The sequence below is a fragment of the Gossypium hirsutum genome, chromosome A05 (assembly GCF_007990345.1).
Source record: "Gossypium hirsutum isolate 1008001.06 chromosome A05, Gossypium_hirsutum_v2.1, whole genome shotgun sequence".
NCBI classification, from domain to species: Eukaryota; Viridiplantae; Streptophyta; class Magnoliopsida; order Malvales; family Malvaceae; genus Gossypium; species Gossypium hirsutum.
This window is the reverse complement of record NC_053428.1, coordinates 101,863,995-101,936,083: the sequence shown is the minus strand read 5'-3', so window position 1 is coordinate 101,936,083 and position 72,089 is coordinate 101,863,995. Positions and strand designations below refer to the sequence as shown.

The 72,089-nt window shown below is 31.8% G+C and overlaps 6 protein-coding genes, 1 long non-coding RNA gene and 1 pseudogene across 8 annotated transcripts; 6 read left to right on the top strand and 2 right to left on the bottom strand.

Annotated features, from left to right (window-relative positions):
* Nucleotides 1-17,656: 17,656 nt before the first annotated feature.
* LOC107960358 (DCN1-like protein) lies at nt 17,657-21,525 on the top strand. Of its 2 annotated transcripts, none has more exons than XM_016896690.2 (9): nt 17,657-18,056; nt 18,599-18,737; nt 19,205-19,256; nt 19,418-19,493; nt 19,637-19,719; nt 20,196-20,292; nt 20,378-20,423; nt 20,769-20,857; nt 20,952-21,525. In XM_016896690.2, the coding sequence occupies exons 1-9, from the start codon at nt 17,999-18,001 to the stop codon at nt 21,257-21,259; spliced, it is 948 nt and encodes a 315-aa protein (XP_016752179.1). In that variant the 5' UTR covers nt 17,657-17,998; the 3' UTR covers nt 21,260-21,525. The 2 variants fall into 2 exon arrangements, with proteins under 2 accessions (XP_016752179.1, XP_016752180.1); XM_016896691.2 differs by having other exon boundaries at nt 17,689-17,892.
* A 6,129-nt stretch (nt 21,526-27,654) lies between these two features.
* Nucleotides 27,655-28,533, bottom strand: LOC107960357 (probable calcium-binding protein CML46). The gene has a single exon (XM_016896689.2). It carries the CDS (start codon nt 28,243-28,245, stop codon nt 27,709-27,711), a length of 537 nt encoding a protein of 178 aa, XP_016752178.1. The 5' UTR covers nt 28,246-28,533; the 3' UTR covers nt 27,655-27,708.
* Nucleotides 28,534-29,911: 1,378 nt separating this feature from the next.
* LOC107960356 (uncharacterized protein At5g19025) lies at nt 29,912-31,345 on the top strand. The gene has a single exon (XM_016896688.2). It carries the CDS (start codon nt 30,417-30,419, stop codon nt 31,119-31,121), a length of 705 nt encoding a protein of 234 aa, XP_016752177.1. The 5' UTR covers nt 29,912-30,416; the 3' UTR covers nt 31,122-31,345.
* Nucleotides 31,346-34,396: 3,051 nt separating this feature from the next.
* On the top strand, nt 34,397-38,760 carry LOC107961105 (uncharacterized; annotated as a pseudogene).
* A 3,113-nt stretch (nt 38,761-41,873) lies between these two features.
* Nucleotides 41,874-46,223, top strand: LOC107960354 (ATP-dependent zinc metalloprotease FTSH 6, chloroplastic). The gene is made up of 5 exons (XM_016896686.2): nt 41,874-42,746; nt 42,842-43,382; nt 43,466-43,779; nt 43,864-44,104; nt 44,188-46,223. The coding sequence occupies exons 1-5, from the start codon at nt 42,157-42,159 to the stop codon at nt 44,527-44,529; spliced, it is 2,028 nt and encodes a 675-aa protein (XP_016752175.1). The 5' UTR covers nt 41,874-42,156; the 3' UTR covers nt 44,530-46,223.
* LOC107960355 (pentatricopeptide repeat-containing protein At2g36730) lies at nt 44,620-46,223 on the top strand. The gene has a single exon (XM_016896687.2). The coding sequence runs from the start codon at nt 44,620-44,622 to the stop codon at nt 46,111-46,113; it is 1,494 nt and encodes a 497-aa protein (XP_016752176.1). The 3' UTR covers nt 46,114-46,223.
* Nucleotides 46,224-51,503: 5,280 nt separating this feature from the next.
* Nucleotides 51,504-53,547, bottom strand: LOC107960353 (amino acid transporter AVT1I). The gene is made up of 3 exons (XM_016896685.2): nt 52,892-53,547; nt 52,138-52,748; nt 51,504-52,055 (listed from the first exon to the last, which is right to left on the bottom strand). The coding sequence occupies exons 1-3, from the start codon at nt 53,064-53,066 to the stop codon at nt 51,540-51,542; spliced, it is 1,302 nt and encodes a 433-aa protein (XP_016752174.1). The 5' UTR covers nt 53,067-53,547; the 3' UTR covers nt 51,504-51,539.
* A 2,035-nt stretch (nt 53,548-55,582) lies between these two features.
* On the top strand, nt 55,583-57,530 carry LOC121229602 (uncharacterized). The gene is made up of 2 exons (XR_005927387.1): nt 55,583-56,903; nt 57,015-57,530. It is a non-coding gene; the product is annotated as an uncharacterized lncRNA (long non-coding RNA).
* The last annotated feature ends 14,559 nt before the right edge of the window (nt 57,531-72,089 follow it).

Below are 72,089 nucleotides of genomic sequence, written 5' to 3'. Positions count from 1 at the left end.
TATTTTTACATGTCATATTTTTATTAATTACAAATCTTTAATTCTAATATTTTACTAAGCCTTAACTTGATTGACATGTGAGTTCGAGGCATTGAAGTTCATTATTTTACTATTTATAAGTTGGGGAGAAGCTATGTGTAATTTTAAGTTTTGTGTCAAAAAAATTAAATATGATTCGAATCTATAATGAGATTGTTCTGAGAATTTATCTTTTCTTTCTGCTGTTATTTGGTCGGTTATAGCCGCCATTGTTATTCTATTAGAATATTGTATTACTTCTGTTATTTTGTTTGTTCTTTTGATTGATGTAATTAGCTGGATATATATATTATTGTAAAAATAAAATAAAATAAAGAACACACAAATTTTACGTGGAAAACCCTTTCGGGAAAAAACCACGGGCAGAGGAAAAGAAAATTCACTATGTCGAATTCGAATCATTACAAAAGGAAGAGACTATGTCTATTTATAGGCTTGTAAAGCCATATTCTAGTAAGACTAAAACACTTTATTCTAATCAATATCAAATAGATGGAGTTTAATAAGGTTTAAAAAACCTTATTCTAAAATAAAATAAAAGAAGTGTAATACTATATGGATTCTTCTTTTATTTTATTTTACCACTGTATTTTATTTAAATAAGGATTCGGGTCACTTAATTCTAACAATCTCCACCTTGACACGAATTCTCAATGAACAAGTTCTTCATCGCGAACTCTCAACAAACAAGTTTTCCACCTTTTCCATTAAACCCCTTAAGGGTTTAACTTCAACAATGAATATCAACCAAGTTTTAGTAATGCTCAAACTTGGTTATAGGAAGTGACTTAGTCATCATATCTGCAGGATTTTTATGAGTACTAATTTTGCTCACAACAATATCACCACGAGTAATAATATCACGAACAAAATGATACCGAACATCAATGTGTTTGTTCTCTCATGAAACATTTGATATTTTGTAAGTAATAGGGCACTCTGACTGTCACAAAATACTGTGCTGATTTCAAGGTCTTCATTGAGTTCACTAAAGAGTCCCTTCAACCAAATAGCTTCTTTACAAGCTTCAGTAATCGCTATGTACTCAGCTTCAGTGGTAGACAAAGCGACTGTAGTTTGTAAAGTAGCTTTCCAACTGATTGCACAACCTTCGATTGTAAAAACATAACCTGTGAGAGATCTTCTTCTATCAAGGTCTCCAACAAAATCAGCATCAACATACCCAATGACTCCATTTTCAGTTATTCCAAACTGTAAGCAAACATCAGTAGTACCTCGTAAGTATCTTAAAATCCACTGAACTGCTTTCTAGTGTTCTTTATCGGGATTCGCCATATATCTACTAACTGCACTGACTGCATATGATAAATCTGGACGTGAACAAACCATAGCATACATGAGAGATCTCACTACACTAGAGTATGGAACATGTGGCATGTACTCAATCTCATCATCTGATTGTGGAGACAAAGCCGATGAAAGTTTGAAATGGGCTGCTAAAGGAGTACTAACAGGCTTAGCACTCTGCATATTGAACCTGCAAAGAACTTTCTCAATGTACTCCTTTTGACTTAGGTACAATTTACTTGTTTTTCTATCTCTGAAAATCTCCATACCAAGTATCTTCTTTGCTGGTCCTAAATCTTTCATCTCAAATTCTTTACTTAGTTGGGCTTTGACCTTTCTTATCTTTCATTTATCTTTTGCTGCTATCAACATGTCATCAACATAAAGAAATAGATATACAAAAGAACCATAACTGTTTTTCTTAAAGTAAACACAACTGTCAAAACTAATTCTTTTGAAATCATGAGAAGTCATAAAGGAATCAAACCTCTTGTACCACTATCTTGATGACTGTTTCAAACCATAAAGGGGCTTTTTTAGCAAGCAAACATAGTCCTCTTTTTCTGAGACTGCAAAACCCCCTGGTTGTTGCATGTAAATATCTTTCTCAAGTTCTTCATGCAAAAATATAGTTTTTACATCTAACTGTTCAAGCTCTAAATCATGCATGGCCACAATACCAAGCAAAGCTCGAATCGAACTATGCTTAACAACTAGGGAGAACACATCTGTAAAGTCCACTCTTGGAATTTGACTGTAACCCTTTGCAACAAGCCTTGCCTTATATCTGGGTTCTTCAACTCCTAGAGTCCATTCTTTCTTTTTAAACATCCATTTACAACGAACAGTCTTCTTACCTTTAAGAAGTTTCACAAGATCCCATGTTTTGTTTTTGTGGAGTGATCCAATCTCCTCTTACATAGCAAACATCCATTTTTCTGAGTCTTCACAACTAACCACCTCAGAATAATTAGATGCTCTTGATTCGCATCTATATCTTCAGCCACATTTAAAGCATAAGCAACTAGATCAGCCTCAGCATACTTCTTTGGAGGTTTAATTTCTCTTCTAGTTTTGTTTTTGGCGATAGAGTATTATGGTAAAGAAGCAATTTTATTCTCAATTTTTGTACTGGCTTGAGGAGTCGACTTTGTATTAATTTGATGCTCCACCTACTTTTGATTTTCTTTATTGGAAGAGTCTTTAAGAGATAAGTTAGGTAGCATAGCAGTTTCATCAAAAACATCTCTGCTAATCACAACTTTTCTATTTTCAGGACAACATAACTTATACCCTTTTACACCAACTTTATAATCAAGAAAAACATATTTAATGGATCTCGGTTCCAATTTTCCATTATCAACATGAGCATACGCAGGACACCCAGAGATCTTTAAATCAGAATAATTAGCAGGATTACCAGACCATACCTCTTGTGGAGTCTTTTTCTCAATGGCAATGGATGAAGATCGGTTGATCAAAAAAATGTAGTAAAGGCTGCTTCTGCCCAAAACGACTTCGGTAAGTTGGCATTTGACAACATACATCGAACCTTCTCCATGATTATTCTGTTCATTCGTTCTGCAACTCCATTTTGCTGTGGAGTATAGCGAATTGTCAAGTGTCTCACGATCCCTTCTGATTTGCACAATCTATTAAACTCATCAGAACAGAACTCTAAGCCATTATCTGTGCGGAGGTATTTTATTTGTTTTCCCATTTATTTTTCAATCATAATTTTCCAAGACTTAAATGCGAAAAACACATCGCTTTTCTGTCTCAGGAAGAACGCCCAAACTTTTTTAGAAAAATCATCAATAAAGGTTAGCATATAATTAGCTCCACCTCTCAAAGGCACTCTAGATGGCCCCCACAGATCAGAATGAATATACTCCAACGTTCCCTTCATGTTATGGATTCCTCTGGTGAGTCGAACTCTCTTTTGCTTCCCAAAAACACAGTGCTCACAAAAATTCAGTTTGCAAATTCCTTGCCCATCAAGAAGTCCTCTTTTGCTCAATTCTGCCATGCCATTCTCACTCATATGCCCTAGGCGTATATGCCAAAGTTTAGTAATATCATTATTTGACAATGAAGAGGAAGCGACAGCTGTATCACCAGTAACAGTAGAACCCTGCAAAACATATAACTTGGCAATATTTCTCTGCCCTTTCATCACAACAAGGGAACCTTTAGAAATCTTTAAAACCTCATTTTCAGCTGTGTATCTATACCCTTTTGAATGAATAGTACTCAACAAAATTAAATTTATTTTCAATTCTGGAACATGTCATACGTCACTAAGTGTTCTGACAACTTCATCAAACATCTTAACTTTAAGTGTTCCAACACCTGCGATTTTACACGAAGCATTATTTCCCATCAAAATAACACCTTCAGACACTATTTTTTAAGTTGTAAACCAATCCCGATTGGGACTCATGTGGAAGGTGCAGCCTGAATCAAGTATCTACTCATCGCTTACTTTAGAATCATTGATAGAAGCGACTAGAAGTTTACCATCGCTGTAGTCTTCTACAACATCAGTTTCATCAGAATTTTCTGGTTGTTTTTCCTTTTGATTCGCAGCCTCCTTTTTAATCTTATTCTGTAGCTTATAGCACTCAGATTTAATGTGCCCTTTCTTCTTGTAGAAGTTGCAAGTTTTACCTCTATTTGAAGACTTTGATCTACCCTTAGATTTACAGTGAGGATTTCGTTCCTGTGTCCTTCCACGATTATCATCAGCATTCCGATCTTGTCTCTCACGAACAATGAGACCCTCTCTCTGAGAGTTGGGTTTAACCACAAGATGCTTAATCTTATCATACGAGGTCAAAGAATCATAAACTTCATCAACTATGAGAGACTCGCGGCTATATAAAATCGTGTCTCTAAAGGTTGAGTAAGACGGGGGCAACGAACAAAGTAGAATCAACCCTAAATCTCACTTATCATACTGAACCTCCATGGCCTCCAAGTTTGAGAGAATTTCTTTAAACATTGTTCAGTGTTCGTGTACAGATGCACCTTCCTCCAAACGATGAGCATAAAGACGTTGCTTCATATGCAACTTGCTTGTTAGAGTTTTCGACATACATATTTGTTCTAGCCTCTTCCATAATGCAGCGGCGGTCTTTTCTTTCATCACATTTACAAAATTTTGTTGGACAAATGCAGATGTGATTCTGTTAACGCCTTTCGATCCTTACGCTTCTTCACTTCATCTGTTAATGTCGAAGGCATCTTATCTATCCCTAGCACGGCATCCTCCAAATCCATCTGCGCAAGAACTGTTTACATCTTAATCTGCCACAACGCAAATCTGGTGTTGCGATTCAACAACAGAATTTCATACTTTAAAGACGTCATTACCGTGATCAAGATGAACAACCCGGAAGCTCGGATACCAATTTTTGAAAATAAAATAAAATAAAGAATAGAAAAATTTTATGTGAAAACTCTTTCGGGAAAAAACCACTAGCAGATGAGAAGAAAATTTACTATGTCGAATTCGAATCATTACAAGAGGAATAGACTATGTCTATTTATAGGCCTGTAAAGCCATATTCTAGTAAGACTGAACACCTTATTCTAATCAATATCAAATAGATGGAATTTAATAAGGTTTAAAAAACCTTATTCTAAAATAAAATAAAAGAAGTGTAATTCTATATGGATTCTTCTTTTATTTTATTTTACCACTGTATTTTATTTAAATAAGGATTCGGGTCACTTAATTCTAACAATTATATTAGTCATGCTTTTGAGTAGGCAGTTTTCCCTATTTTTCTCTTCTCAATGTTCTCTTAAATTTTGTATTCCTTGTCTATAGAATCTTTCTTCTCTATTATTTTCTTTTCTTAATGAAACTTCACCCCTCATCAGTGGTATCAAAGCCTTAACTCTGGCATCATGCTGACAGACAACATTACCACCAGACAGAATCAAGTTTCCCAACAGCAGCAAGATCTGTTGAAAACTTAAGCAAAACTTCAAGCATTAGATAAGAAGAGGGATGAGCGGTTCAATGAACTCTGGTTAGATCTTAATTCTTTTTTCGAGTTTATAACAGAGAAAGATACCCCAGACAAATCTGCAGTGTTATTTGGTTCTGCTAGCTCTGCAAAAGGAAATGAGCCACGGTGGCTTAGCAACCAATTTTCAAGCAACCACAATATATTGAGTTAGGGCTTCAACGAACCTTTAAGTGGGAATGCCCAAAGTTTAACAGTGGCGACTTTAAAGGATGGCTCATGATGTTAGAACAATAATTCGTCGTAGCATCGGTGGTAGATGAACAGAAGGTCTAGAGGGAAAAGCTTTACAATGGCACCTATATCACACTCAATATGAATGAGGGTCTAATAAGTTGGAATGGGGTACTTACAAGGAAGACATGAAGACCAGATTTGACCTACAAGAGTTTGATGATCCAATGGCTGACTTGGTAAGTTTTAAGTACAATAGTAGCATAAACTAATATTACGAGGAGTTTTTGGGTTGACTAAATTTGTAATGAATTAGTTTTTATTGGTGTGGAAAAATATGGTTTTGGAATTTTATTTTTGTAAATCGAGTTCGTAAATATAGAATAAGAATATATACGGAGTTAACATAAAATTATATTGAAGTTTCGTTAAGTAATTTAATCGAGAAAATGATTAATTAAAACTTAAAGACTAAATTTTAAAAGTCCAATCACTATTGAGTTTTAATTAAGAAAAGACTTGAAGACTTAAGTAACAATTATTCAAAGGATTAAAATGATTAATAAACTGATTATAAATAGACGAGTAGTTTGATGATGATTTGCACTTAGAAACAATTTAATTAAAAAATTGATTATGATTAATTAAGATTAATTAGCATATATATTAAAGTTAATGGAGATGAAACATCTTCTTCATTTAGCTTAGCCATTCCACCCTAGAAAGAAAAAAAGAAAAATCCTCCATTTGTTTCAACATTCGACCATCAAAATCCATAAGTAATCTATTTTTCTTATAATTTTTATAGATTTATAATCATGGGAACTTGATTTAACTAGCCCATATATCAAATTGTTCAATTGATGAATTTTTAATAAGTCATCATTGTTGAGAATTTGACGAATTAGGCTTAAATTTAATAGATATTAACATTAGATCATGATAAAGACTAAATTGTAAAACCAATTAATCTTGTTAATTAACTTTGTTACATTAGGGACCAAATTGAATAAATTGAAAACCTTTCATGATATTATTCCATGAATAGGAAGTACAAAGTCCCTAATGAAAGAATGTGAAATTAAATTTTAATCTGAATCTATATATCGAAAAATATGTTTATCTCGAGTATAGGGACTAAATTGAATAGCATGCAAAATATGGTTGGCTTTGTATTTGAATGTGAACTGGATGAAATTTGATATTGTTTATTTATTCAACTATTGTTCGTAACTAAAGATGATGCTGGGCCTTCAAGAGAGAAAAAAAAACGAGAATCGTCAACGAGTTACGTGAAGATTCGATTTATACTTTTATGATTCGAGATCAAAATATTTGTTTCCATATTCATGTTAATTGCATGACTGAGTATCGTGGTAAGTGTATAATGGTCGTATGAATTGCTTAATTAAGTGTATAATGGTCGTATGAATTGATTCATTGTACCCAAAAGAAAGAAAAAAAATTATTAATCATGTCAAATCCTTCAAAATTGATTGCAGACATGAATTTTCTTTGTTGTAGTTGGTAAGATTGGGTGATTGTTGAAAATGGAACCCTTAAAATAATCTTTCCATTAGTTTAAAATAATTTTGTAAAAAAAAGTTGTAAGAGATTCATAATTATTTCGTTGTAAAATAATTGACCATTACTAACCAACTAATGAACTTTTTGAATCACCTCATTCCAAACTCTCGACAGAAAACACCAAACATATGAACAACATTGTATTTACTTCTCATAACTTGAACCCAAAATACTCCAACATCATATAAAAGTTTAAAACAGAGTTTGAACAAAAAAAAAATTTAAGTTTACTCAAATTGTGAAGACCCAAACCATCATTAGCAAGTGGTCTACAACAATGATCTCAACTAACAAGGGTCAGTTTATGAGAGTCAATAGTTGAGCTTCAAATGAATGCCTGAGTCAACTTCTCAATTTCACTGCAAACAAATAAGGGAATCAACACTGAGTTCATGAAGTAATTGGGAATAGCTAAAAGCACCGATTTAGCAAGAGTGATTCTTCTCACCATAGAGAGCCTCCTAGCATCCCATCCATTTTGTTTAGCACGAACTTTATTCATCTTCCAACTTAATAATAGTCATTTTCCAAGTCCATAAGTTGAATTGTTGATTTTTATTTTCAGAGTGCGTATACCTTACTCAATAGAGAATTAAGCCCTACCCTCCTTCTCATCAGTTTGATAATCACCGTAAAGCTCATAGTTTTCTCAATCAAGGAAAGCACTCTTTTTAATAAGCAAATAAACAGGATACCATTATTAATTGTCATTATTACATCGCTATCATGTAGCTCTATATCATCATCTTCATGAACCTTTTTCCTAATATTATCTTCTTCTAAGGGCACATCCTTAAACGAGACTCATGACCCCCATCAGATGCACTCATCGAATCACTTGTGTCAACCGTATCATCCCTTTTTCGCCACACCTTCTTGGTCGCCCTATTGATCCCCTCACCAATCATCTTCTTCTTGAAGAAAATGAATTTGCTTATGTTATAATATTAAATATTATTACATATTTACTTTTTAATAGATATAAATCACATAATGTAAAATAAAATATCACAAAACTTGAAAACAGATTGGACTGAATTGAGGTCGTAAATGTTAGAGTCCAAATTCAACTTATATTTTAAATAGACTTATTTTTTTGTCCAAACATATTTTCGAACATTACATATTTGTTCAAACCTCTCCAATATAAATGAAGTTTTAGATATGCATTAATAACTGGACTCTTAAACAATGTAAAACAAATATAGATTTAAGATAAAAAAAATATAGAAAACAATTATATTTACATTTTATGAATGTAAAGTAGTTGTGGTAGGTTTACAATTATCACAAGTTTTAAAGAGATGACCCCTTGTTGCTTTCAAATTTTAGGTGAGTTAGATTATATAAAATAAATAAGAAATTAATATAATTCAGAATAATTATTAGTTCATAATCAATTATTTTATATTATTAAAAACCCAATATTATTTCTTTTATTTTAAAAAAATCAATTTTGTTGGAGCACATCTTAGTTCTTAAAATTTATATAAAACTATTCAATATCAACTATAATAAAAAAATTTATAATGAGAATAATGAAAACTATATTATTCTCAACATTGGACCCAAATGAATATTTCTAAGCATTAATTTTGTCATATTATTCTTTAAAATTAAAAAAAAAAGTTTATTACCATACTTGGAGTAAATAAGACTTTTTTTAAAAAAAAATTTGGAAATTTTTATATTTTCCATTTGTAAATTATTTAAAATGGACTATTTAATTAATTTTATTTTAAATTTTTAAGATTTTTTATTTTTCAAAATTTTTTATATTTTTATTGAAAATACAAAAAAAATTAATTTAAAATATTTTTTTATAATTGTTTATGTACTTTTAAAAAATAAGGATTCAATTGACAAAAAATTATAAATACTAAGAGTTAAAAAAGTTATTTTTATCTTTTTTATAACAATCACATCAACAATTCTAAAAATAAAATTGATGGAGGAATCAAAATTTTTAAATAAAAAAATATAAAAATTAAATGTCTCAAAATTAAAATATATAACTAAATTTAAAATTTCACACAATTACAAAAACTTCTAGCATATTTAAAACGAAATTACAAAACTCTACTATCATATTTACTCTATTTTCTGATATTCAAAGTCCATTCAGTTTTTGTATTGTAAATTTATTTTTTTAATAAATTTATGATGCTTATCAGATTCTAGGAGGCCATTTTTCTTGTACCGTACATGGTAGATTAGCCGCATAATTAAGCGGTTGGCAGTTCCACCTCCTTAAATTGAAAATTTTTTTATTCAAAAATTTTAAAATTTATAAAAATTTAAATTTGTAAATATAAAATTATATTTTAATTGTTTTAAAAATAATAAAAATTTAATTTAATTATTTAAAAATTATAAAATATAAATATTAAAATAATAAAATTATATTTTTACTATTTTAAAAAGATATAATTTAATTTCAACCCTAAAAATATTTTCTGACTTTACCGTAAGATAAATATTAGAAGGCAAACAGTGATAAAAGAGCAAGCATACAATCAAACAAGAGCCATTTTTCCATACCATGAATCTCTATTTTTTCCCTTTCTTCAAGGTTCAATATACATATTCAATATATGTTAGATTAATGGTTTAATTTTTTTATGTGCCCTTGTACTTTGCATAAGTTTGTGGATAGTCCCTATACTTTAATTTGATTAAATATTTTTTGAAATGGTGAATTTTAATTTTTGTACTTTTCATATTTTGAAATTTTAATCTTAACCAAATGGTAGCAGTTAAATTTGTTGAATTTTGCTATTAATCTTGTACTATATTTAAAGTTGTAGATTTAATCCATATTTTCCAATTAGATAATTTGTTAGCCTTTATATTTTTCGAAATTTGAAATTTTACTCTTAATGCACTTTAAATTCATAATTAATTTTTTTATGAGTAATATATGAAAACAATAAATTGTCATGACATTATATATATATGGTAATATATTTATCACAACAGATTTAAAAAAAAACTTTAACTAAATGAATTTTACGACTATTATTTGTTCAAGATTAAAATTTTAAAATTTATAAATTACAAGATTAAAAATATCCAAATTAAATATAAAGATTAAATTTTCATTTTAAACATAAAAAATAATAGCATAATTTTAACTTCATAGATAAGTTTTTACGAATGCCAAACGTTTTGATAATTTCATTATTCACAAAATTCGACAAATTTTCAAATAATCGACATATTCAATATATGAAATGAAAGTAGATGAACATTCAAAGATTTTTATACACACTAAACACAACATCCAAACATTTTTTTTACAGGAAATTAAATATGAAAATAGAGTTGTATAATTCTTTTTTATATTTTTATTTAAAGGGTAAAATTGAAAAAAAAGGTGTTAGGTGAATTAGAATAAATAATAAATCTAAGAATTTAGAAACAATCATTTTAAGGGTAAATTTGAAGAAAATGTTGTTTTTAAAAAATAATTAAGGATTTAGATTTATTTTTTCGATATATCAAGGAATAGGTCGATTTTGGAGAGAGAAACAGAAAACACGTCCTTTAAGAAGCGTTTTCTTTTGATGTGTCTAAAAATGCGTTATACAAAATATTTTTTCTTTAATAGCTTTACACATTATTTCCTTCGATTAGATGATCAAGTGTTAGAGGTTTTATCCTTAAATCTTGGGTTTGATTCCTCTCTTAAATACATTTATAATTTTTATTTTATGTTGTTTTAAACTTTTTTTTCTAATTTTTAATTAATATAGATAAAAAACAATGATATTTGAAATATTTTACATATAAAAATAATAATGACACTTGAAATAATTATTTGATTTTATAATATTATAAACTACCGTATCCACAATATAAGTGGAGAAAATAAATATTTAATATATAAAAAATTATATATAAAGAAAAAATATATCAAACAAATTTGTTAAAAATAAAATAAATCTAACACAATGATAAATATAAAAAAATATTATGAATATCTTATTAAGTAGATGTCCATCAAAATCAAGATAATTTTTGATGTACTTTAAATTCTAATAGTGATTAGAAGTAGATCTCTACTTCATTTATACTTCTTATACCTATAAATAGAGACTTTTGAAAAGTATTGTAAATATTTTGATTGATAAATAAAATATGCTCTATTTGCTCTCCCATTTTCTTTTTTCTTTATTCTTTGTCTTTTATTTTATAACACATTATGAACGCAATTCTCTTTTATTTTATAATACGGTCACTCCAAATTTGTTACTCAAGTTGTTGTCGATTGCCTTCTAAAGCTATTGCAATTTCAGTCTTCAAATGAGGCTTGTGCACTATAATCATTAGAGCTTTTAATCATTCAGATCTTCAGGTATATTTTACTATGATTTATTTATTATACCATGTTTATTATAATTGGAAACTAATCATGACAATATGAATAGATAGATTTTGATTTGAAATTCACGCATGTTTGCGATGGTAATTATAAAATAAAGAACCTATTGGGATGATTATAAATTTATCATGGTAAATCTATTGCATTTCCCAAAATGAACGCAAACATAAAAGAAAATAAAAACTAATATTATTCCAATATTTGGTAATATAAAATTAGTTAAAAGCTTCAAAAGAGCTAATATATCAATATCTAATAAAGCACAAAATTTGTGATGGTTAATGCATAAGTTTTAAAAGATATTCATTATAATGGATATCATATTGAGATTATAAATGGGGAAAATATTATATTTCATATGAATCACTATTGCTATAAATATCTATTTTAAAAAGATGAAAAAAAAGGAGAGGATTAAGTTATTGATTTGATTTAAAGATTTTGGCATATTCGTTGAATCGAATATTGCATATAATTATTTGGAAATTATATTTATTTGTTGACTTGGTGACATTATAGACTTCACATTGATTTAGACATTTCTAATAGTAAATGTCACAATAGTACTTATATGTAAATACAAAGTAAAAGGAATGACAATAAAATCATTAATTTGCCACAATTTATATTGACATTATTAGTACAATTGAAATACATGTTAAAGTAAACCAGAAGTTTAAGGATGCAAATGCATTTACTACTTGATATGACCAGTTAAACCATCCTGGATCATATATGATGTGAAAATTAATTGAGAATTCATATGAATATTCATTAGAAAAACAGAAGATTCTTTAATTTAAACAATTCTCTTTTTTTTCTTGTTCTCAATGAAAATTGCTTATTAGAAATTCACTAGCTAAAGCTCATTCATTCACCACGTGGATGATTTTGTTATTATATGATTTTGGTAGAGGCATCTACAAAATAATCACGTATGTGTTATCAACTTGCAACTTGTCGTTTGCAAGATTGTTTGTTTAAATAATTAATTTTAGATCATGCAATTAAGACAATTCATCTTGCTAATATTGATGAGTTTATATCTCAGTCTTTTACTGATTGAGTTTGAAAATCTTTTGTATAAGTTTATATTTATGCGCATAATGATTTAGAGAAATTATTGATTGAACGCATTTGATTAATATTTAAACCATTACTTATGAGAACTAAACTTCCTATTTCAACATGAGATTCCGTTGATTTACGTGTTATACGCATCAAGCCAATAAGTTATCAATACTTTCCATTACAATTGACTTTTAGTCAAGAGCTAAATATTTCTCATATTTGAATTTTTGTATGTGCATATATATTCCAATTGCTCCACCACAATGCACAAAGATGAGTGAATCCTCAAAGAAAGTTGAGAATATATATTAATTACAACTCTTCTTATATTATTAGATGTTTTGAATATATTGAAGATTCAATTATGACATGATTTTTTATTACTATTTTGATTTGATAGTTTTCCCGATATTAGGGGGAGAGAAATAATAGCTGAATGAAATCATTGCTTGTAATGAGTTATCATTATTTGGATCCTTATAGAGAGTAATTTAAACTAGAAGTTTAAAAAGGATAACTCACTTCATTACAAGTTAACTTTCAAATATATTCACAAACTTAATGAGAATAACCAAGTGTTATGTACCATCTAATATTTTGAATCAAAGTCTCAGTAGGACAATCAGTTTTAATAAATGGTAAATCGATTGGTTCCAAAGATGAAAATTCTTCTAAATAGTTATATAGTGGAGGCGAGTACTCCGGAAGAGACACAAGACAGAAGTAATAAGTAAAACTCCAGAAGAGATTCAGGTACCTAAAATTAAAGATTAAAATAAATAAAATAAGATATCTCAATAAGTTATGTAAATTCAAGAAAATGTCGAACCGATAATAAAATTGGTCAACAGTGGTTTTGCATGCAATATTATTGTTGAAATAATGAAATGAAAGAAGAATCTTGAATAAGTCTATTTAGAAATATAGATATTGAATAGATTGTTCAAAATAGAAAAATGCAACTCAAGTACAGTTAAATTCGTGAAGTTTTTGGACCAGTAGTCCAAATACCTAAAAGTATAAAGCCAATGAGGGTACAAATAAAGTAGTTTTGCAAAAGCAATAAAAATATAAAGTTTTCCACTAAGCCCTAGCATTGGTTATGAAAAGATATAATATTCTTTTGTGGTAGATGTAATAACATATAGATATATTATTAAACTGGCAGTTCATAAAAGATTTAACTTACATCTAATGGTTGTTGTTGCAACCTTTTCAATAATCACTATATAGTAAAATTTATATTTGTAACACCCATCGCCCGTATTCAACGCCGGAATAGGGTTACGGAGCATTACCGGACTTATAACGCAAATAACATACATTTCACATATATTTTCTAATTTCAAACAATCATCATTCAATCATTATTCACATTGTTCCTAATATGAGCCTACAGGGCTTAAAACATGCATTCGGGGTGGTTCAGGACTTAAACCGATAACTGAGGAAATTTTTACAAAACCTAGAAAATTTTTCCAAACTACAGGGAATACACGCCTGTGTGGCCCAGCCGTGTGTCTCACACGGCCAAAGACACGTCCGTGTCACAAGACGTGTAGACATTTGAAATGGGATTACATGGCCGTGTCCCAGCCCGTGTTCGACCCCATGCAACTCTTTGACTTGGGTCACACGGCCAACCACATGCCAGTGTGATCGGCCCGTGTGCCCTTCAAAATGGCCACACATGCCTGTGTGCCAGGTCGTGTGCTAAGAAGTGCCAAACCCTGACTTATGCCACACGGCCAAGTCACACGCTCGTGTGCTAGACCGTGTAGAACATACTAGCTTGATTTTTAATTCAACACTAGGGGACATACAGCCGTGTAACTTGACCATGTGTCACACACGGCTGAGACACACGCTCGTGTCTCTGCCTGTGTGGACAAAAATAGGCTCTTTACCAAGCCATCTTACCACCCAAATTTGTATACACCTACACCAAACCAAATGACACCAAAACATGGCATAAATAGGCAATCAAACCAACTAAATCAAGCCTAATTCATACTAGTTCTATACCATCATCCACAATACACATAAATAACAAAAATAGACCATTCCATTTATACCAAATTCACATTCAGATTTCAACTAAATGGACACTTTCAAACATGCATCATTATGCCTAACTCACAAACATATAACTTCTCAAAAATCAACCATCCACCACAAGCATTAGCATAGCAATTATCAACACAAGACAAATTCCATTTACATATATATATACACACACACACAACTAAATCAACCAAAATAAGCCAACTCACATGGCTATGCACAAAACCAAATACTTAACATTTACAAGCTATTTCAAATGACCAAATTCATTACCAAACTATATATCAAAATGACCATAATCCTATACATGCCATATATCCAAAAACATAAATTCCAAAGTACCAAAGTGATAGTTGGATAGTGTAATGAAGTCTCCGATGATTTTTGAATCCGAGCTAGCTTTGTTATCACTATAAAACACGGAAAAATAAACAGTGTAAGCTATATAGCTTAGTAAGCTCGTATGCAAAATAAATAAAACTTACCAACCAACAATACAATAACATAAACATCATATAATGTAATTCAAGTTGAAAGCATAACTTAACATATGTATTCAATCCAAAGATTAAGCACAATTTCCATCAACTTCTTTGATTAGGTGATCATATAGTTCATGTACATACCTATACAAGCTCGTATCGACCTCATACTCATCCGTATCTTTGATATACCTGTTGAACCATCTAGAATACTATCAGATACACGGGAAACTCGCACCCTAAGTGCCACATACATAGTCGAAGCTTCTCAATCTTGTATCACATATAATGCTTACTCTCGAGCTATCAACGGGTCTGCTTACACAAGCTGACGGTCATGACAAAGCTACATGGTGCTGCTCACACAAGTTGATGAGTATTCACAACACATGTTGGATAACACAACCACCGGTAGGACGTACGGACCAGCACCCAAATCACATAATCCCTAATGACATGTCATTTGTATCCTAATCTATTCCTAAGGTTCAACTGGGATTTCATATTTGCCGAATCATCATTGAGTATGTCTGCAAGGTTGTATTCACAATTTGTACAATATCAAAGCATTTAAAACACAAATATAATAATGCTTATTACATACGAACTTACCTCGGATGAAAAAACGACGAAATTGATTAATTAATCCAACACATTGTTTTTCAACAATAACATTCTGATAAATGTCCACTAACATACTAATGGTCTAATTATCACATAAGGACCTTCAATTTAAGGTTCTATAACTATTAGACACCTTTAGCTATTAGAACTCATGTTTTACACTTTACGCGATTTAGTCCTTTTTATCAAATTAAGCACTCAAACGATAAAATTTCTTAACGAAAATTTCACACAATCATACTATCATGCTGTAGACATTAAAATAATAATAAAATAATTATTTTGACATTGGAATTGTGGTCCCGAAATTACTGTTCTGATTTGACTAAAAACGAGCTGTTATAATATTAAAATCCTTAAAGGATTTAGAATGCTAGAAGCATATTGAAATTATCGAGAAATTATTCATTTATATGAATTGAAATAATTAGAATATATGTGGTGATTTGACATAGTGAATAAAAGTTGAAGGAGGATTATAAAATGATCCAAAATACTTATTTGTGTTTTTATAGAAGAATCATGATTAACGTTTGCTATGATTATTGGTGAAACTCCTTAAGAGATTAAAATATATTTCTCCCAAATTTTCACTCACTCAGGACTTTCAAAAGAATGGTGATATAAATGCTTAGCAAATACATTCAAATAGTCATTTGAAAAACTAGTATTCAAGATTGAATACGTAGAATATAAGCAAATATGTGATGTTTTAATGAGGGGAGTAAATACACGCTGTACTCTTTTTCCCTTAAGTGAGGTTTTGATCCATTAGGCTTTCCTGGTAAGATTTTTAACGATGCAACATATTATGTGTATTATAGATATGCATACTCTTTTCCTTTCATCAGGAATTTTTTTCCACACGGTATTTTTATCTTAGGTTTTAACGAGACACATTATCTACCAATGGACATCCAAGGGGAGTGTTATAAATATCTTAAGTGGATGTACATCAAGATCAAGATAGGTTTTGATGTACATTAAACTCTAATGGTGATTAGAAGTAGATATCTACTTTATTTATATTTATTATACCTATAAATAGAGACTTTGGTGAAGCATTGTAAATATTTCGATTGATCAATAAAATACATTCTCTCTTTGCTCTCCTATTCTATTTGTTATTTATTCTCTGTCTTTTATTTTATAACAAAAAATATATAATTTATATAATTACATATTTAGTAATTTATTTATATAAATAAAAGAGTTATTAATTAAAAATATGAATTAAAAAACTTGAAAATAGTATATTTATTAATTAAAATTAAACAAAATATTAAAACAACATGAAATAAAAAATACAAATGTGAGTAAGAGAGGAATTGAACCGCGAAAATCAAGGACAAAACAACTAATATTTAACCACCTAACTAAAGGAGCTAATATTGTTTTTTTGGTGAATTACAAGAGAAGAGCAAAACCCTAATAACAACATGACTAGTGTCACTCAAACCCAAGCCACACATGGGGCGGTGAACACCTTGACCATCAAGCCAACACACGGGGTTTAAAAGAGATGATATTTTAAGTTATTAAAGAAAACACATTTTGCAAAATATGTTTTCAGACACGCCAACCTTCAAAATCAGCTTGTTTTCTTAAATATCGAAAAAAATCGACCTATTTCTCTCATTATCTTCTAAAATCGACATACATTGCTAATTTACCTATCATTTTAACCCAAGAGCAAATAATATTTTAATTATCATTATTTCAAGTCCAAAAAAATTATCATTATTTCGTTATAAAAGTTATTATTATAGTTGCTACCGAATAAATAAGGTTATTAGTTATTTATTTTATTTAAAAAAAGAATTGTTTTTCTTTTTTCTCTTTTTTTTTTTTGGACATTACATATGATGAAAGAAATCTAAACGGATGAAATCAAAGAGAGTAAGATACAGCATATTCGCTGCGTCACATAGTACTCCAATACCCTGGTTTACCTGAACCGGAAGTAAGATCCGGTTCAATCTCATAGTAAAACCAAAACTTTTGTTTTCCTTAGTATTCTTTCTCTAAAATCAAAATCCAAATGGAAAAGAAAGGCTTGACAATATTTTGATTTCTGTAAAACGCATAGAAGAGAGAGTACTTTATCTTTAAAACCATACCGGTAAAGAGAAAGTTCCGATTTTTTTTTTTTCATTTCTTTCAAGCTCAACCAAAATATATTAAAGGAAACCTAACTTGCCGGAGCTCTGGATACAGTTAAGAATCCGATGGACTCCTTGGGTCCGAATCGGTTTGATATCTTCGAGATTTATCGGCGATTCTGTGGTATTTTTTTTTTATTTTTCACTTTTCTTTTTTGTTCTTGAGATTTTACTTCTTTATTCTTTGCTGTTCTTTAATTATAAATTTGAAATATTTTGGGTTGGTGTACAAAAGAAAAGTGGTGAACTTTCGGGTAAAAAGATTGGAAATTAGATCAGGGGGGTTTCAGTTTAGTGTTGTTGGGTAATAATTGTGCGGGAAGAGAGTTAAAAATGCTTTTTCTTTTTAATAGAAAAATTCAAATTTTGATTTAATTATGGAAAAAAATTGTGTAATTTGGTACCCTAAAAAGGTCAATAGAAAAGTAGGCCAAAATATAAGTAATGCAAAATTTTCATCAATATAATGCATGTTTATATATATATATAATGCAATTTGGTTTGTTTAAAGAATTGGTTAAAATGTTTAAAGTTTTGATATTTTCTTTTATGATTTGTATTCATTTTCAGAATTTTCAACTGTTCAGAAAATTGTGCTGAGATTGGAATGTTGCTCTGTTCGAAAGGGCTGATGCAGTAATTTTTAACTTTTGAACTGTCTTGCAGAACTTAGAACAGGATATGAGCATGTTTGTGATGGAGAAGGCTACCGACAAGGCGAGGAATCACAAAGAGCTAAGTTCACTAGGGACGCATTGAACCAACTCTTAAAGATGGTGGAGTCAAGGATGCGCGAGAGGCATATGTATGTATCTATGCATGATTGTATGTGTGTATGTATATATGTTTATATATATATATATAATCTGTATTTAGAAGTTTACTGAGTTTGGCTTGCCATTAGGATGACCCGAGAATCAGTTGATGAGTCTTGAGACATTTGGCATGAAAGAATTGATTTGATATTTTAGGGATTTCATGTGAACTTAGTGTTGTTCTTGGCAGTTCTTGTTGAAGATGTATTTAATTTAGCTTCAAGCATTGGAATCTTTCAATCCCATCTTGACTTAAGGTTGAATTTTGAAGACTGCAACTTGATCTTGGGTTGCAGTCAGCCTCCTATACATTCATGTTAATGCCTAAACTAGTGAAAACTTTAATCTAATCTTTTAGTGAAAAAGATTTTATAGCGCAAGGCATAAGTGTATTTTCAATATCCAGTCTTGGTTATTGGTTATTTTTTTCAACATTTTATTATGTTTCCTTTGACAGGAATGCAATCTTTGATGAACTTCTCAAACTCATGTTACAGCTCGACTTGATGGTGATATTCCTATTCCTTGAAGTTCTTTAGAGGACTTATTTAAGTATACTTTAAGCCTCTATTATGATGTATATTTGTAGTATTCAGTTGTTACATTGACTATATGCTCTAATTTCAAGTGTTATCCATACTGAAATTTGGCTTTCTGATGTTTCTTGTAGGTAGACTTTTCTGTATTCTCGTGCTTCTATGATTTTGTTTTCTTCGTATGCCGAGAAAATGGTCAAAAGAATATTAGTAAGTTACTGTGTACTACTTAGTTAAATGCAAATAATTTTATTGATTTATCTTTGGAGTAAATAGTGAGGATATATAAGCTAAATTACAATGAATTTCTTTGGTCTTGGATTTGACTATGTTTTTTTTTGCATGATTGATAGCTGTAAGCAGGGCAGTTGCTGCTTGGAGATTAGTCTTAGCAGGCAGGTTCCGTTTGCTTAACCAATGGTGTGACTTTGTTGAGGTATGAGTATGGCTGATACTAAGCTGCTAACCCTTTTTGTTTGTCTTGGAAGCATCTTGTGAAACTATTGGTTATTGTTTCGATGTCTGAGTTGAGTTTACCTTTTGCAGTAAATTTCATTAGAATTGTCATATTGGTTGTTATTGTGCACTCAAATTAAATGAAATAAACCATGTAATTTTTTCGTAGACTTCATTGTATTGTATAGGGAGTAACTTCTCTGCTGCTTTAGTTTCAATTGTTATTATTTAAGAAGCGTTCTTAAAATTTGACTTTCACTTAATCAAGCCTTTGAAAATCCTTGTACATGGTTTCAACCTTTTGCATGTTATGTATGGCAATATGGATGGTAGTCATCCTTTGGGTCGGACATGTGTTCTGTTACTTGACTATTAGTTCAAGTTGAAAGTATTTGTGCTAATGAATTACTGTAAGCTTTCGATTAAGGTAAAGTACTGTTTTTCATTTCACTTCAGAAAAATCAGCGGCACAATATTTCTGAGGATACATGGCAGCAAGTTTTAGCTTTTAGTCGGTGTGTGCATGAAACCCTAGAAGGGTATGATCCTGAAGGTATAAATTTTCTCGAAATATGTCTTATGGGCTCCCTCTCAGGTATTTATGCCTCGTAGATCTTACTTGTTTGGTTATTTTGCAGGTGCTTGGCCCGTTTTAATTGATGACTTTGTTGAGCATATGTACAGGTTTGCTTTTATATCCTCAGCACTTTATATGATCATAAAAGTTCTAATAGCTGTTTCATTATCACTCGGTCTATTTTAGGTTACAATTTAAGATTCTTATTGTAATCTTTTTCATCTATTGCCATTCAATGTTCTACTTATCTTGTTTTCAGTTTGTATATTACTGAATAAGAGCAGTATGATCACTTGATCATATTTGTTTTTGTATTGACTTGTAATCATACCTCTGTGTTATTTGTTGGTTCAAGCATGATCCCGTGTTTTCTGAATGCTTCAAGTTGAATAGTGTTACTTTTTATGCACACAATGTCTAGATGTCTTAAGACTTCCCTCTTCCAATTGCAGAATTTCAGGGTCGAATAAAGATACAAATGGTTTCTGTAGCTATGGTGATTCAGGGTCCCAGTTGTGTGCATACGATGACTCTTTGCCCGGTACGTCAAAATATTATCTCTGGCTTTAGATAAGTTGCTAGTTTTATGGACTAGAATAGACAATTAATGTTATGATAACAATATCAAATGGCAGGACTAAAACTAGTTCCGGGGTTGAAGAGGAAGTTGCGTGAATGTAACAATGATAAAATGGAGTCCTTGGAACCATTATTCTCGAGCTCTCCGAACCCGAATTGCACATCAAATTCCAAGAGAAGGTTTATTTTGTGCAGATCTGATGAGAGGGAAGATAATCTTCCCCAGAATTCATGCGATGAGAGCATGGAAATTGTTAAACAAAGTAGTCCGGTGGGTTCTTCCAAGTCTCCATGTGCAGTTGAAGGTTGCATGTCAAAGGGTTTAGCAGGGCTGTTATCTTGTTGCTCGTATTTTGCAGTTTGATTGGGAAAGAGGAGTTTTGCTATAGGTAGAAGCTCCCTATGTAGGGGAAAAGAAAATGGATACATGCTTTACTACAAGTCTATGAATTAGATAAATTCATATGTTAGCTTGTGGGGGGAGGGTTATAAACAGAGTGCCTACATTTTCGGATGACTGTGTGGGGTTGATTTCCTTTTTTTCAATGTTTGAGGGGTGCTAATATCATTGGTTTGTGGATGTTTTGATCCTGAAATTAATAATTAAAATTTTTGAAAATTTTAGTTAAATCAACATCTCCCACTAACCCTAAACATTTGTTTAGATGGTTTGATAATGAGAATATAAAATTATTGAAAATATATACATAAACATGGAACCACCATGCATAACAAAAGAATCATCCAAATAGAAGATCCTCATCCAGTTGAGGAGAAAGTATTATAGAAACAATGGACATCCTCAATCATTTGAGTGAAATACTTGTCCAGGTCTGTCATTTATGATGTTTTTAACAGCAATCCATTTCCGAGGAATAATAATAATTTTCATTAACTAAAGGTTAAATTATACAACACATTGAATATCATATGTCTAAAAATAAATTAAGTCTAAACTCAACATATAAGAGCAACAAAATTAATTAAATTCAATCATGATAGAGTAAATCAAATATACCAAAACTCGAATTCAAGGATTAAATCAGTAATAATTTAGGGACCTAACTATAAATAACTCATGATTAACTTAAATTAAATTTAAGTTATTAATGCCAAATCTATTCTTTTCACTTTATGATTTTTTTTATATAATTGAAATTCAAAAGTCTAAAGAAGTACAAGGACTAGAAGCAGAATCAAAAGGCTTCTTGGGTGTCGTCTTCGTCGCTTAGCATGAATTCTCCACAACCATCGACGACATGGTTGCCCATGCTAGTAGTGTGGTTCTTCAAACATTCTCTATATCTGATAAAAGGAGTTGAGTTTATAGTCGTTGATGTTAGACCAACAATTGTTGGAATCAGAGTTAAAATTGGATCTAGGTCATGGTCTAGATCATTTCTGGGATTGTCTAAGTTGATGTTAGGGTGGGTTTGATTCATTGTACTAATCTAGGGTTCTTGGTTGGTCTATAGGTACAAAAGAAGATGAGACTTTTAAGGAAGAATTAGCTCACTTGAGTTTATTTTTATAACTAAAAGAGCTCGACATCCTATTTCCACATCTTGTCCTTTCAATTCCACTAAAACTCTGATTTCTAAGGTTAAAAAAATATCTTGATCTAAGTAGAGGTACTCATGAGCTGAGCCGGGTCAAACAGGAAATGGGACTATATAATAAGGGGGGCCTTATTGGTTTGAATAAAAATCAAAGATGAAGATGACTTTTGGGTTTTTTGAATTATTTAATTATTTTTTTCTTTTATTTTGGTTAATAATTAGTATTGGGCAAATTATATTTTAGTCCTTTAAAGTGGTATGCAACACGTTGTGCCATGTGATTTCTAATGATTGGTCCACGTGTAAAAAAAATGCCATCAGATTTTTGTTAGAGTTTTTAAAGGGAGTGACTAAGATGAACGAACTATATAACGTGAATGCTTAAATTGTAAACTTTTTATTTTGGCGAATTTTTTATAATACTATCCATGTAATTTACCTTATATAATACTATTATTAGTTTGTATTCATATTCGATTTTGAATATATCAACTTTAAAATATTTTTATAACATTAAATTTTGTTTAAAATTATTAATGAATTTCCTAAAAAACCATTAGTAAATTGAAAAAGTAATGTAATCACAATTTTTAAAAAAAAATTCAACTAATTTTCTTTAATCTTAAAACAATATAAAAATTCATGATGGTTTGAATTTTAATATGAATTTATTATAATTTAAATAATAATATTAATAAATTTTGTAGGTTATTTATTTTATATATATTCTTAAATTAATTTGTTTTAATATTAATGTTGGGATCAATCCGATTAAGCAATGGACAAGTAAAAAATAGAGGAAGAAATTGAGAAATTGAACAAACAAATTTAACGTGAGAAAACCCCTCTAAAGAGGATAAAAAAATCACGGGTGAAGATAATTTTATTATAATGGCAAAAGAATGAAAAGTACAAAATGAAGATAAAACTGAACCCTGAAACTCGAAAACAAAAAACCCTCAAAACGTAAACACAAAATTCTCCAAAAGTGTTATGAGTTCTAATCTTTAATGGGTGTATTTTATAAGGTTGTAAAAAAGACTATTTATAGGCTAAATTCGTAGGTCAAATAATAATAAAATAATCTAGACTAATCCGAGTTTGACTGAAACAAATAAGGATTATCTTTTAAATTTGACTGAAATATGAGGCATACTTAATAAATCTCCACCTTGACTTGTATTTCCATAACGCCATCTTTGCTAAAGCTCGCCATGGGCCTATCTTGAATATGTAGGGAATTAACTTCGCTGAATCTGTGCTTAGAAGTTAGAAGACTTCTAGCCTTCAACTTGTACATTGCTAAATCAAAACTAACTCGGGTCTGATTTTCATGAAAGCACTGCCCTAAACTTCAAAACCTACATCCAAAAGAGAACCTCTTTTCAACGAAATGGTCATACATTCATACATTTTTCCCTCTTATGACCAAATTGTTTCTGCTTCAAATGAGTTGACTTCGACTCCATAACAAATGAGGGACGTCTAGTTTCATCGGTCACTATAAAACCTTCCAGAATATAAAAACTGCTGGTCCTTTTACCTTTTAACAAAATGAGAGCCCTACGAGACACCTTAATGTCGCTTGACTCGATGTTGATTCTGCAACCTTTCGAGTTTAAAATACTCAAGGAGATGAGATTCTTTCATAAATCAGGTACATACTGACATCTGAGAGTGTCCTAATTGTCCCATCATACATCCTAATTTTAACAGTACCAATACCGATTACCTTACTGGATGAATCGTTTTCCATGCGCACAACTCGACCTTCAACTAAACTGTATATGGAGAACCATTCTCTGTTGGAACACATGTGGAAAGAATATCCCGAATCTAGGATCCACTCAGACGTAAGCTCGAAGCTATCACTTGTTGACACTAACAAGAAATCATCACCACTTTCATCGGCCAAATTGGTATCAGCTATATCTTCCTCATTACTCTCAACAAGCCTTTTATTTTGCAGTTTATAACAATCTGCTTTGATGTGACCTAACTTCTTACAATAGCAGCACCTTTTGTCTCGCTTCTTTGATACTATCAAAATGGAAGCTTGCCTATCTGCCTTACTATCCGAACCAAACTCATTGTTGAGTTTGTCTTAATCAACAAATGACCCTTCACATCCTTGAACGAGAGTTTGTCTTTTCCATAAATCAGGGTCTCCCTGAAAAACTTGTACGAAGAGGGTAAAACGCACAATAATAGTATAGCCTGATCTTTATCGTCAATCTTAACCTCAACATTTTTTAAATCAATCAAGAGAGTAATAAATTGACTAATGTGATATCTAAGAAGCTCACATTCGTTCATGCAAAACGTAAATAAATGTTGCTTTAATACTAAACGGTTAGTTAGAGACTTAGTGGCATAAAGAGTTTCTAACCTTTTCCATAAGGCGGATGAGGTTTTTTCCATTAATACCTTTTGCAATACCCAATTCGCGAGGCATAACTGGATTGCAGATAGGACCTTTTTATCAAGCTCTTCTTATGTTTTTCTGATTTAAATTCTCAGGCTTTTTCTCGATAACGACCTTTTTCAGGCTGGTCTAAGCTAGAATTGCCATCACCCGAACTTGTCACAGATTGAAATTTGTGACACTATCGAACTTCTCAATGTCAAACCTTGTTACTGTCCTATTTGAACTGGTTGATCTATGAAAATTGAACTAGCTCTTGATACTACTTGTTGGGGATCGACCCGATTAAGGAATGAACAAGTAAAAAATAGTGGAAGAACTTGAGAAATTGAACACACAAATTTAACATGAAAAAATCCTCCAAAGAGGATAAAAAACTACGGGCAAAGAAAATTTTACTATAATGGCAAAATAACAAAGAGTATAAAAATGGAGATAAAAACTAAACCCCGAAACCCAAAAATAAAGAACCCACGTAAACACAAAATTCTCCAAAAATGGGTTATGAGTTCTAATCTTTAATGGATGTATTTCTTAAGGTTATAAAGGAGCCTATTTATAGGCCAAATAATAATAAAATAATATAAATTAATCAGAGTTCGACTGAAACAAATAAACAGAGTTTAACTGGAAGATTATCTCTCAAATTTGATTGAAATATGAAGCATACTCAACAGTTAAAATTATTAATATTTGATTTTATTTATAATTTTATATTTATCTTTGCTTTACTTTATTCAATAAATGTAATTAATTCTTATTATTTTTGAAAAATATAAATTTAATTTGATAAATGTTATTAATATGTGTAATTTTTTAGAACTATATTTTAAGCTTAATAACTTAATATTTAGTAATTTTAATATTATAACATAAAAAGTTAATTTCATGAAGTAAAATTTTGAAATACAAGGATAATTTATTTGAAATCAACTTTAAATTTAACATATAAAAAATTATAAAAAGAAAATAAATTTAAACAAAATGCATGAAATAACTTAAAAAATTGAAAAGTAAGGAGTAAAAATAGTAATTTACCCATATTAAAAATAAGTGCTTCAAATTAAGAGTATCATATGTCAAAATAGAAATAAGTGCTACACAACAGAATATTGAAAGGCAAACCAAATTAATTAATGAAGTCAAACAAGAAGAAGAAACATATACAAAACTGAGAGATTATTTTAAAATAAAAGAAAAATTGAAGAAAAAACTCATGCTAACAAACTAAAACAAGGAGAACAATATTACTAATTAAAAGAAACATAATGACCTTGTTTGGTGGTGGTTGAGGAGGAAGTCTTACGCAGCAGAAAGAAATGGTAGCAGTAGATTATACACAAGTTTCTAATTACTCTCTTCGTGCTCTATATAGAAGTTTGGACTTATAATTTTAGCTGTTATTTAAGGTTTCAAATCTATTGGTCACCAACATTCTTAGATCCTACTTGTATATTCAAGCATATGAGTATTAACCTTGTAGTTAGATGCATGAATAACCATGGTTTCAATCTAGAAATTGATGCCTCCAGTTTTAAAGTCGATGGAGATTTAATGAACATCTCTGTCTTTTCATTGTTTAACATTGCTGAAGCCACAGTGTGCAAGACTTTGTCATTAGAACATGGTTAAGAAATTTTGCCCATGTAAACAAACTTGGTGTGAATTCTTGATTTTCTGAAATGTTTTTATTTCTCACTAAATAATTGTTACTTCGTTTTAAATTAATTTTGATTGTTTAATTGAAGTCTCATGCCCTTCTTTTGTTCTTGGTATGTGAAAGTTTCTTGCTAGAGAACACGAGGTGAACAATAATGGGTGAAATTTGAAGGTATTTGCTTGGTTTGGTCCGTTGGCAAAAATAGTGTAATCTCATTGCAGTTACTGACTTCTTGATTCGTCGCATGGTCGTGATGTCACATGACTCCTCGTTACAATGTTGCTCTCTATTTATGTCTTAATTTGATTGAAGTGTGAAGCATTGAAATAGACGTGAGTTCTGTGTTTCCCAAATTTAAACGGTATTAAAAGAGAATATTGTTGATGCAAGTGTAAGTCAGGTATAGGATGACATGGGGGAGATGTCCTACAACCCGATCATTACAAATGTTATTTTACAGTTTCACCTGTCTCCATCACCTCAGTAAATCTCTTACATCACAATTGAAATCCCTGATCTACAACACTAATTCTCATACATGTTGATGGATTTGCAGTTCAAATCTTCCTTCCGGGGAGAAACTGGTGAGCATAGACCACCTTTTGCTTTGGAGCATCTCTTTGTTGAAAACAATGGAGATGGGCAACCAACAGTTGGAATTCTGGATAATGTGAAGAAAATTATGGTACATCACTTCTTTGGCTATAAAATTGAGACTGAATTTAACAAGCATCTGTTGCAGAAGGCAGATGTTCTTGAGACTTTATCATTAACCTACCACAGGCTTGAACTCAACCCTGAATCCTTTGGTCGTAGATATACTATTGCCCTCCTAAACAGTTGGTTTGGTTCAAGAAGAGATTTTTAGCTTGTCTACAGCTTCCTCTAATGTTCATATATCGTTTCATCATACTTTTCACAAGTTAGGATTCTAGAAGCATTAATTGAATAAATAATTTCCATTGATTTGATTGAAAAATTGTTGATGTCTGTAACTGCAAGCTATTTTTTTTATTAGAAAGTATCAGCTAAACTTCTTCCCAGTTTTCAGGTTTATTAGTTTCTCAGTTTCTAATCACATTTACACCCAAAAAAGGAAAGCAAAATCAACTATATATAAAATAATATGTAATATTTAATGATTAAAAAAAAAGAACAAAGAAACTGATTCAGCAAAAGCTGTTCTCCATGAATTTTACAAATTCCTGAAAATCTATTCTGCCATCACCATCTTCATCAAAGGTTTTGATCATGTTGTTGCAGTTTTCCAGCTTTAAACCTTGTTTCAACCCCAAAACACATAGAACTCTCTGCAATTCCTCTGCATCAATAAACCCATCTTTATTCACATCAAAAACATCAAAAGCTTGCTTCACTTCTTCCAAGCTTGGCTCTTGTTCAAACAACCTTGAAATCTCCTCACAACCGTATGATTCATTCAACTGTTCTTCACTTTCTTGGCTGCAAAAAATCCCCAGGTTCCCCATCAAAATCTCCACTTCTTTTCTGCATAACCTCTCACCACCAGATAAAACTTCCTTGCTTGGAAACCCAGATTTCTGGTTCTTCAGGTCCCAATCTGAAGTCTGGGATTGTGGGGAAAACGACCAATATCTTGAGACATAACTTTTAACGGTGTTATAACATGAAAAACCATGGAACAACAGTATCATATTGGAGTTTGAGTTTGCAGATGATGTTTCCATTGAAACAAGTAGATTGGCTGTGTAATTGGTAAAAGAATATGGGTTTATTTTTCTATGTTGAAAGAATGATATTGAAGAGAAAAGAAAAGAAAAGAAATTGATTGAATTGTGAGGTCTTGGGTGGGGTATTTTAAAGGCATGGAAAACCCTGCTAAGTTTTCAGAGGCGGTTTTGATTTGAAAAGGGGAATTGCGTGTACGGTTCAGACCCATGACCATTCTCCACCATGAAATAAATTAAGAAAAGAATGGGTCTTTTTTCTTTTCAGATATTCAAGCATGAAAGTGTAAACCAATGGGGTTGGTAAAAGAGAGGAAATTTCCAATATCCTGCATAATGGGAGAAGCTAGAAATAGTTGGTCAACTTGGACCTTCGCTTGGTTGGCCTACCTTTGTTTTGTCTTTATGTGCTTTCCATTTCGCTGCTTTGTTTCTTAGAACCTGCTGCCTTCTGTCTTGTTTAACTGCAATTTCTGAATTTGACTTTTTTTAGTTAGGACAATGAAGTTTCTTGGATGTTCATAGGCGGCTGTTTTATTTATTCCTTGAATTTGATCCTTATTTTCTCTACATGATTTTTTAAAAATGACAAATTTCTTAATTCGATCCTTTAAATTTGGATTCTATGTCGTGCATATAATTTGTGATTGGCTCAACTATTTACTTCAAAAACTGAAATAAAAAAATTGTCAAATTCAGAGTGCAAATGATACTTTATTTTTTATCCTTACGTTTTCCATGGTTAATTCTGTTTTCTGGGCTATGTTTTTCTAGAGACAATTAAGGGTCAATGTCGTGGCGATTGTAAAAGTAAATTTTTTTAAAAAAATCTTGAATAATACCCTATCAAAAAGAAGAAGAAAAAAATTACGTAAGATCTTTTCAGAGACGTTGTGGATTTATTTTTAAATGTAGAAGAAGGTGTTGAGTAAGATACTATATTTGACAATTTCTGTGGTGCATAGCTTGTGATTGATTCAACTTTTTATTTCAAGGACTCGATTAAAAATATTAATTAAGAAAATCTCATGGTGGTATATTTACATACATCTTAACTGAGTTTAAGTTTTTTTTTTCAACCTTTCCTTCAGATATTTAAAAAATCCCATCCAAGTCTTAAAAGGTATAGGTATAATCAAAATAAGGCAAATGAAAAAGAAAAACACACATACACTACAATAAAAGATAAAAATAATAAAATCATATGAAGCATGAATTCAAACATGATCTCAACTTTATCATACATAATCATAGACGTTAGGAATTATACTTAAAAGCTATAACTTGAACCGATCACATCCACAAAAACTTCTTTTTACATTAAGTGCCAAAACCAAATAACAATATTTTCTTTTAACAAGATAAAATTAGATCATTATAAAAAATAACTCAAAATCATATTTATTTTAAATAATATATTATAAAATAAAATATTTATGAAATACTAAAATTGTATTTTAATAAAAATAATAAAAATCCAAGAAAAAAGTTTTCATTTTAAATTTTTAATAAAAAATATATTTCTATTAAAATATAGTTATAAAAAACAATATCTTAATAAAAATAAATAAAGAAAAAAGAGATGGAACAAAGCCCAAAAAATGACCCACAAAATCATCAACACATTATTTTCTTTTTTCGGCCATAATCAACACATGATTGAAAACAACTTTTTCAAATTAAAAAGAAGAATAAGAAGAAGGAGAAGAAGCAAAGTTGAAGCCCAGGCTAATAATCACAAGCCCAGAAAAAGTTTCCATTTTTTATTTTTTTTCTTTAAACGTGTAAAACAACTATACCATTGTATATTCGCTGAGGAAATTTTTGTGATAAAGAGACTTCCTTTGTCCCCTTTCTCTCTCTTCCCGTAGCCGGCCTCTCTTAATTTAATTCAGTTCCACTTCTTCTCTTGCTCTTTAATAATTCAATCTCAAATCTAAATTTAGGATTGAAAATTTCCCAACTTTTTGGTGTTCTTTTTTAAAAGGATTTAATCATTTGGATACGAATTGAAGCACCTGATCTTGTTGAGGTGGAAATAATTCAGTTATTTCCCTTTGTTTTTTTAGTTTTTATTAGGAGGGTTTGTTCTGGATTTGGAGTTTAGGGCTGAAGGAAAAAATTGATTTATTGGGTTCTCTTTGAAGTTAAATTTCAGGGTTTGATTTGAAATGGTATATTTCCATAGATCAATCTCCGTCTGCAACTCGGCTGACCAGGCTTCTCCAATGGCAAATTCTGGGAATTCAAGTGATCTCATGATGAACCCCAAATCAGCGTCATCAAAGGGCAATTTTTGTAAGAAACAAAAGGTATTCAATCCACCAAGTTGTTTAAAAATCCCCTCTTGTGAAAGATCAAGATCTGCTGCCATTGATGTTGTAATCTTAATTGCTGTGATTGCCGCTTTTGGAATCTTATTGTTTCCAACTATAAAATGCATATCTTTGAAAGTGATTGAATTCATCGAAGCCGCCTATGATTTGGTTAGAGATGAAATGATGATATCTCCAATGATATATGGATCCATAGGACTTGGTTTTTCTTGTTCTGCAATAGCTGCTTGGATTTTGCTTCTTTGTACAGCTAGGAAATGTGGGAACCCTCACTGTAAAGGGCTCAATAAGGCCACCGAATTCAATATTCAGTTGGAAACCGAGGAGTGTGTTAAGAACTTGAGCCCTACGGTTAAAGATGGCGTTTCCAAAGGACTTCTCCAATTGCTGCACAATCGTCACAAGGAATTGGAAGCCGAGTTAAAGAGGCTGGCACCGGTTAATGGAAGAGCAGTGCTTGTGTTTCGAGCTAAATGTGGATGTTCCATTGGCAGATTGGAGGTTCCGGGACTGAAGAAGCAAAGAAAGATCAAGAAATAGGGTACAAGGATACAATTAGATAGATGAATTTTAAAGCAAATACAGAAACTAGCTCATAATGCTGAGAGGAGTTTGTAGGCCTTCTCAAGTTATGTTGTCTTTAAATAAGCTTCTCATAGCAATAAGTTGTAAGGATTATATACAGTCGGGCTATTAGCGGAGAATATAATAACCCTTTCATTTATTTCATCGATAGTTTATGGAAATTTATGTTTTAAAGCTTATGTGTTTGTGTTCTTAGTTTTGCAATTTATTTTTGTGTAGCTATAAATCATAGAAATTTGAGACCTTTTAAGCATTAGATATTCATGCTTTTGTTGAGCTGTTTGATTCATGGTGTGTTATGAGAACTATATGATCATGATGCGGCTTGTACAAGGAGTCCGATAAGGAGTTCTAAGTCAAGCTTCCTCAGATCTTATCCTCGATGGATGGGACTTCTGCTCCTGCAAGCCATATAGGTGTTACTTCCACCTCTTACTCTGATTTGATGTTTGACCCTTAGGCAGGCAATGAGCATTATCTAAGTCCTTACTCTGAGTTTGATCCATGGGTCATCTTACAAAGGTTTGTGGAACAAGAGCAAGGTCCGGGATTAGCTCTCTCACTCGGGCATACTTTAGGTCTTAACTACAAGGTCTTTTGAATCTTTAATCTGTTTTACAAGTAATATTTCCTACATTTTCAGCTTCATAGTAGTGTACTGCAGATTACATCAACTTGGTGTGGTGAGAATTATTGCTCATACAGTTCCTGAACCAGATGATTTCGAGAAGGTTATATGTCTCGCATGATAGCGTTTCTAGTATTCTCTGCTGAATCTTCTATGTTCTATTGTTGTGTACATTTGATAGTAGTTTATCTTATCATATTCGATATTAACAAAGTCGATTGTTATATTTACTTATGTTTTCTGTTTTTTTTTCTGTCACTGAAGCGTTACCAGTTAGTACTAAAAATGCCTTTTTCCTTGTTTCAAGCATATTCAGTTAAAGGAAGAAAAGGTAAGATGAACAGCATGCAGATATAGCGCAAAGGTAATCTAGTTTCTTCCCCTTTTATAATTCATCACAATTATTACACTACCTAGTTCTCATGAATTTAAGCTGTTAGCACTTAAGGATAAACCGATTTTGCTTTGCATGTCAGTTTAACATTGGTTCAATCTCTTATTTGTGTCTATGTTATGTTGCTCCAACTCTAATATCTTTCATAAAGCATTTATGTCCGACAAATACACGGACATGGCATGGGGATATGATCTACATTAAAATCTTTAAAGATAATTTGAACATACCGGTGTGTTGGAGTAATTTACTAGTATTCTTTGAATGCGAAGTTAAATATGTGTAAGTAGCAAAAGAAAGAAAGGAGTGGATTGAAAGATAGAGCATATTTTTGAAGATGTGATTAGGAAGGGATAAGCACTACCACTTGCATGAATTGGCCATTTTTGTTGTAATATACAAATCATAGGATTCCTTTTTAGAGAAAAAGATTGTAAACCTTAATTGTATGTCTTTATCCATGACATTTCACCACAATTTTTGTTTAAACAAGGGATAATATATAATTTGGCCCTTGAATTTGTCTGTTTGTACTTGGTATTTAAATTTATTTTTGGACCTAGTAGGTTCCTGAACTTGTATTTCGTCAATCAAGTAGATACCTTCACACAAACACCGTTAGTTTGTATTGATGTGACATTATTAGCCAATTCAATGGTGCTATGTGACAGCCACTCAAAACACCACATGGCAAATATAAATAAAATTTTTTAATCGGGATAATTTATAATTTGGCCCTTAAACTTGTTCATTTGTACGTAGTTGATCCTTAAACTTGTATTCCGTCAGCAGGTTTGTTCCCCCGCATTAATATTGTTAGTTGATGTAACATTGCTAATCAATCCTATGTTACCACATGGCAGCCTCTCATGTGTCAAATAAATTTAAGGATCAATTAGGGGTATAAATGAACAAGTTTAGGGTCAAATTATATATTATCCCTTTAAACAAAAAGCTCAGCTCAAATAAATTCTTAACTCTCTTGGTAAAGTAGATTTGTGGTGGGACTGTATCTCCTTTGAGTTAATATCTTTTTTGAAAATAAAGAGAGAAGGATAGTGACCCTTGGTCATCAAGTTACAATTCAAGCAACTCTACTCCCTTATGCAAGGGTGGGGACTTTCTTTTTTCCTTTGAGGACTAGTAATGATCAACATAGATGTCATTCTTCGTAATCATGTTTGATTTTATTTTTTTAAGGAATCAAAACGCCCCTAAAATCAGAATTCAATATTGACTAATATGGAAGATCATTGTGCTACTCAATACTAGTCCTGTAGAAGGGTATGTTTCAACAACATCATCATCATAAACAAATTAAAATTATCTACCCTACTCTCTACACTTAAGTCCCCTAAAATAAGGATGCAAGAATTCTTATTTGTTTGGTTCAGAAAAAAACTCCGAAAGCATAGCAATGTAAAGTGTAGCAATGTAAGTCATATCAATCCGCTGATAATATTCATAAGTTTGTTTTACAACCAGGAGAAAAAGAAATTTGAAATGGGGATAATAAAAAAATAGATAAAAATCAATGACAATGTTAGCAGCAGTATCAACTTCCAATCCTCTCTAACTCTACCCCCTTTTTTGTTTAAACTATGTGCCAAACTCTACTCCTTGGGGTGAGTTAATAGATCACTGCGCAAAGCTATCTCACTCTAATATGTTAGATAACTAGAATTTCCGTGCGTAACTTGATAATGACTCGATTATGAGATTCAATGGAAGAGGACAGGTGATCAATCATTATCCTGTTAAATCCAACAGGGTTCCTCAAAGTGCCTGCGAAAGTAGGCATTTCAACTGCCACTTTAGATGCCTCATCATGCTGGTTTGTTGGATCAGTTGAGATGTGTTTTCCCTCAAGCCACTATGGAGAGAATTTGAAGTAAGGAAAAACCGCTCATGTTGTTTAGTGGCTCTTACAAATCTGGGATTTTGAGAAATAAAAACTTGAAATATAAGAGAAGGAAAGGGGAGAATATAACTTGCATGTACTTTCTTTGCGTGCCTGACCACTTCATCAAAGACCAACTGGCTTAGGTCAAACTCCACCATCTTAACAACCTTTCTAATCAACACTGCAACTTTCTTACTTACTGCATCTCTTTGGCTCTTGGGCAACTAATTCCTTGTAGTAATGACAAACAATGCAGCATAGACAATGGTCAGGGATGAGGCTCGAATCTTCTCAAGCCAAGTGAGATGGACAATGTTGGTAATGATGGAGGCCGTTATGTCCAATGGTTCCTCCAACTCCACCATGTTCTGGCAGTAGCAGTTGAGCACTTTCCTGATCAGAGTAGGATTGAAATTGTACCATCTCCCTCGAACAAACACTTTTTAGTAGAATCCACTCTGGTCATCAGTAACGCTCCTCAACAAATTGGCATAGAACTCGAGCACCACTTTCCTTGTAAAAAGCTTCACAAAGCTGACAAAGCTAGTAAGGCTATTGGTGTTGAGGAGAGTGTCTAAGTCGTGCTCTAGGTACCTTTTAAAGCAAGCGTAGGTGAGGAAGGTTTGATCTTGCTTTTGCCAAAAACCTTGCCTAAACAAAAACACTCAAATGTACATTTTTAACATTATTAGCTTCGACTAGATTAAGACACTCAAATATCATCAATAAAAAAAAAGTATAATATAAAATAGAGGGTGAAATTCAATAATGATTTATAATTTTTTTTATCAATGCTGCATTTTGATCCATGAACGCATTAAATTACCTTTGATTTCTTATAACATTTTCATCCATTACCTTTATTAATTTTGCGTTGTCATTAGTATAAATACTTTATAAATATATCATATTTTTTGAACAAAATTCATCTTTATGTTGAAAAATAAAAACAAATAAGCATCTTTAAAACAATTTAAAGAAAATTAATTGAAAATAATGGTTTTGAAAAAATAAAAATTAGGAGTCGATCTCAATTAAATTTTGAAGAAATTGATCAAGTAATTTTAAATATATATGAATATGGTAATTTTTTCCAAAAAAAATTAAAAAATTAAATGTGAATTATGGCACGTGGTTAAATGGATATTTTGTCTTTTATGTTGATTAGGAAAATGGATGATTGATAAAAAAATAAAGATAATGAATAATGTAACTTTTAAAGGTTTCCACTAACATTTAATACAATATGAAAATTTGAATATATTTGTTTAAACCTGGATAAAGTTTTAGATGGGAAAATTAATCCTATTTTTTATATTTTATCTGTTAAATAATGACGTATAATGTTAAATTTATGTTAAAAATTATTTTTATAAGTAAACTATAAAAAATTATACTTTTTATTCTATTTTGATTGTCCAATCATTATTATTATTTATTTAATTACTAAACTTTCGAAATAATATATTTTAGTTACTTTGTGAGTTTTTTATTAGTCTAATAACAAAATTAGTTGTTTAATGCTTATACATTCTGTTAATTTGATTATAAATATAAAAGTTCAACAAATTTAGCCCTTAATATTTACAAAATTTAGTTCTAATTTTAAAAAAAATTTAGTAAATTTGACTCTCAATATTTATAAAATCTATCAATTTAGTCTTAATTCAAAAAATTTAAAAAATATTTAGAAAAAAAATATTTTTAAAACTTTATAACTTTTCAGCTAACCTATAAAATATAATAAGCTGTTTCAAATCACACTCTAAAACGAAGATAAAAAAAAAATTAAGATGTAAGTGAAAGTAAAGGCATTATTTTTCTTTTTATATCAAGGGGTTTCCAGTCTAGTGTTGTTGGGTAATAATTGTGGAGGAGGAGAGTTGAAAATGTTTTATCTTTTTTGATTTAATAATGGATTTTTTTGGGTGCAATTTGGTATCCTAAAAAGTCAATAGAAAAGTAGGCCCCAAAATATAGGCAATGCAATTTGGTTTGGTTAAAATGTTTGAAGTTTTGATATTTTCTTTTATGGTTTGCATTCATTTCAGAATTTTTCAACAGTTCAGAAAATTGTGCTGAGATTGGAATGTTACTCTGTTCGAAAGGGCTGCTGCAGTAATTTATTAACTTTTGAACTGTCTTACAGAACTGAGAACAGGATATAGACATGTTTGTGGTGGAGAAGGCTACCGAGAGGACGAGGAATCACAAAGAGCTAAGTTCACTAGGGAAGCATTGAACCATCTCTTAAAGATGGTGGAGTCAAGGATGCGCGCAAGGCATATGTATGCATGAAAGAAACGATTTGATATTTTAGGGGTTTCTTGTGAACTTAATGTTGTTCTTGTTGAAAATGTATTTAATTTAGCTTCAACCATTGGAATCTTTCAATCCCATCTTGACTTAAGGTTGAATTTTGAAGACTGCAACTTGATCTTGGGTTGCAGTCAGCCTCCTATATACGTTAATGTCTAAACTAGTGAAAACTTTAATCTAATTTTTTAGTGAAAAAGATATTATTGACCCAAGGCATAAGTGTATTTTCAGTATCCAGTCTTGTTTAATTCAATTGCACACTAATTATTCTTTCATTTATTTCAACATTTTATTTTGTTTCCTTTGACAGGAATGCAACCTTTGATGAACTTCTCAAGCTCAAGTTACAGCTCCACTTCATGGTGATAGTCCTATTTATTGAAGTTCTTTAAAGGACTTATTTAAGTTGACTTTAAGCCTCTATTATGAATCTGATGTGCATTTTTATTTTTTTGTTGTTACATTGATTATATGCTCTGATTTCGTTTTATCCATACTGAAATTTGACTTTCTGATGTTGCTTGTAGGTAGACTTTTCTGAATTCTCGCGCTTCTATGATTTTGTTTTATTCGTATGTCGAGAAAATGGTCAAAAGAATATTAGCAAGTTATCATGTACTACTTAGTTAAATGCAAATAATTTTATTGATTTATCTTTGGAATAAATATTAAGGATATAGAAGCTAAACTACAATGAATTTCTTTGGTCTTGGATTTGAATCTCTTTCTCTCTCTCTTTTTTATGCCTGATTGGTAGCTGTAAGCTGGGCAGTTGCTGCTTGGAGATTTGTCTTAGCCGGCAGGTTCCGTCTGCTTAACCAATGGTGTGACTTCGTTGAGGTATGAGTATGGCTGATACTAAGCTGGTTGGAAGCATTTAGTGAAACTCTTGGTTATTGTTTCGATGTCTAAGCTGACTTTACCTTTTGCATTAAATTTCATTAGAATTGCGATCTTGGTTGTTATCGTGTACTCAAATCAAATGACATAAACCATGTATGTCTTTTTTTCGGTAGCACTTCATTGTATTGTCTAGGGAGCAACTTGTCTGCTGCTTTAGTTTCAATTGTTATTATTTAAGAAGCGTTCTTAAATTTTGACTTTCATTGCCTTAGTCAAGCCTTTGAAAATCCCTGTACATGGTTTCAACCCTCTGCATGTCAAGTACAGAAATATGGATGATAGTCATCCCTTGGGCAAGACATGTTTTCTGTTACTGCACTATTAGTTCAAGTTGGAAGTATACTTGGTAATGAATTACTGTATTCTTTCGATTAAGGCAAAGTACTTTTTTTCATTTCCTTTCAGAAAAATCAGCGGCACAATATTTCCGAGGATACATGGCAACAAGTTTTAGCTTTTACTCGGTTTGTGCATGAAACCCTAGAAGGGTATGATCCTGAAGGTATTAAGTTTCTTGAAATATGTCTTATGGGCTTCCTGTCATGTATTTATGCCTCGTGGATCTTAGTTGTTTGGTTATTTTGCAGATGAGCATATGTACAGGTTTGCTTTTAAATCCCCAGCGCTCTATATGGTCATAAAAGTTCTAATAGCTGTTTCGTTCTCCCTCCGTCTATTTTAGGTGACCATTTAAGATTCTTATTGTAATCTTTTTAATCTTTTGCCAGCCATTGTTCTACTTATTTTGTTTTCAGTTTGTATTTTACTGAATAAGACCTGTATGATCCCGAAATTCCTGAATGCTTTAAGTAGAATAATGTTCTTTTTTATGCACATGATGTCTTGCAGAATTTCGGGGTCGAATAAAGATACAAATCTTTTCTGTAGCTATGGTGATTCAAGGTTCCGTTCATATGCCTATGATGACTCTTTGCCCGGTACGTCAAAATATTAGCTGTTGCTTTAGATAAGTTGCTAGTTTTATGGACTAGAATAGATAATTAATATTATGATAATGATATACAACTAGTTCCCGAATTGAAGAGGAAGTTGCGTGAATGTAACAATGATAAAATGGAGTCCTCGGAACCATTATTCTCAAGCTCTTCGAACTCGAATTGCACATCAAAGTCCAAGAGAAGGTTGATTTTGTGCAGATCCGATGACAGGGCAGATAATCTTCCCCAGGATTCATGTGGTGAAAGCATGGAAATTGTTAAATAATGTAGTCTGGTGGGTTCTTCCAAGTCTCCTTGTGAAGTTGAAGGTTGCATGTCAAAGGGCTTTGCGGGGCTGTTATCGTGTTGCTCGTATTTTGCAGTTTGATTGGGAAAGAAGAGTTTTGCTATAGGTAGAAGCTTCCTATGGAGGTAAAATTCATAGGGGAAAAGAAAATGGATACATGCTTTACTACAAGTCTATGAATTAGATAAATTCATATGTTAGCTTTGGGGATGACAAACTATTACAATTTTTATATTTTTTACAATTTATATATTAATAAGTAAATATACGATGTTTAAATAAATTTATAAATTATAATAATTTATAAAAATAATTGCACCAACTATAATTATAATTATAATCATAATTAATATACTAATACATAAATTACTAGAGTAAATCTAATTATTATAATTTTAAAGTATAACATTTACTATTACATTGTTGAAAAAAAAATATTTTTATTTTAGTTAAATTTTTATTTGAGAAAAAAAGGTAAAACTAATTAAAATAATAAAAATCGAAGGTAAATTTGTCAAAATTTAAGATTAGGCATATAATCTAAAATAATTCAAGGAAACGGCCGTAATGAAATTACACCATATATTATGGCATATTGATACTATTTGGGAATGTAAGATTATGAGGTAGTCGGAATGTTGAACATTATTTATTTTAGAATGTAATATTACAGGTCGTAATGTAAGATTTGACCAATCAAATGCATCTTTAAATTTTTACTAAATTATAGTACACACATGTTGTGATTGTTGGCTTACCGGTTGAAGGAAAATACTTATTGTCAAGGATAAGTTTGAAACTAGAGTAAAAATCGAGCCTAAAGCTATAACTTCATCATACCGGGGCACGTCAATTGCCTAAGCACGCAACATAGTTAAATCAAACAATAAATTTAGATATCTAGTCTCTGTGGGATTAACTCTACTTCCTATACCGCTATGCATTTACGGTTTTGGCGTAGAATTATTTTTTTGATGGATTCGACACCCATTCAAGCTTAAGTAACAATTAAATTATGACACACACATAATGTGAGTGGAAAAAAAATGAAATAAATATATTTATTAGAAGTTTATATAAAAGTCAAATAAAACTTTGGTTAAAATGGTAAAATAAAAAAAAAATTGTACTCCAAGTTTCAATCTCACCATGTTTGGAATTTTTTTATTATATAAAAATATAAAAAAAATCACCTTATAGTAATATAACTTACTTTATATAAAGAATAATATTTTAATCATTTCGCAATTGAGTTGGTATTTGAATGCCTTGTAACATTAATTTAATCGCAAGCTTAAATATAGTAAGTATAGCTATAAGAATAAATAATAAATTGAGTTGATATTTGTTTGACTTGTGACATCAACTAACATAAAGATTTAAACATAACTAGACTATATTATATCATACCTACAATATGAGTGTAAATATTATGTAAAAATATATTTATAAAAATTTTATACGATAGTTCAATGAATTTTTGGTCAAAATGGTAAAGTTAAAATGTTTATAAACTACTATGTCTTAAGTTCAAATATTGTCATATGTTAATTTTGTATTGATTTTAAACAAAATATAAAAAAATAAAATACTCTTAAAATAATATAATTTGTTTTTTTAATAATTTCATAATTAAATTAGTCTTGGTTCACTGGGGACACTAATGTAATTATATGCTTAAATAATAGAATAGATAAATATAAATATAATATTTATAATTGAGGATGAATCCATTTACACTAGCGTAAAAAAACTAAGTTAGCTGTACATTCTTTTGTATATTTTTGCATAATTAATATTTTAACGATCCAACTGTCATGTTTTATATTCCATTCACGTAGGTCATATATGTCATAAATTTTAAAAAATTCTAACTAATTGTTTTATGTTAAAAAAGAAAAAAACTTTCAACTATTCAATAAATATTAATATATACAATATTTTAAATCGAAATGATAAAAATACAAGATTTATTTAAAAAATTACGTGTATAATAAGTACAATTATATTGATAAAGTTAATAACTGAATCATTAAAATATTAATTATATAACAATATGAACATTTCTCAATTAATATCTGTATTTAATTGTTTATAAAAAAATATTTGCATTTGATTGCTGGCTATATTTGTATTGATTAACTTTGTATTGATTAACGTTCACATATATATAAAAATATAATTTTTAAATATAAATGTTTTATTTATAAATTGTATTATTCTTCAATTAAAATTTCATATTTGATTGAGTATAAAAAATCCATTTTCAATAATCTAGAGCAACTTTTCTTAGAAAAAAGAAAAAGAATGCTATAACTTTTTTAGGGTGTAAATTTAAAGTTTAGCTTTATAATTTTATTTTTTTTAAAATTTAGCGGTAATATTAATATGTATGCTTGAGAAAATTTTTGTACCACAGAGAAAATATAACGTGGCATCTTTTTAGATTGTATGATTCGACTCACTAAATACATGAATATGTATTGTTTTAATTGCCAAATGTATGGTTAGCAGAACAGGAAATGATAATTAATGTATGGTTGAGACCAAAAAAGTTAGTCAAAGGTTTTGAGGTGTAAAAAACACTTCAATATAGCTAGAAAAAATAGGGAGTTAATTTTATTTTTTTAAATAATTTGAGGATCTTTTTATACATTTGGAAGTTTAAGTACTTAATTGAGAATGTTTAATTTTCTTTTTAAATATGAGTCTTTTTGATACATTTTGACAATTTAAATATCTAATTGATTGTAAAAAAAAAAAATTAGGAATTTAATTATATTTTTTAAAAAAATAAAAGATATTATCTTGTGTTTGGTAGGAGATAATATATGTGTTTAAATATTTATTTTGGTTACCCTATATAATTTTATCAACAATTTTTTGATTGAATGACAAAAACGTTGGTACTAGCGTCAAGGTTTGTTTTCAAGCAATCTTATCCCATTCTTCAATTACATATAAAAAAAAAACTAATTATCATCTAAATGAATTATTATAAACATTAAATCCATGATTAATTTAACTCAAAATATTTTACTCATCAATTATTTACATTTAATTTTAGAAAAAGTTGGATGGTAAGAAGTTATAATATGATTTAGATTTAAAATTTGAGAAATAAAGTTTAAATAGAATTTTTGTCGAGAGTTTCACAATTATAAATATAATGATTAATGTAGAGTAAAAGTAGCATTGAAGATAATTGATGAAAAACATAAAATAAATACGTAAACGAAAATTCATATATTATGAATACCAAAGATAATTTAAAATTAACTTATTTCCCTTTTCATTGTAAAACCATTCAAACTTAGAATTTCCAGAGAGTTCAAGAAATGGAGAATTTTAGAAACAAATATCCCATCCAAATCAATGCAAACAAAGCCAAATTAATTCGCTAGAACCATCCTCCTTTCGTCCCACTATTTATATTTGGAAACCCCAACCCATTCCCTTCAAATCATAAACTACGATCCAACTCAGTGCAACCTTCAAAACATAACCCATTAAGTCAGTCACTGCACAAATTGTTCCAAAAACAGCTTCAAACATATCTTAGTTTGTCTAAATATTTAACAGCTAAAGCTAAAGGACCATGGCAGTGACAGTCTCTCTTTCTGTCTCCCACCTTCCCGGCTGCAAAGTTCATGATTTCTCTCATCTCCCCAAACCAACTAACAAAGACAACCCATCTTCTAAAGCCTCCTCTGACATCAAATTAAGCAAAAGAAACCTGTTGTTGAGTTCAATGGCTTCGGGTCTTATTGGAAGAGGTGTCTTAGTTGGTGAGCCGGTAAAAGCTGAACCAGAGACCCCAATGGAAAGCTCATCAAGTAGACTATCGTATTCAAGGTTTCTGCAGTACTTGGATGAAGGTGGGGTGAAAAAGGTGGACTTGTTTGAGAATGGGACTGTGGCCATTGCTGAGATATATAATCCTGCATTGGAGAAAATTCAGAGGGTAAAAGTTCAGTTGCCGGGATTGCCCCAAGAACTGTTGAGGAAAATGAAGGAGAAAAACGTGGACTTCGCCGCTCATCCTATGGAGATGAACTGGTCGGCTGCTTTATTCGATTTGTTGGGGAATTTGGCTTTTCCCTTGGTATTGCTTGGCACTTTGTTGCTAAGGAGCTCATCTGTTAATAATCCTGGAGGAGGTCCCAACTTGCCTTTCGGACTTGGAAGGTAACTTACATCCTTAAATATTTACTATAATAACATTGTTTTAGTTACTTCAACCTGATAACATGAGTATGTACTTGTTGCTTTGTACAACGCAGGAGCAAAGCCAAATTTCAGATGGAACCCAATACAGGAGTCACATTTAACGATGTAGCTGGTATTGATGAAGCCAAGCAAGATTTTCAAGAGGTAGTGGAGTTCTTAAAAACCCCAGAAAAATTTGCAGCAATTGGTGCCACAATTCCCAAAGGAGTGCTTCTAATTGGACCTCCAGGGACTGGTAAGACATTGCTGGCCAAGGCCATTGCAGGGGAAGCAGGGGTTCCTTTCTTTTCCCTTTCTGGTTCAGAGTTCATCGAGATGTTTGTTGGCGTTGGAGCTTCCAGAGTTAGGGACCTGTTTAACAAGGCAAAGGCTAATTCCCCATGTTTGGTGTTCATCGATGAGATTGATGCTGTTGGAAGACAGAGAGGAACTGGGATTGGTGGAGGGAATGATGAAAGGGAGCAAACTTTGAATCAGCTGTTGACTGAAATGGATGGTTTTACTGGTAATACTGGAGTTATTGTCATTGCTGCCACTAATAGGCCTGAAATTCTGGATTCTGCTTTGCTTAGGCCTGGAAGATTTGATAGACAGGTAAGCATTTTCGGATTGTGCAGAGTCTAATCCCTATTTATTCTCGATGGAGAGTTATACAATTTCTACCAAAATTTGTGCAGGTCACTGTTGGATTACCAGATATAAGAGGAAGGGAAGAAATATTGAAGGTACACAGCGACAACAAGAGACTAGATAAGGATGTTTCACTCAGTGTAATCGCCATGAGAACACCGGGATTCAGTGGTGCTGATTTGGCAAATCTCATGAATGAAGCTGCCATTCTTGCTGGTAGAAGAGGCAAAGACAAGATCACGATGAAAGAGATTGACGATTCGATCGATCGAATCGTTGCCGGAATGGAAGGAACAAAGATGACAGATGGAAAGAACAAGATTCTCGTGGCGTACCATGAAGTTGGCCATGCTGTATGCGCGTAAGTAAAATGTTGCAAACATATTCTAATACTCTCTGGAATTCGAGATTGATAGCAGTTCTGATAAGCATTTTGTACTTACAGGACATTGACACCAGGCCATGATCCAGTTCAAAAAGTGACTTTGATCCCTAGAGGGCAAGCTCGGGGTCTAACATGGTTCATACCAATTGAAGATTCAGATCTCATTTCAAAACAACAACTCTTTGCTAGAGTTGTTGGAGGGCTCGGCGGTCGAGCGGCCGAAGAGGTAATCTTTGGTGAGCCAGAGATTACTACTGGTGCAGCAGGGGACCTGCAACAAGTAACTCAAATAGCCAGACAGGTTTGGATCCTTGCTTATTCTAGAGTCGATTCGGGTCGAACCGCAAATGTGGCTAACAAGTTTTTTGTTTCACTTTCCACCAGATGGTGACAAAGTTTGGGATGTCGGAAATTGGACCATGGGCGTTAACTGATCCTGCAGTACAAAGCAGCGACGTTGTGTTAAGGATGCTTGCGAGGAATTCCATGTCTGAGAAACTCGCTGAAGACATTGATTCATCGGTTAAGAAAATAACGGAAACTGCATACGAGATTGCAAAGAACCATATAAGGAATAACCGTGAAGCCATTGACAAGCTAGTAGAAGTTTTGTTAGAGAAAGAAACTCTTACAGGATATGAGTTCAGAGCAATCCTGTCAGAATTTGTTGATGAACCTGTAATAAAAGTAGATAGAACTCCTGTTCGTGAGATGATCAACGCTTGAGTCGCTATATACATGTAAATAAATTTACACGTTATTCTATAAAATATATATTATGTCATTCTCAGAACAGTAATAGCATTGCCGTCCATAATGTCTAATAGGAATTTCATTTCGAAGAAGCATCAGTGTCTGGTTTTCTTAACGCTCTGTTCTTCGATCAAACATGTTTCTCAAATCCACGCGCATATTGTCATCTCTAATCTCCACCAAGATTCTTTCCTTCTCACTGAACTCGTTAGATTCTCTTCATTATCTCCATTCAAAAACCTCAGCTACGCGCATTCTCTTCTCATGAACTCACTCAATTCAACTCCGTCTACATGGAATATGCTCATCAGAGGCTACTCTTCCAGCAAATCTCCCCAAAACGCAATCTGGGTACTTAAAGAAATGCGCAAACGAGGACTTAAACGCAATAAGCTTACGTACCCGTTTGTTTTAAAAGCGTGCTCGGAGGCTGAAGCGCTAGAGGAAGGGAGACAGGTTCATGGGGAGATTGTAAAGCATGGTTTAGATGATGATGTTTATGTTGATAACAATTTGGTGCACTTCTATGGATGCTGTAAGAAAATAATGGATGCAAAGAAAGTGTTCGATGAAATGTGTGAAAGAACCGTGGTTTCGTGGAATGTGGTGATAACCACTTGTGTTGAGAATTTCTGCATTGAGGATGCGCTTGGGTATTTTGTTAAGATGAGGGATTGTGGCTTTGATACCGATGAAACCACGATGGTGATCATGCTTTCAACATGTGCAGAGCTAGGGTTCTTAAGCTTTGGGAGGTTGTTTCATATGCAAGTTATTCAAAGAGGTTTGGTTTTGAATTTTCAGTTGGGGACTGCACTTGTTGATATGTATGCAAAGAGTGGAGATGTTCTATATGCTAGCCGAGTTTTCGAGAGAATGAAGGAGAAAAATGTGTGGACTTGGAGTGCAATGATATTGGGATTTGCTCAACATGGTTACGCTAAGGAAGCCCTTCAACTTTTTAAGGAGATGAAGAAAAGTTCTTGTATAAGACCGAATTATGTCACTTTCCTTGGAGTCCTTTGTGCTTGTAGCCATGCCGGGTTGGTCGATGACGGGTTCCGGTATTTTCACGAAATGAAGTATGTTCACGGGATCAAGCCTATGATGGTTCATTACGGTGCCATGGTTGACATATTGGGTCGTGCTGGTCATTTGAAAGATGCTTACACTTTCATAAACAACATGCCTATCGAGCCAGACCCGGTTTTATGGAGGACATTGCTAAGTGCATGCAGCGTTCATAATGTTAATGGCAGTGATGAAGTTGGTGATGAGGTGAGAAAAAGGTTGCTGGAGTTGGAGCCAAGGAGGAGTGGGAATCTGGTAATGGTGGCTAACATGTATGCAGAATCCGGAATGTGGGATCGAGCAGCAAATGTCCGAAGGTTTATGAGAGATGGAGGGTTGAAAAAGATGGCTGGTGAGAGCTGTCTCGAGTTGAATGGTTCAATTTATCGGTTTTTTTCAGGGTATGATTCTCAATTTCATTGCAATGATATATATCCATTGCTACATACTTTGATCTTACACATGCAAATGATTAGCCTTTCGTAGTTGAATTACTTGGTATGTTAGCTTTTTTCGCTCAAGAAGATAGAAAATATTCATTGTACAAATTGCAATTTTGTACTGTATTTCATTGCCCCAATTTTTTCTTGCTTTTATATGCGTCTGGAAGTAGGTAGGTTCAGTTATTCCTTTTTTTTTTTCTTAAAATCCTTAAAATGTGATTATATCATTCCTGATATATATTCAAACATACAATATTCCAAATATGTGAAAGCACCTATTAAAAATTATATTCGAACATGAATTTAATAATATAATATTTCAAATATATGAAAACACCTATTAAAAAATTGATTGGTTTGAAGAAGCCTGCAATAAGTTAGAAATTTAGTTAATGCGGATTATATTTTTGCTTTGAGAATTTAATTTTTTGAGTTTTTTGCTTTAAGTTACATTTTCTCTAAAAAAAAGAGAGGAAGATTTTACTTGTGTCGAACATATACATGTAGTTGAGTTAAGTGTAACTCAAGTTGTAAGAAATTTGAGCCTTACTCGAGGTTATTGACTCGACTAAAATTTAATTTTTTTTCATCTTAATATTTAAGAATAATTTTTTATTCTTTTAATATATTGTGAGAGAGGAACTTTTGTGAATTTTTTTTTATTCTATTAGCATTGAATAAATAATCTTATATATATATATCAAAACTTATAATATTTATTTATTTATTTGTTAGAATACCGGGGAGGGAAAAGAGGGATGCAAGGTTTAAATCCAACAAAATTTTTTATTCACTATTCCAAATAAGTATTGATTATAATTATATATTAGTTGTCTATGCTATATATATTGAGAAAAAGTCGGGCTTTCATTAAGAAGTCTAAAAAAACAAAAGCAACATCAGAATGGAACCAACCCAACACTCAACCGAGCATTCCAAGCCCAAATAGAACAAACCAAACCAAATAGAAAATGAAAACAAACAGAAAGTAGGAAGCAAACAAAAGAAAAAACACAACGCAGCAAAAGAAAAGAAATATTGACAAGCACCATAAACGCTTTGGCAAACACCCAAAACACGAGTTAACTCTACACTAATTTAATTTTAAAATCATATCAAAATACTCTTACTTTAAAAGGTAATTGATATTATTATAAAGATATTTTGTCTTTTAATATTTTTATATAATATTTCAAATAAAATAAATGAAAAACATTATTTGGGAATTAAACACAAACCAACAAACTCAAATAAAGAAACCTCTAACCATTCCACCAAAATCATTCGTTAAAATAATTTGTAAAATTATTTTCACTCAGTGACGTCGTTTAGTACTTGTTAATGTTTTAATTTCTATAAATATATAATACCATGAAAAAAAAAACAACAATGTCACGGGCAGCAGTTTAAAGCCCGTCACCGTCACATAAAAAATGTCCCATGGAGGCCTACATATTAAATGGCGCTCATTTGACTCACGAAAGCTGGTCCAATTTAAAGAACAAGCGACGAAGCCTATCTACTTAAAGCCTTGATGGCCTAGTGAGGCAAATATGAAAAATTGGACTACCTTGGTAAATAGGGAAAGTAATCTTAGAAGATATGTAATCTAATAAGATTTGATTTTGTAATCTAGGAGATTATGTAAATCCCTTTATTGTAGTTATGCTTCGATCTTGTCCGTTGATGTAACTCGATCTATACCGTAGGTTTTAGGGGAGCTTAACTATAGATGAATAGCCTCCCCTCAATTGTAAATAACCCATTGTATCTATTGTTTTGTGTATTTTTTGAGAGACATAATATATTGAGAGCATTTAGTCAAACACCTCTCGTGTTTTGTTTTTCTGTGATTATTCTATTCTTTTGAGCACTCTTTTGGCTTGAGTTGCTTTTGCTATATAAATTGGTGTATTGGAGGAATTTTGCGAGAATACTCGCTTTGTGGGAGTTAGGCTGACTTAGGCATATTTGAGTCGAAGGAATTGACTAAAGCCGCACAGATTGTGAGATTGAAAGTCTAGCCTTATAATAGTTGGTATTCGAGCTAATGTTGCGAAGGCATCGTTTGAGATGCTGAAAGAAGTTGTTGATTACAATGAGCCAATGGAGACCTATAAGAGGGCCAAAAAAGTAAGTCGTTCGAGGGGCATGCTATTGGATTTGGAGGAACGAGTGGTCACTCTTGAGGAGTCCATAGGGGACATGAAGGAGACACTCGAGGAAGTTGAGAGATGCATTACGGAGTTGGACTCAAAGGAAGAGCAACTCAAGAAAGTGGTGTTGGAGTCCCTTGGTTCCAATGTAGTGGAGATGCGAGAGATGCTCAATTCCACTGTGGGTAAGTTGACAGAGAGAGACGATGTTCTCGAGGCCATGACAATGACTTTGAAGTAGGAAACAATAGTCATGATGAGGGATTTAGGTTCAAAAATTGAGGAGCTCGTGGGAGAGCTTGCTTTGTACCGAGCTTCTGTGGGCAAAGGAATGATAGGTGCAACACTCAACCATGAGATGGATGTCCCCAAATCGAAGAAGTTCAAGGGGAGAAGGTCTGAAAATGTAGAGGACAACTTCTTGTGAGAGATGGAATAATACTTTCGTGCGTGGGCATCAAGGATGTTGATGCTAAGGTAAATATTGTTGCTCGATATTTTACTGATTTTGTTCTTTTATAGTGGAGGTGTAGGTCTACAGGTGAAAAGCGTGGCCAGGTTGCGATTGGAACTTGAGAGGAGTTCCAAAATGTTTTCAACGAACAATTTTACCTTTAATATGTCGAGAAGGAGGCTTAGTCTAAGTTGGGTCAGTTCTCACAACGACACACAATTCGAGAGTATGTGAAAGATTTTAGCGAGTTAATGCTTCAAATCACCAATCTAAGTGAGGATGAGGCCTTCTTCTATTTTATGGATGGGTTGGAACTGTGGGTTAAGTAGTAATTGAAACGTCTAGGGGCCCAAGAATTGTCAAAAGCCATAATTGTAGAGGAGTCTTTGATTGAGCTTATTTCGAGAAAAGACAAGTTTGAGTCTTCCAATCCCAATTGGAAGGGCAATGATGGAGGAGACCATAAGGAAAATGAAGAGGGACATAACAATGATGACAATGATAACAAAGGTAATAAGAAACCATAAAATGGGAAGCAGAGACCTAACAACTCGAAGGAGAAGGGGAGAAAGATAAAATGCTTCATTTGTCAAGGACCATATATGGTAAGGAATTGTCTGAAATGATCTATGTTTTCGGCTGCCAAAGGGAATGATGAGCTGGAAGAAGCGACCATGAAGCTTGTTTCGATCGTGAGTAGAGTCGAAGCCAACAGGGTCAAGAAGAGTGAGAAGAAGCTAGTGAACTGCTTCTTATGTTGTGGGTCGCATAGGTTGTGGGACTGTCAAGAGCGAGCTAATCTATCTATGACTAGTAAAAGGGAGGAAGTGGAGCTTGATGAGAGGAAGACATTGAAGCTTAATTCAATAATACTCACTCCTACGAAGAGGAATAGTAGGGAGGTAGGGTTGATGTTTGTGGACATCAACATCGCAGGCCAGAGAAGGACTACTCTTGTTGACACGGGGGCATCGAACTTATTCATATAAAAAAAGCTGCTAGAAAACTTAGTCTCTTGGTTAGAAAATCGAATAAGAAGATCAAGTCAGTAAATTATGAAGAGGCCCCAACTGTGGGAGTAGCATGATGAGTGGAGCTACAAATCAACGAATAAAAGGGTAAGGAAGATTTTGATGTAATCTAGTTAGATGATTACAATTTTATGCTTGGCTTAAACTTCCTTGACAAGATTGAGGCAGTTCTTTTTCCTTGACCGATCAAACGCATATCGTTGATAGTCTATTATCACGAATTGTTGTGCTGATGAATCGAGATATGAAAGTTGGGACCAAGGTGTTTTCGGCAATCTAGCTAGCCGAGGATGTTTCGTATAGGAGGAACATTAACTCGGTAGATTAGACTGCTAAGGAAGCCCTTTTAGAAATGCTAGTGGGGCATGAAACCAATATGAGGCTTGTAGAGTCATCAGTAGAGCTACCGCCAATGAGAGTCATCAGTAGAGCTACCACCAATGAGAGATGTAGGTTATGCATCAGACTTTGAGGGAAAAGTAACGATGTAAATTGGTGAGTTGAGACAAATAAATGCTATGAGCGAGGTACATCCTAAACATTTTTGTAGTGTTTTTTATTCTAACTTGTTGGCTTTGCAAAGACACAAGATCCCTTTTAGAGTTTAGAAGAAAGTAAGTCAAGAGGCTTACAAACCTGAGTTAGCGGGAATACTCAAGGTTAACTCGGTGTTCAATGTGGTGGTGCCAAAGCCTGTTTGTATGGATTAAGAGGTTTCGAATCGAGGCAAGTTGAAATGTGGGCAAGTAAGAGTGGTGGACTCTTGCGAACGAGATGAATTGAAAATGAGTACAAGAGTTTGACTTAAGAGACGATGGAAATTGAGGCAAAAGTTTCGAGGTGAATCAAGTCAGTGCAATTCGAAGGGAGCAACGAGGGCATTGCGAGAATGGGTAGGGGAGAATGTCATGGACCACAGTTCAAAGCCCGTGATCATTGCACGAAAGATGTCCCACGGAGGTATACATATTAGATGGAGAGCTCATTTAACCCACGAGAGCTGACCCGATTTGAAGAACAAGCGACGAGGCCTATCTAATTAAAGCCTTGGTGGCTTGTGAGGCAAATATGAGAAATTAGGCTATCTTGGTAAATAGGGAGAGTAATCTTGGAAGATATGTACTCTGATAAGATTTGATTTTGTAACCTGAGATTATGTAAATCCCTTTATTGTAGATATGCTTCGATCTTGTTCGTTGATGTAACTCAATCTATACCGTCGATTTTAGGGGAGCTCAAATATAAATAGAGAGCCCCCTTCAATTTTAAATCACCCATTGTATCCATTGTTTTGTGTATTCTTTGAGAGAAATAATATATTGAGAGCATTTACTCAAACACCTCTCGTGCTTTGTTTTTCTGTTGTTATTTTGTTCTTTTGAGCATTCCTTTGACTTGAGTTGCTTCCACTATATAAATTGGTGTCTTTGAGGAATTCTACGAAAATCCTCACTTTGTGATAGTTAGGTTGACTTATACATATTTGAGTCGAAGAAATTGCCTAAAACTGCACAGATTATGATATTGAAAGTCTAACCCCATAAAAGATATGCCCCAAAAAAAAAAATGAAAGAAATATACACGTAACGAAACTATGAAGAACCCTCCAAAATTACCTCAAACAAAGTATTATAACAACATAAGCATATGCAATGAATTGACATTTATTTATTGTTATCATTATTTTTTTGGTTAGGAGGCTGCAATTTGAGAAAACGAGAATGAGTTGCATATGTCAATATTTAAAATTTAAACCTTCTAACTGCAAATTCATAAAAGTAAATGCATAAACTAATCAAACTAAACTTCGGGTTTAAGTCATTGGCATTTAGAAATTGCCTATGATATCTAAAACAGATATGTAAGTGCCAAAAATTACCAGACAAACTCCCACTATAATTATAAGGCATATACCAACCAATTGGCCATTCAATCTTCGATAAATACCTGAAATCTTCAAGTAGCATAAGCATGGAAGTATTACAGAAGCAGTGATACTTAAAAGTGATCCCACCAGGGACATCAGTGAACCAAAGAACGGAATCGCCAGTGCCACAAGAACGGTGCTGATCAACAAGTTGGTGCCGATGAGGATGCTGAGGAATCGCGGGTTGTAACGGCATGAAAACCGGGTTTTAATGGCATTAACGATTGGAGTAACCATCAATGCGTATTTGGCTATGGGGTTCACTAGGGTCGTGTAGATGGCCACTTTTGAACTGATCTTGCTTGCTGGAAGATTCAATGTTACCTGTGATTGAATTTGTGGTCCGAACATTAAATACCCGAAGATTGCCATTGATGCATACGTGATGGTACACAAGATAAAGCATACAATCAGTACCTGAAAAAAAAATTATCCGATTACATGTTTTTCGATCGAAAATAGCATCCAATTGAAATTGCTATCTAGAAGAAATACTTACATTGGAGAACTGATGTTTTTTCTTCATAGAAGTGTAGAGTGTAGGGAAAACTGGATGTGCACAATAGCAGAAAGCATATAAGCTGATAGCAGTTAACATTCCATCCCAATTGACCAATGTTCCCTTTTGTTGAAACCCAATCCCTTCAAACGCACCAGTCCATATAATGGAACCAAGTATGATTCCAGAAGCTAATACCCCACTGGCTGACACATATGAAAGAAGGCTCAAGTTATCTAACCAAACTGTGGGCAATATTATGAGGCTTACTATTATGATAAACCCGTGTTTCCCACCAATTGTTAGTCCTTGACCAACTTCAAATTCCATATTTGGGAACAAATTTTGAAGATTATCTCCTTCTAAAATCAAGAATCCTGTAGCAACTAAGTAAAGCTCGATGTACATGAAAATGGAGACTATCAATCTTCCTTTCTTCCCGAATGCAAGCTCGCCGATGTCGGGATAAGTTCGGATATTCGAATCCGAATCCATGCATCTTTGGATTAATAAGCCAGAGAAGAATGCAGCAGTGGCAATGGCGAAAAGAAGAATCAAGCTTAACCATCCTCCTGATGCTAGTGCATATGGGGTTGATAATATCCCGACTCCTAGAAAATTAGTTTAAAAAAAAAAAATCATATCAGAGAATTGTCAAAGGAACTCAAACTGTTCTTGACAACTTAAAATAGAAACTGGGAAAAGGATCTATTTAAGATGAAAATTTTAAGAACAAAGAACTTAAAAATAGAACCTGAAAGAGCATTAAGCCCATTGAAACAGGTTTTGAAGAAAGAGTTAGTTGTTGAACATGAATGGGATGAATTTGGTTCAATTTCCTCTAGTTTGGTTACTAAAGCTTGTTTATTTTCATCATCTTCAATGAGAGGAAGAGTGAAGGATGATTCCTCTTCATCCATGGTCGCCATGATTGATTAGGGAAAGGTTCAAAGATAAAAGCTTTTGAAAAGGTAAGAAAGTGTAAAATAGATAGCAGTCATGAACCAAATATATATATATATACACGCAGTTACGTATTTCAATTTATGTATTGATCAATCAAAACACATCCAAACTTAAATATATGCATTAGTTTATTGAGATAATTTAATTAACAAAAATACAAATTTAGATAGCAAACAACAAACAGTTTTGAAAATTGATAGTACATTGGAATTCAATGAGAAGGTTTGCCAGATAAAACAAATTGAGAATGAGAATGCACCCATACCACAATATCTCGACAAATGAGTAATTTCCAGAACAACAATAAAAAAAATTATTCATAAAATTAAATAAAATCACAGAAAACAAAAACTTTGAACATTGTGCTCTGCAGGCAACTCTTTTGTCAGACATATTGTGGTATGGGTGGATTCCCAGTCTCAAATTGTTTTAGCTGGAAAACCTTCTCATTGAATTCCAATGTACTACTTTCAATATAAAAGAAAAGTTTCCTGTTAGGTATCTAAATTTGTATTTTAATTTTTCTTTTACTTCTTAGTCTTGATTGAAATATTTATCAAATAATAATATTTAATTAGGATAATAATATTTTAGTTTACTTGAGTTTAACAACTTTTTTTTATGTGACACTTGTCCTTTTATATATATATATATGGCATCATATTGGAATAGAAATATACATTTTGATATCAACTGTAACATTATTAATTTTTAGTGTGAAAGTTAATTACTAATATTATGATATTTGAATTTTCATGATTTTGTTAATATAACAAAATTAATTTTAATTATGATTTTTGTTATAGTGTTCGTTATTATCGATCTGTTATCTGACTGCTTGACTAAGATCGACCTGACCCTCTTTACTGCAACAGTGATAGGCTATATAGTTCGCTTACGTAAGTCCGCACATGGAGGGTTTGCATCTCCATATAGGTTGTGGGATGTTCGCATCATCATGTAAGCGAACTCACATCTAAAGAACATGTGTTAATCTTAGAATAGGATATGTGTTGGCATGCATAAGAGCCTACCTAGGATATCACACTTAGGAACCGTATCATATAAATAGAAAAATCAACCTCTTTGAGGGGAAGACATACAAAACACTCAACAATTTGTTTAATTTATTAAATACAACTTCATGATTGTGATTTTTTTTTGTTGGATACCAACATATATAGCTTTTGCTAAATATAGGTATCACATTAGACAAAATATATATATAAATACCACACGACAAAAATATCAAACTCAAGTATCAAATAACGTATTAAACCATTAAAATTTCATTTAACTTAAATATTAAAAAAATGTAAATATATAAGCCATCCTTATCTCGTAGGTGGTCCTAATAATTTTGGATGGAATACAATTACATATGTTCACGGATAGGAACAAGTCAAGCAGCTGTCTACAATTTATGAATATTTTCCTCTAATTTTATGAGTCAATTTAGTAATTTATTTCTCAACTAAATAAAATTATATTGATTTTTAGATAATTATTCTATAACTTCCAGTGAAATTAAAAAAAAATTATCCGCCTGTAAAATATTTTTATTTTATTAGTGGTAGTATAAAATAAATATATTTAATATATATTATAATTATTTTTTAAAAAATAGTATTGATTGTTAAATATTTAATTTGGGTAGATCAACCCTAATCTGAGGGGAAAAGAAAGCTATGTCTACCTAGTCAACAAATATCATACGATTTGGCTTACTTGTTTTCCATTAACAAATTAGGAGTTATAGTATGAGTTTTCTAAAATAAGATTTTCATTATCGTCAAAGCCATACAAAACATTATTTAATTATATAAATAGGTTTATTATAATTATATAAAATATTACAATACTCTTAATTCTTTTATGTAATTATAAAATATTACTCAATTATATAAATTATTATAAATCTAACACAAAATACATAACAATATTATTTAATTATACAAAATATTACAACTTGGTAGGTCTACTATTAGTTTCTACTTATGTTGGAACAAGAGTTATTTATCTTTACCCATCACCTTTCCTTAGTGCTGAAATTATTTGAGGACTTGGGACAATGGACATTTTAAAGAAATATGGAAGAGCAATGTGAGATTGACGTAATAGAAAAGACGACCATGAGGGGGAAGATTGATATAATTGTCATAAATTATTGGGTTCGACCAAGTCTACAAATTTTATAATATTTATATTAATTTGTATTACTTTTTATTTTATTTTATATCATATTTCAAATATTTTTTTTGTTCAAATCGTTTTTTTCCATGTTGAGTTATCGTGTGCGCTATGAAGTATAATCTCAACTTTTATGCCTAATTTTAGAAATTAAGTGCGGGCTTCCTAGTCTAATTTGGCTGTTAGATTTAAGATTGGGACTTTAACCTAATTATGTTTCATATGGGTAAGGAGATCTTTATTAAGCCGGTCTTACAAGCAATACCAGCACATACTCTGAACACTTTTTTATTGTCAAAAAGCATCATAGATGATATGATTAAGGCAATTAGAAAATATTAGTGGGCAAAAGCGGGGGCGGATAAGGGATATGCGATGTTAGATTGGAAGCAAAGGTACAAGAAGTCTCGACTTTTGGGATATTCAATTATTTAATATTGCTCGCATTGGACGATAATTATGGTGACTTTTGCACTATAGGATATGCTTTGTTTTAAGGTTCTTTCGACTAAATACTTCCCTCCTGGCAACATTTTTGCATCCTAATGTTGATAAACCCTCTTTCATTTCGAAGGGTTTTATGAAAGCTTTGAATATGCTTAGTCCAGGATTTTATTGGAGGATAGGAAATGGTAGTAAGCCCATATTTGGATGGATAGATGGGGGGAAGGTTTATAAATGGCCTGGATATAGGTCAATGTAATTCTTTTCCCCATGATGCATGTCTCAGTTATTTTTAGAGGCACGAAGATGGAATGCAACTTCAATTCAATCCTTTTGCAATAATGAGGTAGCCTCTAGGATTATCCATTTGCCTATTGGTGAGGCACATGAAGATGATAAGTTGGTGTGGGGACATGCACCCAACAATGTCTATACCACGAGATCGGGGTATAATTAGTTACTTCTTCAAGATTTGGGTATAGATCCTCATAGGGTCTTTTGGAAGGAACTCAGGAATGTTGGAAGGAACTCAGGAATGTTAGTAGTTTGCAATGTTAGTAATTACATTGCTAACATATATAAAATTTAAAGAATATAAATAAAAAATTCTTTATAACTTGGGTAATTGAGTTGGGTGCCTAGTCGATTGGATAAATAGGCTTAGCCATTGGCTATACCTACACATGTGTAAGGTCAAAAAATGGGCATGAGACACTTGGGCTTGAAGTTGGTGGTGTAAATAATTTTATATATAATAATTTTTATTTTTATTTTCAAAAATATTATTTGCATCTAAATAGACTTATTTGAATAAATATAATTTTCAGAAAAGACTCGTAATGAATAAACATAGTTTTTTTTAGAAAGTTATAATGTTGTGGAAAAATGTAACTTGTGACACAAGTTATGTACCAAGTGACATATTCTTTGGTTAAAAAAAAAAACCACAATGTGCCTATATATATCCTTCAAGTCTATTTCTTTCTTCTCTTAATTTTCTTTCTTGCATCAAAAATTTCTTTTTTGTACCACCTTCTTTCTAAAATGGAAGGCGTAAACCCTTCCAAAATTCTGACTTTCTGGGTAAAGGTTTGGCCATGACATCCTACCTATAATTGAGCGATGTGCTTTGTACTCTCAAGGGCCGAATCCAAATTGTCCTAGATGTAAGGCCTTTAAGGAGGATGTTATGTATGCTTTTAAGGATTGCCTAATTTCGAGGGAGATCTTAACTTTTTTGTAGTATTTATAATGATTTGCTTTGTATGTCTTTCTAGAATGTGATCGGTTGGCTTTGGGCAGTTATGCGAAAGACAAAGAAGCTTTCACTAGTTTAGTTGTGCTTTTCTTGCAATTGTGGGAAGCAAAGAATTTGTTCATGATTCAGGGGCGGAATTCTTCCTCGCAAGATGTGTTTTTGAAAGCCCAATCTATCCATCATGACTTTCGATGCATAATCTCCTTTGTGCGCCATTGTTCTCTTGACATCTAATTATGGCTTGATGGATTCCACCTTGTGAAGATGCGGTCAAAGTTAATGTTGACACGAATGGAATATAGTGACAAGATTTGTTGCTTGCGGTGCCATTGTTCTTGACCATGAGGGAAATGGTGCTAGTCGATTTTGCTTGCTCAATCATTTAGGCTTTCGACACTCCTTCAGCTAAGGCTCTCGCTTTGGCTTGTGCTTCGTAAAAGGCCCTTTAGAAAGGGTTTTCTAGAGTTATTTTCGAGTTTGATTGTGCATTTATTGTTAATAAGTTTAATAGTTGAACTCTAGATTTATCTCTTTATGGTCGTATTGTTAGAAAGGCTTTAGGTGTTTGTGATTTTTTTTATATTGTTAGTTTTTAATTTTTTACTCATAGATCCGCCAATTGTGTCTCTCATTGTTTGGCACATTGGTTGATGGATGAGAATGTTGCTTTTGAGTTCAATTTGAGCTATTAGGATTTCATCCACTGGTTGGTGTTAGGATGATACCTTTTAATTTAATTTAGTTGGGCCTTTTTAGGCTTTTCTTTAAAAAAATTAGGCAAGGATCAATATTTTTGTTTATTTTTATTATATGTATTTGCTGTCTACCAATTATTATCTATAAATATTTAAAAGGTAAATGTAATAGCCTATTTTTAGTGGTGTTGAGAATGACGGTTTCAGAACCTCATTTTCGATGTTTGAGTTCATAAATATTATTATTTAATATTTAAGAGGTTAGTATAAAAATATATTAAAATTTGGTCCTTTAAATTTATCGAATTGCTAGTTAATTATGGTAAAAGGCTAAATTGTAAAAGTTCTCAATTATAGATTTAAGATTGGTCAAAGACTTAAGGACTTATATAACAATTAAATCAATGTCTAAAATGAAAAATATACCATTTTGGAACTATAGTGGACGGTTAGGTGTGGGTTTTTTTTATAAGTTATATTAAATTATAGTTAAAAAGGTATTTTAAGTATGAAATAATAATAAAACAAATAAGAGTTAAAAGAAAGAAACATTTCTTGATTCTTCTTTCTTCTTCCACCTAAAAAAAAAAAAACCTAAGGAAGCCATTGTTTTAAGCTTCAATCTTTCGGTCTATGCTTGGTAAGTCAATTTACTTTCTTGCATTTTTTTTTATATTTTTGAGGTCTTAGGAGTTTGATTTAGTTAGTTCATGTATCAATTTGTAAAATTATGAAAGATTTTAACAGTTTCCGTTGATGAATTCTTGATGAAATTGGTACTAACTTTTTAGATTTTAAGCTTAGAAGTGAAAAATGATTAATTTGTATAGTTTAATTGATAGTTTTTGAATATGGAAACTAAAATGCATGAATTTCAAAATTGGTATAATATTTCTGTATTTTTTTTATAATAGAGGGTTATAGAAGGATAAAATTGAGATCGATTTCAAAATTGAAGCTGAAATTTGAAAGTTATGACAATTTCGGTTTTAAGGGCTAAATTGAATAAAATGAAAAACTTTATGAAGCATTTGAAAAGTGAAATTGAATTGACTTATGCTTATAATACGATGAAATAATGTATTTGGAATTGATAAATTGAAATATATTATCTTATAGATCAAGAATTGAATCAATTGGAAGGATAATCGTGGAAAAAGTAAAATTATGGATTAGTACAAATGGCATGCCATTAGGATACAAACGATAATGGGTGTTTGATTAGGGATTAATTGTATCACCCCAAACCCGGCCCAGACGTTATGGCCGGATCCGACATGCCACATTGAAGCGTTCAAAACATTTTATATTGTTAATCCAGAAAAACCTACTTAGTGTTTTAAAAGATAATTTCGTTATAGGTTAAAGTGAATGGAAGCTGTGCACCAGGTAGGAAACCGGAAAAGAGGAGGTGAGTCTATCGGACTACTTAAGTACCAAGCTCCCTTCGGATCCAATCCTAGACATGCACACCGCCATTGCCACACCTTAACGTCATGTATATTTCTAGGAAACCGATTTGATTAAGTCATTTTTAGGAAAAGTGATTAATTTTGGAAAATACTTTCATTGCGGAAGCTTTGCTTGTTGCCGTGTTATTTTGAAATCAATTGTTGTTTTTTTTTTTGAAAACGCGCCCTAAAGCTATCCAATTTCAACAGTTAAAATAAGTAATACCTATCTTAGTAATACATATTAAAACCATCAAAAATAATTAAGCGGCCTTATTACATTTAAAAACCCAAACCTCAACGTAAATAATAGGATGACCAGTTCACCAGAAGAAAACCAAACTTTCAGAACGGGTGGCCACTCCGGATTCCCTCACAGCTCCAAGCCTACTATGGTTGGGGATTTCCTGCGTGGATGAAAATAAAAGGGGTGAGTTTGGGGAAACTCAGTGTGTAAGAAAAACCCATTCAAAGCCCAAGTCAGCTCAAGCCTATTGGGCCTAAGCCCATTCAGGTAACAGTGGTACTGGACCAGAGCCCTTTTCAGATTATAATAAACTGGGCCTTAGCCCTTTATTCAGATAACAGTATAGCCTATAGGCCCATTTCAAAATACATGCAACATCAATAACATATGCAAGCCCATTTGGGGAGACTACTCAACCCACCAACCACTACACTACACCCGTACCAGCCCTACACTCCATGTGGAGAATAGCTCAACCCACCCAGCCCAACACTCTACAGTTGCAGCCTTGCTGCTCAGTTAACAGTAAATTGAGGCAAAGCCTCCAGTACGTGGACAAGCCACTTTCAGTACTTCCTCCGTCAATATCCCAATCCCATGCATCAGATAATAACAACATGGCATGCAGTAAATAACAACAGTCAAACATGCATTTAGGTCAATTTAACCCTAGGGGTATTTCGGTAATTTATCTAATAGGGGTAAAACTGTAAATTTTCCACTTTTAAAGGTATTTCAATAATTTATCTATTTTAGGGTTTTTCATGCATATTCCTACTTTTCACGTACTAACAGAATCACGTACCGAGGGTTCTTACTGAATTGGGCCCGTTGGCCCATCATTCCAATTTTGGCCCATTAAGCCCAAAAATATCAAGGGCACAGAAATCATGCATTTTGCAGTCCAAATTTTGCAGCTTACCAAAAACATTAATCGATTTACCTCACGAGCATTCGTACACTCGTAAATCTACAAAATACCAGTTTTCGGCATTTCAGTTTTTTGACTTTTGCCGATCCAAACTAAGAAAGAGGGTGTTAGTTACACACCTGTTTGCGACGATATGCTGACGAGATCCACACACGAACTGCCTACAATTGGATTACTAACACATTAATCTAACTATTCAAATACGAACTACGTATTAACCCCTTACAATATTCGGCCAACCACACCTACATATCATAGTAAGCTTATAAGAAATCAATAAGCAACTCATTAACAAATTTTTGTCAATGTTTACCACATAATCATAATCTCACTACAAGTTGTCTTCCTGAACAATAGTCACTAAATCATTTATAACTGGAGCTACGAAACTCCAAATCAAGTGCCGTTAATTTTACCTGAAAATAGACTCATATATCTTCTATCCATAAAATTTTCAGAATTTTTGGTTTAGCCAATCAATACCAGATTTTTCTTAAAGTTTCCCATGTTTCATTGTTTGACTAATCTGACCACTCTTCATTACGAATCAAATTTCTTACTGTACAGAATTCAAAATATGTTCTCATTTATTTCATTTGAAAATAGACTCATTAAGCTTTAATTATATAATTTATTCAGCTTCTAACTCATCTCCCACAATTTATGGTGATTTTCCAAATTCACGTTACTGCTTCTGTCCCAAGCAGATTTATTACCAAATCACTCTTTCACACATAACTTGCATGCATGTTTTTTTTAAACATGTATATCACCAATCAATCATCACATATCTATGATTTTACTTAAGTATAATCTCCATTTCATCATTTTAAAGCACAACATATTAGCCGATTTTTCCCCTTAGCATCTAAGCACATGCATACTCATTTGTTTGGCTCAACTTCACATATCTTCCATTTTTCATCAAAAGAACATGAAACAACAACCATTTCCTTCATTTTAATTCATGACCAAATGCTCACAACACAACAAAAAACCAAAATATTCTTCAAGAGTTAAGGTAGAATCAAGAAGAACTCATGAACATCAAGATAGAAGCAAACTACCATGAACTTACCTTCAATTTTCTTCCCCAAGTGACCGAACATTCAAGAGCTTTCTCTTCTCCTTTCTCTTCTCTAACTTTAGGCTACGATGAAAAAAGATGGACAAAACTTTGTTCTTTTCACCCCTTTTTTTAATAAAATTTCATATTTCATCCATTTAATTCTTTAATACAAAAGACATTAAATGCCCATCATGGAACATTTACCTAAACCATTATCATGGAACATTTACCTAACCTATTATCATGGAATATTTACCTAATCCATTATCATGGAACATTTACCTAACCCATTATCAATTTGTACCATGAATTATGGATATCAAGTGCTCATATTGTCTACAACAACATGATGGCTGGCCACTTTATGTAAAATGTGAGGTTTGTCATGCAAATGCTCCTATTTTGCACTCCTATTTATTTGGCCACTTCAATTTAGCCTATAGCATTTTCAAACATTTTCACATAGGTTCTATTTCATAATTTCACCCCTTTTTTCTTATGGAACAAAAATTAACTAAAATTGCCGGGTTCTATCTTACGCTTGGGCCTTCTAGAGGCCCACTAACATAATTAAACCTATTCCAACATTTACAGAATTCCCTAAAATTGGGGCGTTACATTAATTCAATGGCTTGATATGCAACATGTGTTGTAGATTCTTTGAAGCTTGTGTTAGCAACATCAAACTAAACTTCTGTGAGCAACCCTAGTCTGAAGCTTAGGTGAGCAGGTTGTGTTAGCGACATCAAATTAAGCTTCTGTCAGCTTGTGTGAGCAAATCAGTCCCATGTATCCAAGTTCAATTTGCTATAGTTCTCTAGGTGAAAACAAAAATGAAAATGTATTAAATGGGAACAAAATGGTTGAAATGAATGTATGTGAATAAAATTATACATGTTATAAGATGGAATGTTATATATCTATATGATTGTGGTATAAGTTCATGATATGTATAAGAACTAGCCTATTTGATGTATTTGTTGACTTTCCCAAGTTTATGGTAGGATAGTGTGAGTTTTGGGATGATCCAATCGACATGTTTTGCAAGTCAGCAAATGCATCACACACTATCCTTCCATAGACTCAGAATTTTTTTGATCATTTTTAGACTTGGTTATGTGACATATACATAGGTGTTGTTATGTTTTGGTTTGAAATTTGGTTTATGCTTGATCTTATAAAGGTTAATGCCAATTGGTATATGTAAGTTTGACAATATGTTGTGTTGCGGGAATGGTACTTATAATTGCATTTTTAGCACCAATTGGTATAGAAAAATGATGATATGGAATGGTTAAATTCATAAGAAAATGAATTGTGATTCAATAGGTTGAATTGGTATGAAATGTGTCAAGGTGAGGCTTATAGAATTAATTGATTGGGAAATGGTTATATGCAATGTTTGGTATGTGTTTGAATTGTTCTTATGCAGGTATGGTAAGTAATTATGCACCAAACTTAAAATTTAAAAAGTTTATTGTGATTTGGTATGAAAGTTGTGTTTTTTTTTTTTGCAAAAACAGGGGAATTAGTGAACTATTTTTGATATCGCTACACCACACCCTAGATATTGTGATACCCATTTGTTGTATGTTTTGATAATTTTGCAATTTGGTCCTCAAGTTGGGAAGTTTCGCTACTGCCTTCAAAATCGCAATACCAAGCTCTAGATATCACGATACCCACCTGATATATTTTGAAGTTTGGATATTGTCTTTGGTATCATGATAAGAAGACATGGATATTGCTATATCGTCCTATCACATTTGGTAACTTTTCATCTTAGTCCTATTTTACTCTCAGGTCAACAGAAAAAAGCTTTCATAAGCTCGATTGAGACCGAAATTGATTATGTATCTTAATATGAATGTGTTTATGACTTAAATATTTTTTCGAATGTTATAATTGTTGTATATTTAACGATAGTTGCTCGGACAATGGATGTGGCATCCTGTAACTCGGACTTGACGAGTTATAGTAAGATTTTAGCCCTAGGTCTGAAATCAAGTTCTTCTACTCACTCTAATAGAAAATTAAATATTGTTTAATCATTCGATTACTTAATCAATGTATCAAATTAAAAGTTGATGATACAGCATCTGATCTTTCTTTACCTATTAGGGTTACACATAAAAACTAATAAAAATTTTATAACCTAAATCATTATGGGTTTTGTGTGACAAAAGATAAATTTTAAGAAGGAGAAATAAATTTATTGCGATGTTATTTGTTATATATAATAGTTAACTTTAATTCTTCTTTAGATAATTTTATATATTTGTGAAAATAATATTATTCTAAAGACTTTAAAATTATTGTTTATGCAATATTAGGTTTTGACTTATATAATCTTAGGATCTTGAACATTTTTTATGCGATATTGAAGCATGGTTGAAGAATATATAACTTTTGCAAGTTCTACTATGATAAGTTGTTTTTCCTTTTCTTTCTTTTATTTATGCACAATGTTGAAGTTTCAAAGAGTATTTTTTGATTTGAGAACAAGTCACTAGTTGAAATTTTAATAACAACTCATATAGTGAATTAGACTCGTAGATAGGGCGAGTTTGGTTGGTTTTAGGTACAGAAAATTTGGACCGAGTTTGGTTGGCTTTAGGTACAGAAAATTTGGACCAAGTCAATTAAAATTTTAAAATTTTCAAGTTATTTTGGGTTAGTCTGTTTCAAGTTCAGGTAACTTTGAGTTTTGGTTAGTGTAATAACCCGATTTTTAGTGATATCAAAAAATACAATTTCATAACTCTATTTCTTTAAATTGAGTTAGTAAATATAAAATAATAATATTTATGGAGTTAATATAAAAATATATTAAAGATTTTTAGAATAATTTTGTTGAATTAATAGTTAATTAAGGCTTAGGGACTAAATTGTAAAAGTCCAATAACTATAGAGTTTTAATTGAAAAAAGCTTGGGGGACCTATCTAGCAATTAACCAAAGGTCTAAGATGGTAATTAAACCATTTTTAAAGAGGAATAAGTGGAGAGTGATGACATTTTTTACTATGTAGATGATTAAAAGATAATTAAACTAATTACTGCATGATTAACTTAATTAAACTATGTTAATTAGTGATTAATCATGGTATAAAACCATACGTTAATGGATAAAAATGCATCATCTTTCTCCACTTGTTTGTCCACCATAAGAGAAACTAATGAAAAACTTCAAAGGGTTTTCTACCATTCAACCACTTGATTAGGTGAGTAATTCTGGTCCTTTTCTTGTAATTTCTATAGATTTGAGGTGACGAGAGCTTGATTTAGCTAGCCCATGTATCAATTTGTGAAATTTTTATTCCTATACAAAGTTTCCATTGTTGATTAAGTGATTAATTAAGCTTGAAATTGATGGAATTTAAGCTTAGATTAAAATTGTAAAGTTAATTTAGATTGTTTGTCAACTTTGCTACATTAGTGACCAAATTGAATAAGTTAAAAATTATCATGAAATTATATTAGGAATAGAAATTATAAGGCCCCTAAAGAGATTATATGAAATTGTATTTTAATCCGAAGCTAAGAATTGAAAGTTGTGCTTATCACAAATTAAAGGACTAAATTGATAAAAATATAAAATATGAGGGAATTGAAAAATGGTTTTATATAGGATCATGCATATCATGACATAATATGAAAATATTTTATATTGATTTGTTATGTAAAATAATTGTATAGATTAATATTTGGATCAAAGTGGAGCTAATAGGGGAAAAGTCAAAATTTCGAATTAGTCCGTGTAGAATCCTCTCGTTTTGGTGTTTTGAATAGGTAAGTTCATATGGAACTTACTATCTCACTTTGTGTTAAATGTATGCTTGTGTTTAATTCAATATATATATGTTTGAGTATAGTTGAAATACTAGTGAATGTGACATATATGGCTAGTAATTGATTGAATTGAAATATTATGTGATGAATGACTATGAATAATACATGGTACGTACTTGAAAATACAAATGATTACATGATATGGAAATGAAAATGTGACTATTTATAGGGTGTGATATATAAATGTGAATAATTATAGGGGTGATAATGAAATATATGAAATTGATGCTCGTGTGAACTTAGTAAAAGGTGAGGATATAATTAACATACCAATAGGGTTATATGTGTGCTTGTATAAAGATTATTACATATTTTAATGAGATCCAACATCTGTTGTGGATCCTCGGGGTATTATATGATATAGGTTTAGCTCGGACAAGTAATCTGGTATAATTTCAACTTGGACGAGCAGCTTGGTATAATTTCTAGCTCAGACGAGTAACTTGGTATCCGAGTCCGTTTTACTAGAGTTCCATCGAGCGAAACATTATAATTGAAAATGGAATTGAAAATATGATAAAATGGATTTGATAACCAATTTGAAATGTTTTTGAAAGAAATTATATATAATTGGTATATCCTTATTGATTAATGATAAAATATGTCATTGAAATGAATTATGTGTATTTGGTGCAATCTTATGGATGGTTGATTGAATATGACATAGTGATAGGTTATGTGAGAGTAACATGAATTGGTATGTTTTAAGTTGTTGATAATGTCTAATGATCATGGATATATATGTTTACCTTGTTGATATCTTAAAGTGCCATGTCCTAGCCAACATTATGCTAAATTAAGGTAGCAATTATGCTTATGTAGGAATAAGGTAAGCATTGTATTTTTCATTTAAACTTACTAAGCATTTATATGCTTACTCTAGTTGTTTTCCTTATTTGTAGATCTTCACATTGCGAAACTTGCCGAGCTGGATCAGCATGAAGCACACACTATTAACAAGACGGTAAAGTTATATTCATTTTGAGTCTAAATATTGTGGCATGTATATAGGGGCACCTTAGTGTGCAAATGGTGATTTTTGAATGGTTAATTACATGGCTATTATAATTATGGTTGATCTTGTGTAATAAGGTTTCCTTGTAACTTATTTAATGCATGATGTTGGTCATGTCTAATTCTAGCATGTGTGGTCATCTTAATTTGTATGATTTAACATGTTAAAAGTTTCAAAGTGACGTAGTTTAGTTAGCCAAGTGGATGAATGGTTTGGGAATGGTATGTTTGAATGTTAGGCTTGGTTTATGTCAAGGTTATGTGAGTTTTTGATACTCAAATTACTTAGATATAAATGTCATAAGCTGTAATTGGTATAAATTGGTATGAAATGATGGTGTTTTGAATGTGAATATATGGAAATGATTTTGGTCTAGCATGAAAATGGTTTAGGTTGAATTGAGTTTGTATACTGAATTATCATATGTGTGGGAATGGTCATGTTGGGGCCTTATAGCCAACCTTGTATGTCTTATGTTAGCTTGGAAATCAATGGAATTTGGAACATAGTGTTTTGTTGAGAATGTCGTGACTTCACACCCTGTATGTCGCAGCACCAGGCTATCTCATCTTGATGTCCCCTGTTGATGACATGACATCGGCTCTATAATGTTTTAAAAGCTTTATAATTTTTTCCTTGGGTTGAAAAGTTTGCTTACTATCTTCAAGGTTGCAACATTAACCTTCGAAGTCGCGACATTGAACCCCAAGGTTGTGACGTCCATCTGGTATAGTTTGGAAAGCTGTGCAATTTGGTCTTCGAATAGTGAAGCTTGGTTATTAACTTGGTAGTCAGGAAATTGAACAACTGATGTCGCGACATCAACTTGAAAACTTTTAAAAAAGATTACATTTTAGTCCTCCAACCGTCCCGAGTTAACAATAGAGCTTTTGTAAGCTCGTATAAACCCCAGTTTTGAATTTGATATGATATAATGATTTAATAATCGTATATTTAGAATAAATTGTTGTGTTTATGGAATATGTGGTTTGTTTAGTTGAAGTTGCTCAAGCAACAAATGTGACATCTCGTAGCTCGAATCTGACGATCGGGTCGGGCAAGAGGTGTTACAATTAGTTTCAAGTTTGGATCATTTCGAGTTTGAGGTTTAAGTTCATTGGGTTAGTAATTTCAAGTTTTGGTCATTTCAGATTACAATCATTTCATGTTTAGTCATTCGAGTTTAATTTAATATATGGATTATGTTAAGACGAACCATTTCAGGTTTAAGTTATTTGTATGTTTGGTTTGACTATTAAAATCAATTAAGTTCAATTTTTTAATTTTAAAATAAAATAAAATCAAAGTTAAATAAGTCATTTAATTGATTTAAATTTATTATAAAATTAATAATTATAAAAATATTTTTTGAAATAAAATAAGATAAATTATTATAAATTTAAATTAATTAGCCTATGATATAAAACCATAAAAATTAAAAACTTTTTGAATTGACAAAATAGTTATTTTTTTATTTTTTTTAAATTTTCATTATAAATAATTCATAGTTATTTTTAATCTAAAATTTTCATTTTTTATTATAAAATTATTTAATCTAAAATTTTAATATTTTATTTTTAATAAGATAATTTAATTTAAAATTTCTTGGATAAATAAAGATCAATTAGATTTTTTAGATTTAAAATATATACAAACTAAAAAATAAAAAAATCTTTTTAAGATTAAAAAAACAGAAATAGAATCAATTAAGTTTTAAAAGTTTTTAAGTTCTTTGTGATTTTGACATATATTGCTTGAGATTGTAGATTTCATGATAATAGATAACGGTAATTATAATTAGCAAGCTAAAAATTAAAATAAATTAATAATTTAGGTTATAAGTACTATTACTATTTTTTTTAAAAATATACTTAATTTAAGTTTGAGTCACTCTGCCTTTTTTTTATCATTTTAATTTTGGATCAGTTTGAAGGTCTGGTTAATTTATTATTTTTGGGTTGTTGACTTTCATAGCCGAAACTATTTGGGTCGAGTTTGATTTTGGGTTGACTGATTCAAGTTTTGGTGTTTGAACAAAAATTAATAAGTCTAATTATGGGGTTTGATAGTTCGAGTGAAATGCAAGAACATATCATCAAGATAACTAATATTGTAGCACGGCTTAAGACCTTGAGAATGATGGCGAATGACTAATTTTTAGTGCAGTTCACTTTGCACTCACTGTCTTCAAATTATGGATCATTTGAAACTATCTTCAACACTATTAAAGATAAGTGGAAAGTTAATGAATTGACTAGTAAACTCGTCTAAGAGGAAGCAAGACTAAAGAATTAAGAAAGTCATTCTATCGACCTTGTAGGTCTAGGAGCTGACAGAGAACTTAAGGTGAAAACCAACAAGTTTAATAAAGAAAAAAATATGTAACAACCCGATTTTGAATGGTTCCAGAAAACGCGATCTTGGAGCCCCATTTCCATAATATAAATATTTTCAGAGCTAGTATAAAATTTTTATAAAGTTTGGTCTGGTAATTTTTGTAAATTGATTATTAATTTAGGTATAGAGACTAAATTGTAAAAGTTCAATCGCTATAGGTTTTTAATTGGCCAAAGATTTAAGGACATAAATTGCATTTAGCCAAATGTCCAAAATGACAATTCAACCATTTGGAGTGTGTGATAGTGGATGATGATAGATTATTACATTAAAGGTGATTAATGAATTAATTAAACTTATAAACGAAGTTATTTAAGTTTAATCCTATTATAAATACTTAGGTTAGAGGAATGAAAGAGAAGATGTTCATATTCTCCATTCTTCCACATTTGAACCTAAAGAGAAAAGAAAAGAGAATAACCAAGTTAGGGCTTCAAGCATTCTGCCACTTTTTGGTAAGTAATTCTAGGTCTTTTTCTTGTAATTTTTATATTTTTGAGTTCATGGGAACTTGATTTAGTTGGCCCATGTACAAATTTGCAAAACTATTAAAGTTTTTAAAAGGTACAATTGTTGGCTTCTTGAAGAAATTGGTGTTAAATTGATAGATTTAAAGCTTAAATATGAAAAAGGACTAGATTGTAAACTTTAATTGTTAGTTTTGTTTTAAGGACTAAAGTGAATAAAATGTAAAATTATAGTAATGATTTATATTATAGGGTCTATAATGAATGTAATTGAGGTCAGTTTTTAAATCGAGGCTTAAAATTTAAAGTTATGGTTATTTCAGTTTTAGGGACTAAATTGAATAAAATGTAAAAATTTAGAGGTATTGAAAAATGAAACTATATGGGTTCATACATGTCATGGCATAGTGTATAAATGTTTGATATTGATGAATTGAATGAAATAATTGTATAGATCAAGAATTAGATCAAACCGGAGATAATTGGGGAAAAGCCAAAATTGTCTTTTAGTCCTTGAAGATTCAATTTTTTTATTTTGAATAGGTAAGATCATATAGAACTTACTATTTTATTTTATATTATGCTGAATAGTGTTTTGTTTTATTTATGTGTTTATATTGAAGTGATTTAGTGAATTTGGCATATTTGGCTCACAATGGATTGAATTGAAAATCATAAAAATATTAGCTATTCCAAAAATGTATGAAGTACCAATATGAATGTTGAATAATTACATGACTTGTAATGAAATATGTAAATTGGTATAAGGTTTGTTAATGATATGTATACAACAATGATTCTTCTGTGAACATAGTAAAAGATTAGGATATGTATGACATGCCATTAGGGTTATACATGTAATTGATCAGGGATTTACATGTTGATATGAGATCTAGCATTTTTGCAAATTCTCGGGTTATACGTATATTTGGTTTAGCCTAGACGGGTAACCTCGATACGACGTTAGCTTGTGTGAGCAATTCTGTTAAAATGTCAGATTGTGTGAATAAAATATTCCTATGTATCCGAGTCCATTTTACTATAGTTTACTTGGGCAAAATATTAATCTAATGGAAGTGGAAACTTGAACTTGTTGGAAATAGATAGCATATGCATTTAATTTGAGATGCATTATATGAATTTTTTTCTTAATGTTCTTGATATAGAAATCAACTAACCTATTTGGTTGTATATGATGATATGTAGTAGTTGCATTAATGGATGTCAAGGAAGTTCATATTAAATGCCAATGTGAATATTAACTTAGCTTGATGAATTGATTAAGGTAAGTAATGTAAATTTCATATGAACTTCCTTAGCATTTTATATGTTTACTTAGTAATTTTCCTTTTTCCTTGTAGATCGTTACCTTGTGAAACACGTCAAGCTGGATTATCTCGAAGCTCACACTATCCTATCATCGAACTGGTAGAATTTTGGTTATTTTGAATCTAGGATTGTGGCAAGTGTAGAAGTGACTAAGTGTATCTTGGTTTGTGTATGTTTGCAACTTGTGGAAATTTTGTTTTTAACCATTATATATTATGTTGAATTTATATTTTGGATTGCATATGGCATTGGACATATATGTGCTCTTATGCTAAATATGTGATGTTCTATAACTACATGAACGGCATATGGAATGGTATGAAATAAGGTAGAAATGGTAGCTTGTTTGATAGGTGAATGAAATGGAGATGTACTCGAACATAAGTAAGATGAAGTATGCTTGTGTAATGTAGTTTAATTTTGATAGTTGATGGTTAAACTTAATGTTTATTTGACATAGATATGTACATGTGCTCATAAATGTTTATAATGAAAGGAAATGGCATGTTCCAAGATGGTTTGGCATAAGTAAGATTGGTAGTTGAACGATTTAGTAGATATGCCTTAATGATATTGAAATGCTCAAGATTTGTTGATGTTAAAGTAATGAATGCTTTGATGTAAAGGTGGATATGAGTATTGAGCTTTTTTGGTATGATTTTGACATGTTTTGAATCAAATAAGGTTAATGCTTGATGCATGTTTTTGAGTGATTGTTTGGAGAAATTGAAATAGGTATCGAAATGATTCATTTTTACCGAAAAGAGAGTTCACGTCTCAGTGACCAACTTACCTTGTCGTAACATTGACCAACAGCTAGTCACTTAGTGACGTTGAGTGGCTTGAGGACACGATGTGACAAACTATTTTGCGACATCATGACATCGGTGATGAATTTCTAAAACTTTGTATTTTGGTCATTTTTGTGCTCGGGTTGATAAAAGAGCTTCCATAAGCTCGATTAAGACTCAGTGTAACACCCCTATCCCGTACCCAATACCAGGATATGGTTCGAGGCATTACCGGGGTTTAACATTTACAAACATACTAAATCGGGTCACCGACTTCCGCCCTAATTTAAAACTTTACAACATGTACATATTGTCCCATATACAAGTCTTCGAGACCTAAGTTATACTTAGAGGTAGTGTGGGATAAAACTAAAATCATTAGATAAACTTTGGGCACACTAGAAAGTTTCTCTTCTTTTGGAAAGTCACACGCCTTGTGGTCTCCCACGCCCATGTGGCTTGAGGCAAGCCCGTGCCCTCTACCCATGTGCAATACTGACTTTAAAACACAGCCATGAAACACGCTCGTGTGGTCACCCCGTGTTCAAAACTTGAGCATTCTGTTAGATTCACACGGCCAAGACACACGCTTGTGTGTCTAGCCCGTGTTCAACACTGATCTAAAATTTTAAGTACATGGGACGCCCGGCCATACCACACATCCATGGGAGTGGCTCGTGTGTCACACATAGCCTAGATACACGCATGTGTGTCCAACTTTGTGGACCCTTATAGGCTATTTTCCAAGCCTTTGGTCACCCCTTTTTATCATTTATACTAATTGATTATCAAATGCAAAATAAAACATGAGTATACTTTTATAAATGATCTTTGCAAAGACTTATTGCATGG

Coding starts and splice junctions, on each gene's coding strand:
- LOC107960356 (XM_016896688.2), top strand. CDS start 30,417: ATGGTATATTTCCATAGATCAATCTCCGTCTGCAACTCGGCTGACCAG.
- LOC107960353 (XM_016896685.2), bottom strand. CDS start 53,066: ATGGCGACCATGGATGAAGAGGAATCATCCTTCACTCTTCCTCTCATT. Junction 52,749..52,891: donor TGGGCTTAATGCTCTTTCAG/GTTCTATTTTTA, acceptor CTAATTTTCTAG/GAGTCGGGATATTATCAACC. Junction 52,056..52,137: donor AAAAACATCAGTTCTCCAAT/GTAAGTATTTCT, acceptor TTTTTTTTTCAG/GTACTGATTGTATGCTTTAT.
- LOC107960358 (XM_016896690.2), top strand. CDS start 17,999: ATGGACTCCTTGGGTCCGAATCGGTTTGATATCTTCGAGATTTATCGG. Junction 18,738..19,204: donor AGGATGCGCGAGAGGCATAT/GTATGTATCTAT, acceptor TTCCTTTGACAG/GAATGCAATCTTTGATGAAC. Junction 19,494..19,636: donor AAATGGTCAAAAGAATATTA/GTAAGTTACTGT, acceptor CATGATTGATAG/CTGTAAGCAGGGCAGTTGCT.
- LOC107960354 (XM_016896686.2), top strand. CDS start 42,157: ATGGCAGTGACAGTCTCTCTTTCTGTCTCCCACCTTCCCGGCTGCAAA. Junction 42,747..42,841: donor TTGCCTTTCGGACTTGGAAG/GTAACTTACATC, acceptor TGTACAACGCAG/GAGCAAAGCCAAATTTCAGA. Junction 43,383..43,465: donor CTGGAAGATTTGATAGACAG/GTAAGCATTTTC, acceptor AAATTTGTGCAG/GTCACTGTTGGATTACCAGA.
- LOC107960357 (XM_016896689.2), bottom strand. CDS start 28,245: ATGGAAACATCATCTGCAAACTCAAACTCCAATATGATACTGTTGTTC.
- LOC107960355 (XM_016896687.2), top strand. CDS start 44,620: ATGTCTAATAGGAATTTCATTTCGAAGAAGCATCAGTGTCTGGTTTTC.